The sequence below is a fragment of the Harpegnathos saltator genome, unplaced genomic scaffold (genome assembly GCF_003227715.2).
Source record: "Harpegnathos saltator strain DR-91 unplaced genomic scaffold, Hsal_v8.6 scaffold133, whole genome shotgun sequence".
Lineage (NCBI taxonomy): Eukaryota > Metazoa > Arthropoda > Insecta > Hymenoptera > Formicidae > Harpegnathos > Harpegnathos saltator.
In genome coordinates, this window is record NW_020229910.1 from 201,704 (window position 1) to 262,651 (window position 60,948).

The 60,948-nt window shown below is 37.5% G+C and overlaps 5 protein-coding genes across 6 annotated transcripts; 3 read left to right on the forward strand and 2 right to left on the reverse strand.

Moving 5' to 3' along the window:
• Positions 1 to 8,559: 8,559 nt before the first annotated feature.
• Positions 8,560 to 24,391, forward strand: LOC105186966 (nose resistant to fluoxetine protein 6-like). Of its 2 annotated transcripts, none has more exons than XM_025308015.1 (12): positions 8,560 to 8,806; positions 9,729 to 9,988; positions 12,056 to 12,276; positions 12,336 to 12,612; positions 12,739 to 12,899; positions 18,928 to 19,093; positions 19,174 to 19,370; positions 19,516 to 19,654; positions 21,303 to 21,495; positions 22,274 to 22,416; positions 23,606 to 23,739; positions 23,880 to 24,391. In XM_025308015.1, exons 1-12 carry the CDS (start codon positions 8,572 to 8,574, stop codon positions 24,013 to 24,015), a joined length of 2,262 nt encoding a protein of 753 aa, XP_025163800.1. In that variant the 5' UTR covers positions 8,560 to 8,571; the 3' UTR covers positions 24,016 to 24,391. The 2 variants fall into 2 exon arrangements, with proteins under 2 accessions (XP_025163800.1, XP_025163801.1); XM_025308016.1 differs by having other exon boundaries at positions 23,831 to 23,945.
• A 25,803-nt stretch (positions 24,392 to 50,194) lies between these two features.
• LOC105184956 (RING finger protein 212B) lies at positions 50,195 to 52,255 on the reverse strand. Its single transcript, XM_011144092.3, has 5 exons — positions 52,126 to 52,255; positions 51,828 to 51,954; positions 51,544 to 51,728; positions 50,630 to 50,871; positions 50,195 to 50,387 (listed from the first exon to the last, which is right to left on the reverse strand). The coding sequence occupies exons 2-5, from the start codon at positions 51,934 to 51,936 to the stop codon at positions 50,195 to 50,197; spliced, it is 729 nt and encodes a 242-aa protein (XP_011142394.1). The 5' UTR covers positions 51,937 to 51,954; positions 52,126 to 52,255.
• A 350-nt stretch (positions 52,256 to 52,605) lies between these two features.
• POLDIP2 (DNA polymerase delta interacting protein 2) lies at positions 52,606 to 55,081 on the forward strand. The gene is made up of 6 exons (XM_011144081.3): positions 52,606 to 52,884; positions 53,421 to 53,576; positions 53,807 to 53,906; positions 53,981 to 54,322; positions 54,485 to 54,690; positions 54,763 to 55,081. Exons 1-6 carry the CDS (start codon positions 52,790 to 52,792, stop codon positions 54,869 to 54,871), a joined length of 1,008 nt encoding a protein of 335 aa, XP_011142383.1. The 5' UTR covers positions 52,606 to 52,789; the 3' UTR covers positions 54,872 to 55,081.
• A 409-nt stretch (positions 55,082 to 55,490) lies between these two features.
• On the forward strand, positions 55,491 to 58,756 carry LOC105184936 (bleomycin hydrolase). The gene is made up of 4 exons (XM_011144073.3): positions 55,491 to 55,692; positions 56,138 to 56,448; positions 56,549 to 57,379; positions 57,485 to 58,756. The coding sequence occupies exons 1-4, from the start codon at positions 55,683 to 55,685 to the stop codon at positions 57,698 to 57,700; spliced, it is 1,368 nt and encodes a 455-aa protein (XP_011142375.1). The 5' UTR covers positions 55,491 to 55,682; the 3' UTR covers positions 57,701 to 58,756.
• Positions 58,757 to 58,868: 112 nt separating this feature from the next.
• On the reverse strand, positions 58,869 to 60,122 carry LOC105184929 (uncharacterized protein F58A4.6). Its single transcript, XM_011144064.3, has 3 exons — positions 59,524 to 60,122; positions 59,339 to 59,453; positions 58,869 to 59,243 (listed from the first exon to the last, which is right to left on the reverse strand). The coding sequence occupies exons 1-3, from the start codon at positions 59,886 to 59,888 to the stop codon at positions 58,932 to 58,934; spliced, it is 792 nt and encodes a 263-aa protein (XP_011142366.1). The 5' UTR covers positions 59,889 to 60,122; the 3' UTR covers positions 58,869 to 58,931.
• Between the last annotated feature and the right edge of the window lie 826 nt (positions 60,123 to 60,948).

Consider the following 60,948-nt stretch of genomic DNA (forward strand, 5'->3'; position numbering starts at 1 on the left):
CAAATCCGGGGTCGAAAATAGGCAATTCCATTTAAAAAATGTTATTTGACCTTCAAATAACCCCTAAGGTCAAAGTCAAGGTCAAATTCAAGGATATGGTCATACGTCCCCCTCCTTGTCCAACAACTTTTGTATGAAACTTTTTTCATTATTTCGCTCACCGGTCGAGTTATTCTCCATTAAAGGTTAAAATGGTCCACCCTGTATATTCTTTATTATTATTTTATATATATAAATACTTTATATATACCATTATAAATAAATTTATATAAAAAATCTCATATAATATTATATACCACTCTCTAACACATGTTGCGTGAATGCTTCTCATTATATACTTATCCTATTAGCCGTAAAAACGTGATTTGGATAATGCCAGACACAAGTGATTGATATTACACCATTATTGTTAAATCATCATTATAGGCAATAAAGTACATAGATCTCGATTCTTCCACTTCTCACCAGTCTTATGCAAATTCGCGCTTAGATGATTACCATTACCCTTTTCTTCTCTAAACATTAAAAAATCTCCTATTATTACTTACTTAAAGGGTTGTATTCATAGTCCGGTCTTATATTTAAGATCGTTTTAAGTTCATCTTCAGATGCTGAACGGATCATTTCACTGGCTACAGAATATTTGAACATGAACTTAAGACGGTCTTAAATATAAAATCTGACTATGAATATCGGCCAAAATCTAAGTTTCGTATAAAGTTTTCATTAAGGAAAAATCGTATTAGAATTCACTCACAAACATTTTACTTTAAAAACTCGCCGTTTCCAATTGCCTATATATACCAGGTGTTTTAGACCACACGGGTCAGCTAATTTTTTCGTAAATGCGATATTTTGAAGAAAAATGTTTCAGACTAAAGTTATAGGGCCTCAAAGAATCTATTTACTGATGCTATAAATTTGACCTTGGAATGACCTTGAAAAGCCTAGTCAAGATCAACATAAAAATCTTAAATGGAAACTCAAATTTTTTACACCATCTTTTCTACCAACTAATTTGAATAACTTTTGTCTAAAACATTTTTCTCTAAAATGTCGCGTTTATGAAAAAATCAAGTAAACCGGGTGGTCTGAAACACCTGGAATATAAACACCCACGTTCTGGAAAATTGATTCTTTTCCGAATTTTTTTGGAAAAACGGATGACGATGCGAAATCTATATTCTAGAACCATATTTCATAAACCTAGACCAGCTTAGATCAGAAAGAGCTCGATTGGAACAAGAAAGAAAGCATGTGTTTACTCTAGACGTCGGGTGCTGGAAAATCGATTTGTTTCGAATTTTGGGGGAACGGATGGTGGTACGAGATTCATACTTAAGAACTATAATTTTTAAGCCTAGAACAATTCAGAACAAAAAGGGCTCGGTTGGAACAAGGAAGAAAGCATGTATTTACTCTTGACATCGGATGCTGGAAAATCGATTTTTTTCGAATTTTGGCAGAACGGATGATGGTACGAGATTCATACTTAAGAACTATAATTTTTAAGCCTACAACAATTCAGAACAAAAAGGGCTCGGTTGGAATAAGGAAGAAAGCATATGTTTACTCTTGACGTCGGGTGCTGGAAAATCGATTTTTTCGAATTTGGCAGAACGGATGATGGTACGAGACTCATACTTAAGAACTATAATTTTTAAGCCTAGAACAATTCAGAACAAAAAGGGCTCGGTTGGAACAAGGAAGAAAGCATGTATTTACTCTTGACATCGGGTGCTGGAAAATCGATTTTTTTCGAATTTTGGCAGAACGGATGATGGTACGAGATTCATACTTAAGAACTATAATTTTTAAGCATGGAATAATTCAGAACAGAAAGGGCTCGGTTGGAACAAGAAAGATAGTATAAGTTTACTCTTGGTCCGGTAGACTGTCAAAAATTTTTTTTTCATATTTCGGACTTATAGTTCATCTTACGGATTTGTCCTTTTGGGACAATCTTTGGAACAACTAGAACAATCTATAGCGGTATCGAAATGTTCGATTTTCGAAAAAAGGGGTGCCAGCTCAAAAAATCATTTTTTTTGTTTTATTCGAAAACCGTTTGGAATGGAGCAATATCACTTTGGAACAATATAGTACAAAGTCAGAACAATCTGGAACAACTTTCAAAATTATAAATTTCGAAAAACGGGGTGCCAACTTCATACACCCACCACTGTCGCCTCCGTGACAGATTTCCTAACCTAAATTGTCCTCAACTTTAACAATTTATATCTTGCTCCACAAGGCAGAGCGACGATTTTTTCAAATAGAAAAGTTGTTTCTCTTGCAAGAACGCGTCGATTAAATATTTTTTCGTCGATATCGGAGGTGAGGAAGGTATTCTGTATAATTACCTAATTCATAATAAATTAAACAGTAACAATGTCACTACTCACTTACCATGTGGAGAATATCAATTAACGTAATTTAACCTCAATAACTTATAATAGACTATCAAATAATAATATGTTGTACAGAAAATAAATAATATATTCATACTTACTAGAGACAAGTCATACTTATTGGTCTTTTATCCATGTCGATAAATATGGTAAACTTTCGAACAAACTTTTAATAACTTATTTTTCGTATAAGCTTTTTCCCTGCACACGTATATTTACTAAGCTGTCGCGTTCAGTCGCGTTCGCATCATATTGATGCGAGCGCCGGCACATAGAGCGACAAAACAAAACAATGTCGGAGATTTCTCTTGAAATAATAAAAGAATAAGTCTCATCATTCTATAGTCATTTTGATGTCAACATGATGTGGGTTACATTTTTGTCATATAACATTATAATCATCATCTAAACAACTATTTATATTTTTTTTTGAAATGAGAAATGAAATTTAATCGCGTACAACGTTAATCAACCTGATGTCAATTTTTCAACAAATTAAATTATTTTTTTGACGCAATAACAACAAACAACGTTTTGATGTCATATTGATATCATTTTAACTAAGCTGTTTTCACTGGGTAGTTGTTATTATAATGTTGTCAACATTATATACGTATATCGCTGAACGTTTGATTTGTATATCGGATTGCTTAATATGAGTAATTATAGTGCTGCATTCAGTGATGTATTCTATTTCAATGTTATACAGCAAACATAACAACACATGCTGTGCATTAGTTTGCTTAAAATGTTTAATCACGCTTAGTTATCTAGATTATTATTCTTATATATTCTTTCTGTGTTTCTCTAGATTATTATTCCATAATTTATATTAAGCCTCTCGTCATACTTCAATCAACAATTGTTTATGATATTTTATATTTTCACATTACATGCTTACTTTTTCTTGTGGAGATAATAGAAACTGTATTTCTTTATTTCATGCATTTCATTTTATTTTTAATTCATCTTGATTCACCTTGATTTATTGATTTACATTTAAGATTGCAGTAATTATTGATCTCATACATATTGAACTCAGGAAATAGAATCTTCTATAAATAGCGGAGACACAGACACATTTATTACTGTTATTACATATGCAAATTTATTCATATTCACGTTTTTATTTCAAGTAATATCTTGTGTCATCTCATACCATATCATTAAGATTCATTTGCTTAATCTTCTTATATAAAGAAAATTGCATAAGCAGTTATAATGCATAGTACAAATAAACAGAAATAACGCAAAATCTAACGATATCTACCTACTTGTACAGCGTAATACCTATAGTACGATGTTGCCATGTCGTTTTGTAAAAATTCAATCGTGACCAATTTTTGGTATCATGGATAACCTTTAGCGATAGATAAATTTGATATTATTCAATTTTTCTTTTTACAAATATTTAAAAATTTACAAAAGCTAATAAATGGAGAGGAGGTATTTAAAAAAATAATTCTATATTTCTTTTTTAAATTTCAGCAAATCGTTTTAAAGAGTATAAATTAATTTACAACTTTTGTGTAAAACATCTTTTCATGTACACTGTAGTTTAGAGAATAATTACAAACAATGAAAAAGTCTGTTTTTTAAGGATTGTTTCTATCTTTAACCGTTGAGCTATATCATTAAAAACATAAGGGTCTGATATTTTTTAATGTTCTATGACATATCCAAATTATAAAAATCGGTAAGCGATGGTTCCGATAGTTCCCTTGTAAGCTACAAACGTGATACACGAAAGTAAGATTTTCGACAATAAATCACTCATAGATTACACGTTGTGAGTGTTTTAAATTATATTATATATAATAATTTAAAGAAATAAAATAAAATGGAAAATGAAAAAAGATTGGATATTTTTACAAATAATTTGACACATATCATGTTCGCATAGCACATAGCATTCGTAAAGGTGACTACACTTTTGAATGTGGTTAAAAATTAAAGGTGCCAAAGAGCATTTTCGTCATTTATTATTTTACTATATTGATTTGAAGAAAACAGCTGCCGGAAATCACCGAGTCATCTCAAAAACTGATTCTGAGTCTGCTTCATCAATTACTAGGTGAGCAACTAAGTTTCCGGGTTTTTTTAATCAATGAAAAATGGAAAATTTCAAGAGAAATATAAAAAATGGTTTATTCAAAGTATCGTCCCTCGCTAGCTACACATTTTTGCCATCTCTCTGGCAATACATAAATACCGTGACGATAAAACGACTCGTCTTTGGACCGAAACCATTCATCCAACCAATTTTGCACTTCTTCGAAATTGGCCAAGTATTGCTCAGCCAAGCCATGCGTCGTCGACCGGAACAAGTGATAATCGAAAGGGACCAGGTCTGGCGAATACGGCGGCGGATGCAGTAGCAGATCCCATTTCAGCGTTTTGATGGTGTCCTGGACGATGAAAGTGCGATGGCACGGAACGTTGTCGTGCTGCAATATCACTCGTTCGTATCTCGTGTCCCATTCTGGCCGTTTTTCGAGCAATGCATGGTTCAAATTGATCAGTTGTTGTCGGTAGCGATGCCCATTGACAGTTTCGCCCGGTTTCAGCAGCTCATAGTATACGATTCCTTTCTGGTCCCACCAAACGTAGAGCATTGTCTTCTTTCCGAAGCGATTTGGCCGTGCCGTCGATGTTGATGCTTCGCCAGGTGAAAGCCACGATTTTTTGCGTTTGGGATTCTCGAAATATGTCCACTTCTCATCGCCAGTAACAATTCGATGCAGGAAACTCTTTCTTTCATGCCACAAATGCAAAATTTCGGAAGTGGCTCTTCGATTTTCTATCTGTCTCTCAGTCAACTCATGCGGCATCCATTTTCCTTCTTTTTGAATTTACCCATGGCATGTAAACGTTTGGAAATACCTTGACGAGTCATATTTAATGCCTCCGCAAGTTGATCTAGTGATTGCGTATCATTTTCATCCAGTAACGCTTGCAGATCGGCGTCCTTAATTGTTTTTGGTCTTCCAGAGCGCTCCTTGTCCTCAGTATCGAAATCGCCATTTCTGAAGCGTTTAAATCAATCTTCACAGGTAGTTTCCGATGGTGCATGTTCGCCGTAGGCCTCCTCAAGCAAACGACGTGCTTCAGCTGCACTTTTTTTCAAGTTAAAGCAGAAAAGTAAAGCTTCCCGCAAATGCTATTTATTTGGCACAAAACTCGACATCTTCGTTGTTAGAAAAAATGTTTTTGCGTTGCGATATGTGTTGGTATTACGACTGGTTATTGTTAACAGATGTCCAAACTATAAAAAAAACACAACTTCAGACATGTATGTCGACTACATGTGTCGTTAGCGCCATCCATGTGTGAAACCCCGGAAACTTAGTTGAGCACCTAGTATAATAAAACATATGAGGTTTCGATGGTTCAAAAATGATGATTTTAATTTGAAAGACAAAGAACGTTCAAGTCAATCAAAAAAATTTGAAGATGTCGAATTGCATCGTTGGATGAAAACTCGGTTCAAATGTCTCAAGAGTTAACTGAAGCAATAAATATTGACAAATCAACCGATTATGATCATTTGCATTCAATGGAAAATATTCAAAAAGAAGGCAGTTGGATTCCATATGAATTGTCCGAATTGACTTCAAAATCGTTTAACCACTTGCACTGTATTATTTTCTTGTCACAAAAAGAAGAATTTGTATCAACTTGTATTATAACTGGCGATAAAAAATAAATCTACTATGATAACCTTAAGCGTAAAAAATCGTGAGTAAATCCGAGTCAATCATCAACATCGACTTCAAGATATATCATCAATGGAAATATGATAAGGTTTTATTGAGCATTTGGCGAGATATGAAAGAAGTATTGTAAATTTTGATCTGAAACTGAATCAAACAGTCATTGACTATTACCAACAATAACTAATAACAACTATTAAGCATAACCAACAAATAATTAATTTGAATCGTGTTTTGAGCCAGAAATATCCAATAATATTAGGTGCACAACTAAGTTCCCGCTGTTTTTCAAGAGATGGCTCCAGTAGTAAGTGCTGGTCGATTGTGACATAACCAAAACGTCATGAACCAAGCTTAGACATATGGTAAACAAACCGCTTTGACACATTAGTGATTTTGTTTTTGCGTCATATACTTTTGGTTGTGTGAAAATGTCTGATTTTGTGCCAAATAATCATCATTTGCGGGAAGTGTTGCTTTTCTCCTTTCATTCGAAGAAAACGGCGGCTGAAGCGCATCGAGAACTCCAAAAAGTTTACGGAGATGCTGCTCTAAGTGAAACAACGTGCCGTGATTGGTTCCGTCGCTTCAAAGACGGTGATTTCGATGTTGACGACCGTTCGCGTGAAGGAAGGCCAAAAACCTTCGAAGACGCTGAATTGGAGGCATTGCTCGATGAGGATCCATGCCAAACGCAAAAAGAGCTTGCTTCAGCATTAGGAGTTACCCGCCAAGCCATTTCCAAGCGATTGCATGCGTTGGGAATGATTCAAAAACAAGGAACTTGGGTTCCTTATGATTTGAAGCCAAGAGACGTTGAGCGTCGTTTTTTCGCCTGTGAACAACTGCTCCAGCGGCAAAAAAGGAAGGGTTTTTTCATCGCATCATTACGGGTGATGAAAAATGGATTCATTACAGCAACTCAAAGAGAACAAAATCATGGGGACTGCCCGGTCATGCTTCTACGTCGTCGGCTCGGCCGAATATTCACGCTACGAAGGTTTTGCTGTGTATTTGGTGGAACCAGGGCGGTGTTATTTATTATGAGCTGTTGAAACCGAACGAAACCATTACTGGGGAACGATATCGAACTCAATTGATGCGATTGAGCCGAGCACTGCGCGAAAAGCGGCCACAATACGAGCAGAGGCACGAAAAAGTGATTCTACAGCATGACAACGCTCGGCCTCACGTTGCCAAACCCGTTAAAACCTACTTAGAAACGCTCAAATGGGAAGTCCTACCCCATATTCCCCTACCCGCCCCTACCCTACCCGCCATATTCCCCAGATATTGCGCCGTCCGATTATTACTTGTTCCGTTCAATGGCACATGGTCTGGCTAATCAGCAGTTCCGCTCATATGAAGACATCTTAAAATGGCTTGATTCGTGGATAGCCTCAAAAGACGAACACTTCTACCATGACGGTATTCGAGCTCTGCCAGAAAGATGGGAAAAAGTCGCTAGCGATGGGCAATATTTTGAATGATTCATTTGTAACCATTTTTTCACAATAAAGTTGCATTTTCATCAAAAAAACAGCGAGAACTTAGTTGCGCACCTAATAGTTTCAAGAAAACGCAAAATCATTTTGTTCCACGATAAAGCTCGACCACATATTATGAAAACAGTTTAAGATACGTTGTCGGCATTTCAATGGGAAGTCTTAGTTACATATGCCGCGTATTCACCAGACTGTGCTTCTTCAGATTATCACTTATTTTGACCGATGTAGCATAGCCCTGCTGACTTCAAAGCACTTCAAAGCATATAAAGAAATAAAAAAAAACGAATTAATGAATGGACTACTTCAAAGGATGAATATTTTTTTATTGCGGAATTCACTTATTGTCAGAAAAGTGGAAAAAAATTATAATTAGCGATGGAAAATATTTTGAGTAAAATATAATCTAACATCGCTCTAAAATAAACGAGGTTTTTTTCAAAAGACTAACCCTCAAGACTAACTGGGACACCTAATGCATTCTTATACTTCATCTGTGTAAAAAATGTGACGAGTCATTTGTAAAACACACGGGAACTTTTCCGCCTTATATTCCAATCTTATTATTTACGTTATGCCGTCTCTGGTATGTACAGTTGGACATTTAACTTTTTAGATGTAGTAAATAGTCAATTCTTTGATTACAACATAGAAAACATCATTTCTACTTTTATATTCTACTTACGTTTCCGCTTTCTAAGGTGATCAACATCAGCGAAGTTATAATTTTTAGAAATAAATTCGTCAAATAATCTTATTTTCCGATAATGTTACCGATAAGCAACTTTTTAATAATCTTCAAGCTATTGATGATAAATGATATATTAATAGAGTCGATTGTTCTTATGTAACAGACAAGTTTTTCTTCGAAGAAACTGAATTCATTTCAGTTTTATGTCAACGAATATGTCTATTCGAGACAGTACGACTTCTACCTTCACGATGTGTACACAAAGAGTGGTTTACTATACCATAGTGGTCCTGTTATTAAAAATAACATATTCCTATGTTTTGACTGAACAAAATCACTTAATTCCAGCACAATGGGCATTAGAAGGCATGCCCTTTTTATCAATTATTTTTGCAACGTCGGAATATTTGCCGGCTGGACCATGCAAGGAAGATACACGGAGATTTTTGCATGACCTACTTAAAGGTTCTCTTTGGGCTACGCAAAGTAAGTTTATGTAAATTATAATATATTTCGCAAATTAAAACTCTATAAAAATGCAATGGTATTTGATATTAAATGTATGTATTGATATTTATATAATACGATAATGTAAGAAACAAATCTGACAAAAAAAAGATACTTCACGCGAAACAATGTTTGAAACAAAAGTTATAGGGTTCAATGTAGCCATGATCAATAGTACTATTTCTAATTTTTGGTATTATTTTTTAAACTATACGTCAATTAGCTTTGTTTGTAAAATAATGTGTGGAGAGTACCAATATCAATATTAAAACTGAATTAAAACATGAAAAGATTCAAATTTATTTAATTCATATAAGTTCTAATAAATCAATTTAATTTAGTTTCCCGAGTACTCAACTTGTGCACATTATTGACATAAGACCGTGAATATTAATGCGTAAATATTTTGTAAATACAATTTAAAAATCGTATTCCCCGATAGCCAAATCTAGCAGATATTACGCTGTGTCTGCTGAAAATTTTGTCGACAAATTAGCAACAAAATGTTTATCAGCAATGCTCATTTGCTAGTAAAGTATGATGACACATTAACGGCAGAAATTCAGTCAGGATCTGACATTCTGTAATTTAAAGTATTTAAAGTATTCCATTTAAAGTATTTAAATGGAATGTATTGCAAACATGCTCAATTTCTATCTCGCCTATCTGCTAATAAGTTATATTAGAACACACTATGTCACCACACGATTTTCATGTAGACACAGATGACTATTGATTTGCCATATTATTCTGACCGTATCTACTGCCAACCTGACGTCAAAATTTCTAACATTTTACTTATTAAATTGATATTGATATATTTTGCATTCTACATGTGTGTGTGTGTGTGTGTGTGTATGTTCACACATATCTTTCGATATTCTGTTAAATTCTATTTCAGTGTTCGATTCTTCTACAAAATATCCGGATGGTATATTCTACGGACATACAAGACATCTAGGAAATTTTGATGAGTGTTATAACATACAAGTTAATATCACAGAAGAGGGTACCGATGTTCATGAAATTAATGGAAAATATTGCTTAATCGATATTATATATAAGAAGAAGCAAACTACATCAGTCCAACAAAAATCATCAGAAACACAATATATGAACAATTCCTTAGACATAACCAATTCTTTTTGGAAAGTATTAGAGGTATGTTTGCAACGTTCAACAAATTTTATAATAAAGAAATTCAAGTTACGCGGAGATTCACCTGATGAAACAACATTATTGTAGGATACTTATATAATTACTTCAGTATACTGACATAATGTAATTATAAATTACACACTTTAAGAATAATTATTATATTCAAATTTTAATATATTTTGAAAATATTATATATATTTTAAACGATTCAGATGATGTAAGATGTGTGGATGATACAAGAATCATAAAATCAAAGATTATATTGGTAACATACATAGTGTCCTATTATGATATTCAAATTAAATATCTGAATTTAAAACGTGTGAATTAAAATACTCGCGAAACATCTAACGGAAGAGATTTAATGTAATGATATTTATATAATACGATAATGTAAGAAACAAATCTGACAAGAAAAAGATACTTCACGTGAAACAATGTTTGAAACAAAAGTTATAGGATTCAATGCAGCCATGATCAGTAATACTATTAGGTCAATCGGAAAGTTCCGTCCGTTTTCTTGCAAAACGTATGACTTTATTTAAGAAACAAAATGAAAAAGTACATCAATCAAAGTATTGTTCATCATTAGCAATGACTTTTTCCCATCTTTCGGTCAGCAAGCGAATTCCGCAGCGAAAGAATGACTCATCTTTGGAGGCTATCCAGTCAGAGACCCATTTTTCGACGTTTTCATAAGAATTGAAGCATTTCTCAGCAAGTGCGTGTGCTATCGACCGAAACAAGTGGTAGTCGGAAGGGGCACAGTCTGGTGAATAAGCCGCATGGGGTAACACTTCCTAGCGAAGTGCTTCTAACGTTTCCTTGACAGATTTTGTGACGTGAAGTCGACGTTGTCATGAAGCAAAATCACTTTATGCTGTCTCGTTTCATATTCTCGTCGTTTTCCGTGCAATGCTCGGCTCAAATGGATCATTTATTTTCTGTAGAGATCCCCTGTGACTGTTTGACCACTTTTCAACAGCTCATGGTACATAAGGGTACATAAGGGCACACCCTTCTGATCCCACCAAATACAGAGCATTGCTTTCTTTCCGTGGATATTCCGCTTTGGCTTCGATGTTGAGAGTTGGCAGAGATCGCAAGTAGTTTTTCGACGTTTGGGTTTGTCAAAATAAATCCATTTTTCATCCCCAGTGATGATACGATGTGAAAACCCCTTTCTTTGTTGCCTAGCAAGCAGAATTTCGCCATTCGCCTTGGTTTTTCGCCTTTCAACGTCTCTAGGCTTCAATTCATATGGGACCCATTTTCCTTCCTTGTAAACCTTTCCTAAGGCTTTCAAACGATCGGAAATGACAGATTGAGCACAATTTAATGCTTCTGCAAGTTGCTTTTGCGTTTGACATGGGTCTTCGTCCACCAATGCCTGCAATTCTTCGTCTTCGAATACTTTTGATCGTCCAGAACGTTCTTTGTCCTCTACATCAAAATCATGAATTTTAAAGCGTCGAAACCATTCTTTGCATGTTTTATCGGTAGGAGCATTATCACCATAAACTTCTATAAGCATTCGATGAGCTTCAGCTGCAGTTTTCCTCCAATTGAAGCAAAAAATTAATACTTCGCGCAAATGACGCTTATTTAGCTCAAATTTCGACATTTTCGAGTGGACAACAATGTTATTCATGCAAACGTATACTTTTATGTACTGAATGTTATTGTTATTTATGTACTGAATGTTATTGACAGATGTCAAAACAAACTATTAAGCTTTGTTTAAACATTACAGGTTAACGACAGTTCTAGCTATAGCTTCTTGTCGCTAAACGGACGGAACTTTCCGATTTACCTAATATTTTTAATTTTTATTTTAAATGGACAACTGGAATTCCAGATCGCAAATCAAATTTCTTAATTACAATTTAATACCTTCAGTCGCAAAATTGAATGTTTAATTTAAATTGAAAAAGAAAAAAGTTGAACATCATGTAAACATGGCTATGTCGCATAATTTTACCTTTTCTCCATTGTAATAAACGTTTTGCTTATCGGCATATCGCTCTAGGAATTAAATGATTACTTACTTATTAATACTTTTGCACTTAGCAATTGGAAGGTCACCCATATCGTATACGCAGAAATCGTTTACAATTGGCTTTGTGTGTACCGGCGACCTGCAGTGCGGAAAATATAGAAACAGCCTTGAAAATATCTTTAAAAGGACTTGGAACAAGTAAAAATATTGAATTGCAGACAAGTGTGCAACCTAATTCTTGTCATACAGTCAAAGAAGGGCCAAAGTTTACTCTTGGTGCCGGAGTTTACTGGTAAATTTTATTCGCATCACAAATGTGAAAAAAATATTGTACTTTAAATAATTTTTCAGTGTTGTACTTGTCGCTTTGCTGAGTCTGGTCATAATCAGCACTTGGTATGACCGTACGCCAAGTGGAGATGGAAATAATATGTCTGTAATACGAAATATCATGCTACACTTTTCTGCTCGGAGAAATTATGAAAAAATTTTCAACGTAAATTATACACATACAGGGCTTGACTCTATATATTTTATACGGTTTTTTATTATCAGTTTGACGGTTTATATGCATAATGTAATGCAATATATGTTTATTCCCATTATTAATGTAGTTGATATAGAAGAGGTATGTATTACTATTAAACACATGTGTATTAAAATTAACATGTGCAGTTATGTATTAATAATCTCTTTCTTGACATTTGACAATTATGTGTAACACGATATTTTTCATCTTAATGCTTGCTTTCAGATATACAAAATACCTTTGATTACATTAATAGTGAACGCTACAGTCACAATAAACATAATGTTCGCCTTGAGCGGCGTTCTACACGCATTTCAATTATTGAAAGACTTGGATCAAAATAAACAATTAAAATTTGTTAAAAATGTCGCATTGAGATACATGAGGTATGTACGTACACAAAGTATTCTATTTTAAGCTTCAGTCAAATATTTCGGAAGGTATGCAATGTTTCGAAAGCAAATGCTAGACGAAAGTAATAAAGCTTGCAAGGTGTATTTCATCCATTACGGTCGTTCAAAATTTTATTAAATTCATTATGTTTAAGTATTTTAGTGTTCTCAGCCGTTTCCAAATAGAATTCTATAATTCTTTCTCCCTCCTCTCTCTCTCTCTCTCTCTCTCTCTCTCTCTCTCTCTCCCTCTCCCTCTCCCTCTCCCTCTCCCTCTCCCTCTCCCTCTCCCTCTCCCTCTCCCTCTCCCTCTCCCTCTCCCTCTCCCTCTCCCTCTCCCTCTCTCTCTCTCTCTCTCTCTCTCTCTCTCTCTCTCTCTCGGTATATTATTATAGGTATAAAAGTTAATTTTAGTTTTAAAAATTCCGATGCAAAGCGAAGTGGATGCCATCGGTACGTGGCATGGAGCACGTAAAAGTAACTCCAAAGACGTGGGGCATAACATCACATGACGTCACGTCTGTGTCATAAAAGAGGATATCATCATAATCACGACTCAAATATTCATTAATTATACAGGGTGTTTGATAGCTGATCATGCAGACGAAAGTTGGAGATAGATTGGCTGTAGCCGAGAAGAAAAGTCATGTACCATAATGTCAAATTGGCAATAGTTACCGAGTTATTAATTAAAACATGTGAGCCAATGAGCACGTAGAGAGCGGAGGGCGGCCGTAGTAAGCACGTAGACATTTGTTACAGGCGGAGTCAGCGAGTTGTGGTGTAGCAAGCGCGCGCGGTGAGGAGCAACGTAAGCGACAAGAGGCGATCGCGCGCGACGAGGAGCGAGCGAGCTTTTTCTTTATAGCTTTTTCCTTATAGCTCGCTCACTCCTCGTCGTTCGCGCTCGCTCGCTCTTCGTCGCGCTCGCTCGCCTCTTGTCGTTCGCGCTCGCTCGCTCCTCGTCGCGCGCGTTCGCCTCTTGTTGTTGCGTTGCCTCTCGCCGCGCGCGCTTGCCTACCGTTACTCGCTGACTCCGCCTACACCAAATGTCTACATGCTTACCGCGGCCGCCCAGCGCTCTCTATGCGCTCGTTGGCTCACATGTTTTAATTAATAACTCGATAACTATTGCCAATTTGACATTATGGTACATGACTTTTCTTCTCAGCTACACCCAATCTATCTCCAACTTTCGTCTGCACGATCAGCTATCAAACACCCTGTATATTAAATTTTTATCAAATTATTCTCTCCGTTATTGAATCAATATCTGATGTTTACCAAAAGCATTATTGAGCCATTATTAACGTTGATTAAACCGCTATTGACTTAAACCACTACCAAACGTCAAAGTACATCTATCGACATCGATTACAAAGCATCACAAAGAAAAAGTAGTCGATCCCAGAGACCAAACCATCCTATTCTTATGTACCATACTTTGGTTCGCTGAACACGAATCCGAGGTCAATTTTCCCCATCACATCCTGTTTTTTTAAACCTTAAAAAATGCTAAGAAATATCCAAAATCGTCTATTTGCTGCCTAAAAGGTAGACACGGGATTGATAATGAGTGCTAAAGCTATATTCCATTCTACTGTAATGTTTTTGAGACGCTGAAAAAATATTGTAATAGATTTATAGATCTAGGATTTTTTTTAACAAAAAAAAATCGCCCAAAAGTCGTCAAAATGACATTCATTTGTTCAGATCTCATTCACAAAGTCTTTGAAAAGCAAATAAACAAACAGGTGGATCAAACTTGATCTTTTTTGTATTGTAAAATATATTTACAAAAAAAGAACATTTTTATTATTTTTTTTTATGATAACGTACTCTCTTATTTTCAAAAGATCTGTGAAGTGCGTTTCTTTTATGTTTTACTCCTTTTCGTTCATACTCTCTTTTCAACACCCAACAGAAGTCAGCCTTCATGATCACGTCCCATCGTCCTTAATATCTTCGCTCCATTTCTTTAATATCTTGGTAGAAACGTTCACCCTGCTCTTCATTGTAATGTGCTGAAATCTCTGGAAATTGATTTACGTGAGAATGCAAGAAATGCATCTTCAGGTTCATCAGGTATCCCAACTTATCGAAGTTGTCAATCACATCAGAGACTACTTGTTTATAGTTCTCGCTCTTGTGGTTACCTAAGAAGTTCTCAACAACTCCTTGAAAGCCAAGCCACGCCGACTTTTCAATGTTAGTCATCGTTGTAACAAAGATCTGGTCCCTCAACATTTTTCTATTTGCGGTCCATCAAAAATGCCTTCCTTCAATTTTGCATCGGTCATCTGTGGGAATTGTTTCCCCAAATATGCGAAGCATTTTCCATCTTTATCCAGGACATTTACAAATTGCTTCATGAGATCAAGCTTAATATGAAAAGATGGAAGCAATATTTTTTTAGAGTCAACCAGCGGTTCTGCAATGATGTTATTTTTACCTGATTCAAACGATGCCCTTTTCGGCCATTTATGACGTGTATAGTGCTTGGCACGATCTCTACTGTCCCACAAGCATAAATAGCAAGGTGTCTTTATAAAGCCTAATTGTTATCCCAATATCATCCCTAGAATTTAATATCTCCGCAAATTTGCCACTTGTGGACTGAATAATTAATTTTTTCAAGAACTAGTTTGAGATTACTGTACTTCTTTTTAACTGCGTTGAATGTGCTACAGGTATTGGTGCATATACGTTGGTGTTATGAAGAAAAATGAACTAAAGCCAGGCATATACAAAGACGAAAATTGGAGACTATTTATTGATTCATTGAAACGAAGTTTAAAAGCTGTTCTTCTTCATGACACCAACGTATTATGTGTGTGAATTAATTCGGTCCGTTTTTACTTCCAAAAAAAGATTTTAGAATGAAAAAACATGAAAAAGTACACTAATAAAATATTTCCAATCGCTTGCTATTATTTTTTCCCATCTGCCTGGCGGTTGTTGCATTCCGTGACGGAAAAACGACTCGTGCTTCAAAACGATACATTGATTGAGCCATTACCCTATTTCTTTATAATTGTTGAAGTGCTGGTCCGAAAGCCCGTGTGCCATAGATCTGAACAAGTGATAATCGGATGGAGCAATGTCTGGTGAATACGGCGGGTGAAGTAAAACGTCCCAGCCAAGTACTTCCAAGGTGGCTTTTACAATCTTTCCAACATATGGCCGAGCGTTATCGTGCTGAAAGATCACTTTGTCGTGTCTCTTTGCATATTCCGGCCGCTTATTCTTCAATACGTTGTTTAAACGGATCAATTGTTGTTGATAAAGTTCGGCAGTGCCATTATGGTTTGGCTCTGTTTTAATAGTTCATGATATACTGCACCCTTGTAGTCCCACCATATACAGAGCATTACTTTCTTGCCGTGAATATTCCGCTTTGGTATCGATGTTTTTCCTGGGTCGCTAATGGATTTCCTTCGTTTGAAATTATCGAAATATATTCACTTTTCGTCTCCAGTCACAATATGATGCAAAACATTTTTTCTTTTTTACTTGATAAGCAAGATTTCAGACATGGCTTTCGCCTCTCGATGTCTCTTTCTTTCAGTTCATATGGCACCCATCTTCCTTCTTTGTAAATCTTTCCCATGGCTGCCAAACACACAGAAATTATTGATCGATCAACACTCAACAATTGCGCCAGCTCATGTTGCGATTGACACGGATCTTCATCGATTAGCGCCTACAATTTCTCCTCCTCAATCTTCTTCGACTGACCTGGACGAGGTTTGTCATCAACACTGAAATCATCACTTTTGAAACGTCGAAACCATTCTCTTGATCTGATGATTTATCGGTGGAAGCACTTTCCCCATAAACTCCTACAAGCATTCGATGAGCTTCAGCGGCTGTTTTCTTCAAATGAAAACAGAAAATGAGAACTTCCCGGAAGTGATGCTTTTTTAGCTCGAATTTCGACATTTTCGAACCAGATAAACACGATGTTATTGTTACAAATCCAAACATTTATCAACTGAATATTATTGACAGATATCAAAACTAAAAAATAAAGCCTTTTGTAGACATTAGAGGTTAGAAAATTACAGCAATTGACCGCCAGATAAACCGAATTAATTCATACACCTAATATATGCACCAATATCTGTAGCACATTCAACGCAGTTAAAAAGAAGTACAGTAATCTCAAACTAGTTCTTGAAAAAATTAATTATTCAGTCCACAAGTGGCAAATTTGCGGAGATATTAAAATTCTAGGGATGATATTGGGATAACAATCAGGCTTTATAAAGACACCTTGCTACTTATGCTTGTGGGACAGTAGAGATCGTGCCAAGCACTATACACGTCATAAATGGCCGAAAAAGACATCGTTTGAATCAGGTAAAAATAACATCATTGTAGAACCACTGGTTGACCCTAAAAAAATATTGCTTCCATCTCTTCATATTAAGCTTGGTCTCATGAAGCAATTTGTGAATGCCCTGGATAAAGATGGGAAATGTTTCAAATATTTGGCGAAACAATTCCCACAGATGACCGATGCAAAATTGAAGGAAAGCGTTTTTGATGGACCGCAAATTAAAAAAATGTTGAGAGACCAGATCTTTGTTACAACACTGACCAACACTGAAAAGTCGGCGTGACTTGGCTTTCAAGGAGTTGTTGAGAACTTCTTAGGTAACCATAAGAGCGAAAACTACAAACAAGTAGTCTCTGATATGGTTGACAACTTCGATAAGTTGGGATACCTGATGAACCTGAAGATGCATTTCTTGCATTCTCGTATAAATCAATTTCCAGAGATTTTAGGACATTACAAGAACAGGGTGAACGTTTCCATCAAGATATTACAGAAATGGAGCGAAGATATCGAGGACGATAGGACGTGAACCTGATGGCTGACTTCTGTTGGATGTTGAAAAGAGAGTATGAACGAAAAGGAATAAAACGTAAAAGAAATCCACTTCACAGATTTTTTGAAAAATAAGAGAGTACGTTATCATAAAAAAGAATAATAAAAATGTTCTTTTTTTTAAATATACAAAAAAGATCGAGTTTGATCTACCTGTTTGTTTATTTGCTTTTCGAAGACTTTGTGAATGAGATCTAAACAAATGAATGTAATTTTGATGACTTTTGGGCGATTATTTTATGTTAAAAAAATCCTAGATCTATAAATCTATCACAATATTTTTTCAGTGTCCCAAAAAACATTACGGTAGAATGGAATATAGCTTTAGCACTCGTTACCAATCCCGTGTCTATCTTTTAGGCAGCAAATAGACCTTTTTGGATATTTTTTGGCTTTTTTCAAAGTTAAAAAAAACAGGGATGGGGAAAAACTGACCTCGGATTCGTGTTCAGCGATCCAAAATATATAAGAATAGGGTGGTATGGTCTCTAGGATCGATCACTTTTTTTTTGTGGGGCTGTCCTATAGTTTAATAGTTCAATATACGTTCAATGTTTATATTCACCACTTGCGAGCGGAACAAAACAATTGCGTTTTTTTAGTATGGTGTATTCTTTATCAATAAATGACATAGACGAATTATAGCGGAGAATACAAAATGTCTGTTAAATAGTTGGAACAAATCCGGAAAAGAGTTTGCAATTCTATGATACGAAGATATAAAGCGTGTGTAGAAATAGGCGTGTGTAGGAAATCTTTTGTAAACTTTGTAAACACCAGAAACGAGTAGATCACTTGCTTTAGTTAAATTAATACTTCTTTATAACTCCGGCAATATTAATTTTTCGACCCATATTTATTAGAATCTTTTTCTCATTTTTTGTAAATATTATTTCTCCTTAAAGTCATGAACCCTTTTTTTTAGATATCTAGTATATGAGAATAGGACTCTATATGTACATGCCCAGATAGGACAAGAAATCATGACATCAAAATGACGTCAAAATGATGAGGAAAACTCATTTTTCATTCGGTTATTCTCTCATTATTTTGATGTCATTTTGATTTCATCATGATTTTCTGTTCTTCCTGGGTGTGTGCCCACGTAACACATATGATTATTTACAGGTTAACGCCGTTATATGCTACAATAATTGGCTTCTACATTTGGATCCTCCCACTACTGGGATCCGGACCATTTTGGAATCATGTGGTCGAAGAATGCGCTCATTGTGCAAAAAATTGGTGGATAAATCTCTTGTACATTCACAATTACGTCGCAGTTTCGGAATTCGTAATGAAGTTGTGTTTATATCAATCCGAATAATCTCTCGAAGAAATATCAATTAACGTGTAATTGACATGTAATTTCAGTGTGTCACCCACGGCTGGTATTTAGCAGCAGACTTTCAACTTTTTGTTTGCAGTCAATTTGTAATATATGCATTTTGGTATATGCCGCGCAACATAGGGTATCCTTTTCTCGGGATATTAACATTAATAAGTTGCACTGTATCTTTTGTTGCCACTTACGTATATAATGCATCTTCCATCCTACGATTTACACCATAGTAAGTAATTTCTAATATTGATGCGCGTGTATAATTTTACTCCTAATTAGACCGTATTCTGAAATTATCTTATTTAATTAGATAGAGGTACAAATACAAATGAACAGTTCATCGACCTTAATAAATCACTCATTTTGTTTTATAGCGTAACAAAATTAGCAGATCTACCAGAATTCAAGGCATATTATATCAAAACACATATGTCTGCTACTGGATACCTTGTTGGTATAATAGCTGGTGCAATACTTCATGATCACAAAGGCAGTTCGTGGCGTTTGTCTAAGGTAGGTGAATATGTATTGTAATTTTAGCTGACTTTCATACCATTCTCACGAATGAGAGAAGAAAATGAGACACGAATGTAAAAATTACGCCTAAATAAAATATATCTTCATAAATAGCACTTGTTACAAACAAGTTTATTTTTTAAGTGCTTTTGTATTAGTCTTGTTTAAATATCGAGCACCCTTGCACCTTTTTTAAATGTAGATAATTCCACGTATATATTAGTTTCTGTAATGTAATGTAATGTGTCTCTTAATTGATATCCTAAATTTAAACGATACTATCATTTACATGCAAAAAGAAAAGTAAAGTTTAGGAGCCAATGTTGACTAGCTAGATTTTCATTAGTAATTATAATCTGTGAAAACACTCATACAGCACAAAAGTTGCAGCAACATTGCAATATTGTTGCAATGTTGCAGTAATGTTGCTGCAACTTTTTGTGGTGTATGGACAGCTAAACACTATTGTCAGCTTGTACCACCAGGTACAAGTAACAATGCCTCTCTCTGTAGTCGCCGTGCGCTCGGGATAGCACTAGAGATGTCGCTTCCGAACGATATCTCTCAACGTTATCTGGGGAGGGGAAAGTGTCGTGAGCGTGGAGCGTCAGATAGTTCAGTGGTCTAGAGCAGTCGCCCGGCAAGCGAAAGACCCGGGTTCGATTCCCGGTCTAGCGACTACCGCGCTCTCGATATTTTTCTCTCCTCGGAACGAAAAATGAGATGCAGGTCCCGAACGCACGGCGTCCCGTCGCCACCTAGTACGTCCTCCTTCTTTCATGGTGGATCCCCCTTCGGCGCGTTGCAAAACGTGTCCAAGCGCCCGGGGGCAGCCAAAATATGGCGTCGACCCCGGGGCTTATTTCTATTATTTGCACCGGATAAGGAGGGGCAACGGTGGAGGCCGGCATACATGGACAGCAGGTCTTAAAAGGATAGCAACCTTTGACTTTGAGAGACTGTCAGCTTGTACCACTAGGTACAAGTAACAATGCCTCTCTCTGTAGTCGCCGTGCGCTCGGGATAGCACTAGAGATGTCGCTTCCGAACGACATCTCTCAACGTTATCTGGGGAGGGGAGAGTGTCGTGAGCGTGGAGCGTCAGATAGCTCAGTGGTCTAGAGCAGTCGCCCGGCAAGCGAAAGACCCGGGTTCGATTCCCGGTCTTAGCGACTACCGCGCTCTCGATATTTTTCTCTCCTCGAACGATGGATGCAGTCCGAACGCACGGCTCCCGTCCGTCACCACCTAGTACGCTCTTCTTTCCAGAAGCGACATCTCTAGTGCTATCCCGAGCGCACGGCGACTACAGAGAGAGGCATTGTTACTTGTACCTAGTGGTACAAGCTGACAGTCTCTCAAAGTCAAAGGTTGCTATCCTTTTAAGACCTGCTGTCCATGTATGCCGGCCTCCACCGTTGCCCCTCCTTATCCGGTGCAAATAATAGAAATAAGCCCCGGGGTCGACGCCATATTTTGGCTGCCCCCGGGCGCTTGGACACGTTTTGCAACGCGCCGAAGGGGGATCCACCATGAAAGAAAGAGCTTTCCAATTTAAATTTTAACGAAAAATAACGGTACATTAGTAAGTACCAATTGGAAAACATTATGTATGTACATAATTTATATTATATTACGTTTTCAGTTCTGGTCAAACATCTTGGTTTGTCCGATGCCTGTGGTTTTATATGTCGCCATCCAATATTGGGCGCATAAATTTTTTATATTGAGCAAACCGAATCTGTTGGAAGAAGCAATTTTTGCATTTTTCCAAAGGCTTATTCCCGCCTTGTGCACATGTTCTATAATAGTTTTGTCATCCATCGGCACTCAATCAAGTATGATGTACACATTGTAAAATGTTTGATGTTTATTTTAAGTTACGATTTACACTATCGTCAAAAGATTTAAGAAACACGAGACAAATTATTGTTTCTGTATATTAGTAATGATAATACTAGCTTGTCTTACGAGTAGGATTACCGGAGGAGTTCGTCAAGAAAAAAGTAGACTGAGTATGCAAAACATATAAAAAGAAAGTCATCCAAATTTCGGGTAGCTACAAAAGTTCACAAATTTCGAGTAGCTAAAAAAGATTATAATTTTCCTTAAATATCTCAAAAAATATTAGGCAAATAAAAAAATATTTCAGACAAAAGTTATTTAAATTAATTGGTAGAAAAAGATGGTATAATAAAAAATTGGGGTTTCCATTTAAGAGAAATAATGATCAGTGAATAGTACGAAAGTAGTGCTATTTGTAAACAATATAGTATAGTTATTTTATGTCCCCCTTGAGATCATACAACTTTCGTTCGAAACATTTTTGCTGAAAATGTTTCATTGAAGAATTATCGAAGAATTATGCGTTTTTTTTAATGGGACACCCTGTATATGTTACCGGCAAGATATGGCAATTTCAGGTTTATATTATAATCAAATAGTTTGAACTTGGTCTAATTTATTTTATTTTCAAAGGAAATGTTAATTATACATCAATATTTATCTTTCCTACAGCTACTTTGGTAATTACTACCGTTATATTATTATGTCGGTTGTAAAATGTCAAAATTATTCCGGATTCCGCTATTATATCTCCTATGTTTCATCTCACAGAATTTTACCACCGTTTCTTTACATCTCGTTGGATACAGCCATTAGCAAATTTAACTTATGGAGTTTACATAGTACATTTTATATTTCTTACATCTGACATGGAACAAACAAAAACTGCAAAAACGTTTAGCGTTTTTAAATCAGTAAGTATGAAAAAATTAATATACATATACAATTCTTCTAATTACCTTTAGAAATAAAATTGAGAACATGCAGGGCGTATCACAGAACCGTAAGAGTTAATATCTATTGCACTCCAGATAGTAGAAAAAATGGTGTAAGGAAAAGTTGAATAGTTTAATAAGCACTATTTTCTTATTTGTGCAATAATAAATCAGAAAGATGTAATTCTATTTTTATTTTAAATAGAACTTCTCAAATTTTTTGTACAAGTTGATTCCTTAAAATATCTTGCACAAAAAAATAGTAGAGTAAGATGACTAGAAAATGAGTAGTTAATGATATATTTCAGATTTATTAAAGTAAATGTTCGAACGTTCCATTATCATACAACAAACATTTGGCATCAAAGGTCTGTAGGGATATTACGGACATTGTTTGTAAATACGTATTTATAAACAATGTCTGTAATATCCCTCTAGACCTTTGATGTCAAATGTTTATACTTTAATAAATTTCAAATATCTCATTAACTATATACTTACTTTTTGGCCATCTGTTGGTCCAACGTCCCTATGTTTTTACGCAGAATATTTTAAGGAATCAATTTATATAAAAAAATTAAGAAAGCTGTATTTAAAACAAAAATTTTTCTGGTGCATTATTGTGTCAACAAAAAAAATTGATTTCATTAGAAAATAAATGCTCATTAAGCCTCTCATTCAACTTTCCTTTGCACCATTTTTTCTACTGCCCAAAGTGTAATAGATATTAACTGTTACATATCGTCGTACATCAATACTGACAAATGTTTGTTGTGTAATGGTAGAATGTTCGAATATTTATTTTAATAAATCTGAAATATCTGAAATCTGGAATATCTCATTAATTACCCATTTTACGGTTGTCTTACCCTATTATAACATTTTTATGCAGAATATTTTAAAGAATCGACTTACAACAAAAAAATCGCAATGGTTCTGTTTGAAATAAAAATGCAGTTGTATTTTTCTAATACATTATTGCATCAACAACAAAATTGACTTCATAAGAAAATAGTATTCAATTAAGCCATTCAACTTTCCTTTATATCATTTTCTCTACTATCTAAAGTGCATTAGATGTTAACTGTTACAGTTCTATGAAATACTCTATATATCATGCATTATTAATAGTTTGTCTATTTATTATATGTAATAATTTTTTATCTAGATATTGGAAACCATTCCGGTGCTGCTACTTTCTTACATAATTTCTTTACTTCTTGCAATATGCATCGAGATGCCATTCAGAAGTTTAACAAAATGGTTATTCCTTAAAAACAACACACCTAACATAAATGGAAGGTACTTTAATAATAAATTTCTTTTGTACGTATGAAACTAATAAGAGTAAGTACGTATAAAAGTATATATAAACTAATAAGTTTTTTTCTAGGATACTCGGGAACAAAGTAATAAAAATGGAATAATTATGTTATGTCTAGATTTTGCCAAGTACGAAAAATTGGGGGAAGCACGATTATCTTTCATGATCCAAGTTTTCTTGTAAATGCGAGTCGATCAAGCGCCGCGGTCGCGACACGACGCCGAGTACATATGAAACAAAAGCGACCGTGGTAGCTTTTCCGGAATTTCGGAGGATCGATTGGTCTTCCGAGTTAAATATTTCAAGCATGGAAATTATAATCAACAATCCGATGACATTTTTCTTATATAATGTCTATCTTACGCATAATTTGCAACAAGCCCGATCAAGATTGGTGCAGGAAATAAAGAGATCTCGAAATTTCGTCAACAAAAAGATCCTTTTCTTTCGCTAAGAATTTTAAGATATCAGATCTCACATATACGCACACAAGCAAAGCGAGTTTCTCCATCGAGCTGCGTTTGCATTGCCACGTGATGTCAGCTTCAGATTACACGTATATAAGTAATGCGAGTTTATTATCAAATGTGTTTGCAACATACAGGTTGAAATAAAATAAGCATTTCATTATCTCTGCGTTCGCTTTAGACGCTTACGTATTACTTATGTAAGCATTACTTATGTAAGCGTCATTCTATTCTTTATTGCTCATTATACAGGATGGAAGGTTATAAGTTTACAACCCGAAGTGTGGAGGTAGATTAGGTTAAGACAAACATAAAAGTCCCATATCGTTTTGCGAGATTCGCAATAATTATCGAGTTATTAATGACAGAAATCTGAGGAATGGGAGCGCGTAGACATAGATGATTGGAGAAGCGTTGCAGCTACTCAGGCCACAACGCGGCCTACTCGACCCAGCAACTATTGGCGGCGTGCGGCGAGACGTAGGTCCGGTGAGATAAAACAACGAATAACGGCGCATTGTCTTTCCCCTCCGCGCACCGGCAACAGTTGCTGGATCGTCTGGGCCGTGCTGCAGCTTAAGCAGCTGCAACGCTTCTCCAATCATCTATGCCGGCGCGCTCCTACTCCTAAGATTTCTGTCATTAATAACTCGATAATTATTGCGAATCTCGCAAAACGGTATGGAACTTTTATGTTTGTCTTAACCCAATCTACCTTCATATTTCGGGTTGTAAACTTACAACCCCCCACCCTGTATACGGAATAAAGTTTCTTAAAGGACCGATTGTTTTAGCATCAAATCGCGCTCCTTTCAGTCAAATTTTCTCTCGCGGAACCGATTATTTTCAGCTTAGATAATAGTTAAATAATTAAATAGTTAAAAATATTTTAGGCACGGATATATATAAAATCATTAGTGCAATTTTCCACAATGGTGAAAATATAATTGATGGACATTATACAAACGTTGTGCGTGTTAAGTGCACAGAATGGATTTTAATTAATAATTCTAAAATAAAAAAATGTAGTTGGCCTCGAAATTCCAAAAATGCATACATTTTCTTTGCTGAAAAAAAGTAATATAATAAAATCTTATTACAAATCTGTACATAAATAATTTACACAAAAAGCAATGAAATCATAACAAAAGTCTTTACAAAAGAAAAAAAACGCCAAGTACATATGAAAAGAAGTACCAAACCAAAAAAATAATAAAAAAACATCAAAACTAAACGTACCAAAACAAAACGTACTATAACAAAAATATAGCTAAAATATCACAACATAAAAAGTACAAAACGAACATTTAAAAAAATGCAAATGTTTCATTAATTTTGTTAAAAAAAGTGCGATCAATATAATTAACCACGTACATAATAAACCACGTTCATAATTAACAAGTACATAAATTTGTTTATTACCAAAGTCTCGTAAACGTTTCTGAACGATATGTGCTACATATTATGTTTTTACGAAGTGTACCGTAATTTATTATTTAAGAAAAAAAGTAAAAAAGGGGGCCAAGTACACGCGTCCCAGCGTTTGTTCCGCAAAAAAAATCCGTATAAAAAGATTGACTTTATAAAAATTGTTTTTAATATTACAAAGGAATAAAGACGAAGATAATAGTTTTCGGATATATAATTAACCGTTCCATATAGAAAATCCCGTAAAGGACTAATTTCTAAAAACAAATCCCAAAAAAACGTTACAAAAAATAAAGACAAAGATAATTATATTTTAAAATATTATGGAATGTTATATTTTAACCTGCCAAAAACTGTATCCTTGCATAAAAAGAATGTTCAAGGAAAATTATTAATACGTTTGTACAAAAGTTGTTACTTTTTAATACCTTAAAACAAAAATAATGAAATCAAGAAATTGCGCCAATAGGTAATGCAAAAGTATGTTATATAAAACATAAGAAACGATGAAGCAAAAAAACTAATAGAGTAAAAAGTTTTTAGAATTAAAACATATGCGTTTTATAATCAAGAATAAAGAAATTATTATATTATACAAAGAATTTGATCTTAAGAAAGTCATATTTATTGACATTACAGAAAGTATCTATTGACTAAAACTTAAAAAATGTAAAAAGTAAAATTAAAAATATAAAATATTTAAAAAAATTGATAAATAATCAAATAATAAATAACAAAAATAAAATAAACAGAGTAATAAACATAATAAACATATTAAAAAATGAAAATTAAAATTAAGATTTAGACAAAAACACTTGGCGTGCCCTTGTATACGTACTCAGGATGCATCAAAATAAAAGTCGTAATAAATTGTACATTTCAATCTTCCAGTAATATAATATTAACGTTATTTTTACATACACAAGGGCACGCCAAATGTTTTTGTCTAAATCTTAATTTTACTTTCCATTTTTTATTATGTTTATTATGTTTATTATTCTGTTTATTTTATTTTTGTTATTTATTATTTGATTATTTATCAATTTTTTATAATATTTTATATTTTTAATTTTATTTTTTACATTTTTTAAGTTTTAGATACTTTCTGTAATGTCAATAAATATGACTTTCTTAAGATTAAATTATTTGTATAATATAATAATTTGTTTATTCTTGATTATAAAACGCATATGTTTCAATTCTAGAAACTTTTCACTCTATTAGTTTTTTTTGCTTCATTGTTTGTTATGTTTTATATAACATACTTTTGCATTACCAATTGGCGCAATTTTTTTATTTCATTATTTTTGTTATAAGGTATTAAAAAGTAACAACTTTTGCACAAACGTATTAATAATTTAATTTTCCTTGAACATTCTTCTTATGCAAGGATACAGTTTTTGATAGGTTAAAGTATAACATTCCATAATATTTTATAATATAATTTTCTTTGTCTTTATTTTTTTGTAACGTTCTTTTGGAATTTGTTTTTAGAAATGAGTCCTTTACGGGATTTTCTATATGGAACGGTTAATTATACAGGGTGATTCAAAACAACCTTCCATTATTAAAAGTATAAAATCCTGATAAAATTCTAAAACAACTTTTCCTCTTGCAAAATTTTGGCAAAAGCTTAGATTTTAAATTATTAACAAAAATAGTAGACCTATTGCGGGTCGGGTACGGGAGGTAGACAGGTGCGGCGCAACTCACCGTCAGACGTGGGCGCTAACGCGGAGTACCCGCAGCAATCAGCTGATCACACTACATATGTTATACACTAGCTACGTTCCAATATTCATTGCCAGCATAAAAATCTGTATTTTCTGTGACGTTAGGTGATTGTTATAACTGGCAAAAATTTTGGAAAACAGCCAGGATTGTACGCGCACACACATGCAAACATGTCTCGGTTTCTCCGAGTCTTTCTGTCTCTTTCTCACTCATTCACTCGTATTCATTGCACGACCAATGCGAAGCGGCGGTCGTGCGTAATGGGGGATAGACTAATGGACATCCCGCGACGATCGTATAAATGCGTTGAAACAATCGATGCGTTAATCAATAATCCTGCGGTTATTGGAAGCGTTAACGTCAAGACGATATGACAGCATACACGAACGAAGAATATTATGACATGCTATTGACACTCGGAGCCTGTCACGGCCAGGTCGCCGCTGCTGCTCGAAGATACGCCGAGCTGTACCTCAACCGAGCAAGACATCCGTCGCACCACGTTACAGATACAAAATACAGAGTTTTATGCTGGCAATGAATATTGGAACGCGGCTAGTGTATAACATGTGTAGTGTGATCAGCTGATTGCTGCGGGTACTCCGCGTTAGCGCCCACGTCTGACGGTGAGTTGCGCCGCACCTGTCTACCTCCCGTACCCGACCCGCAATAAGTCTACTATTTTTGTTAATAATTTAAAATCTAAGCTTTTGCCAAAATTTTGCAAGAAGAAAAGTTGTTTTAGAATTTTATCAGGATTTTATATTTTTAATAATGGAAGGTTGTTTTGAATCACCCTGTATATCCGAGAACTAGGGTCCGTTTCCGGCGACGAAGGATTGTGTGCTGGGTGTGACAGGGCAGAGAGTGAGTGAGGATTTCGAAGGGAAACAGTGAGGGTGGAGGAGTGGAGAGGGGCGAGGGGTGTGGTGGAGGAGTAGCAGGGACAGGGGAGAATAAGGGTAGGGGAGGGTAAGGCGGAGGAAAAGTGATAGAGGGCTAAGGAAATGAGTGAGTAGATAAGGTTAGGAAACAGAGAGAGTGTGGAAGACAGAAAGAGGTAAGCGAGTGAAGGAGGTGGCGTGGACTAGTGGCGGAAAGGGGAATTAAGAGAAGGAAGTGGAGAACTTGAAGAAAAGGAAGGTAGAGGCTGAAGAGGAGAGGAAGGGGGAGAGGATGATGGAGGAAAGAAGAGGGAGGGGGGAGAAAGGGGAGGAACAGAGGGGAGAGGGTAGGATGGAAAAAAGGAGGGGAAGACCGACAAATGCGGAAAGGTTGAGAAGCGACAGAGTAAGTGGCATGGGAAGTATAGGAAGTAGTATAGAGTTGATGTGGGAGGGGAAAAGGAAGACAAGAGAGGGAGAGGAAGAGAGGAGGAAAGAATAGTGAAAAAGAATACAAAGGATACAGGAAGTTGGCAGGAGGAGGAGGCAAAGGGGGAGAGGGGGAGAGGGATAGAGAAAGAGGAAAGGGAAGAAAAGAGGGAAGGATGGATAAAAGAAGAGGAGGTGAAAGTAATAGTGTGGAAGTTAATGGAAGAAGTAAGAGGTTTCAAGGAGGAAGTGAAGAAGGAGGGAGAGAGGAGAGAAAGAGAGATTAGAGAATTAAGAGAGGAACTGAGAAAAGAGAGAGAAGATAGGAGGAAAGAGTGGGAAAAATGGAGGAGGGGGAGGGTTGGGGAGGGGGAGGAAAAGATAAGGAAAATAGAGGAAAAGGTGAGGAGATTGGAGGAACGAAAGGGAGAAAAGGAAAAGGCAAGAGGAATAGGGGAGAAGGAGAGAAAAGATAAGGGAGTTGGAGATAAGGATAGATAAAAAAGAAAGGGAAGAGAGGAGAAGGAATGTAGTGGTAAGGGGAGTGGAGATAGGGGAGAAAGGAGTGGAGGAGGGAGTAAAGGAGGTATGGCGGAAGTTGGATCTAGAGGTGGAAATGAGAGAAGTGAAGAGGATAGGGAAGGAGGAGAAAAAAGGGGAAGGGATGGTACTAATAAAATTAGGAAGTGTAGAAGAGAAGAGGAAAGTGATAGAGGCAAAGAAGAAACTGAAAGGAAGAAGGTAAAGGATAGAAAATGATTTAACAGCAGAAGAGAGGAAGACAAAATGGAGGATAGAAAGAGAGACAGAAGTAGAGAGAAGGAAGGGCAAGAAGGTACAGGTAGGGTATATGAGGATGTGGGTGAATGGGAGAATGCAGAGATGGGATGAAGTACGGGAAAAATAGTGGGAAACTAGGAGGGGGTGAGACGAAGGGCGAGGAAGAACGGAGGGGGAAAGGAGAGGGGGAGAGGGGGGAAGAGCGGGAAAAGTATATAATGCTTTCTGGAACGTGGCGGGGTTGGGAAATAAGGATGGGAATTTTTGGGAGGAATTAGGAGAATGGGATGTGATGATACTGTGTGAGACATGGATAGATAGGACGGGATGGGAAAGGATGAAAGGAGGTTGCCGAAAGGGTACAGATGGTAATGCCAGGAAGCGAGGAGAAGAAACAGGAAGGGAAGAGCGATGGGGGGAATGATGGTAGGAGTGAGGGAGGAGATAGAGATGAGGAGAGAGGAAGAGGAGGAGGTGGAAAGAATAATATAGTTAGAAAGGTGAGGCTAGGGAGGGAATGGTGGAGAGTAGTGGGGGTATATATAAATGGAGATATAGAAGAAAAGATGGAGAGGATGAAGAGATGGATGGAGGAGGGAGAGGGGGAAGGAAAGATGGTAATAGGGGGAGATTGGAACGTGAGAATAGAGAGGGAGGGAGGGAAAGTAATGGAAGGAGACGAAGAGAAGGGAGGAGTGGAAGGGAGTAGGAACTCAAAGGATAGAAAATATGTAAGAAGGGGAGAAGGTTATGCGAATTTTTAGGAGAGAGAGGATGGTGGATTCTAAATGGAAATGTAAGGGGGGATGAGGAAGGGAAATGGACATATGTAGGAGGAAGGGGGATGTCAGTGATAGATTATGTGATTGGGAACATAGAGACGGTGGAAGGGGTAGAAAGGATGGAAGTGGGAGAGAGAGTGGAATCGGACCATCAGCCGGTAGTGGTATGGATAAGGGGGGAAAAAGGGGGTGGAAAAGGGAAGAGGAGGAGAAAGGGGGAGGAGAGGAAGAAAAAGTAGATGGACGAGGGAGGAGGTAGAAGGGTTTGGAGAAAATTCAGGAGAATAAGGGGAAGGGAAGAGAGAGTGCAGGAGGAATGGAGGAATTTAGAGGGAGAGATAAAGGAGACGATGAGAGGACTGGGTAGAGGGAAAAAGAAGAAGAAAGAGGGGGGATGGTGGGATGAAGAATGTAGGGGGGCGAAAAGGAGAGTGAGGGAGGAGTTAAGGGAATGGGGACGAGAGGGGGGGAGGAAGAGAGATATAAGGAAGAGAGACTAAGGTACAAGAGGATATGTGAGGAGAAGAAGAGGGAACAAAGAGAGAAATGGGAGAAGGAGGTAGAGGAGATTAGGACAGAACAGCAGGTATGGAAGGTGATAAATAGGGAAAGAAAGAGGAAGAGGGGAGTGAATGAGGAGATAAAAATGGAAGAATGGGAGGAATATTTCAGGAGAATAATGGGAGGAGCGGAGGGAAGGATAAGGAGGGAAATAAATAGAGTAGGGAAGGAGGATAGGGAAGAAAGACTGGAGCAAGAGGAGATAGGGAGGGTGATAAAGAGATTAAAAGATGGGAAAGCGGTAGGAAGAGACGGAATTCCAAGTGAGGTGTGGAAGTACGGGGGGCAGGAGGTACAAAGATGGTTGGGGGAGATGTGAAAGGGTGTGGAGAGGGGAGGGATAGCCGGAGGAATGGAGTGAGGGAATGGTAGTGCCGATAGTGAAGAAAGAGGAGGGAAAAAGCGTGGAGGAATACAGAGGGGTGACGCTGACGCAAACAACGTACAAAGTGTACACGGCGGTGCTAGCGGAGAAAATGAGAGAGGAGGTGGAAAGGAAAAGGATTTTGCCAGAGAGTCAGGCGGGATTCAGAAAGGGAAGGGGGACGATAGATAATGTGTATGCATTAAACTATCTAATAAACAGGCAGGTGGAAAGGAGAGAGAAAAGAATGACAATACTGTTTGTGGATCTTAGGGCGGCATTTGATGCAGTGGATAGGGGGATATTAGGAAGAGCAATGAGGGAAAGGGGAGTGAGAGAAGGGCTGATAAGGAGATGTGAGAAGGTGTTAGGAGAGACAAGGAATAGAGTGAGAGTAGGGGGGAGAGAGGGAGAGAGATTTTTGACAGGGAGAAGGGTGAGGCAAGGATGCCCGTTAAGTCCGATATTGTTTACATTATTAATTGCGGATATAGATGAGGAACTGAGGAAGGGAGGCTGGGGAGGGGTAAGGCTGGGGGAAGAGAGGGTATACACATTGGCATATGCGGATGATCTGGCGCTATTGGCAGAGGATGAGGAGGGGATGAAGGGAATGATGGGGAAACTGGAGGGATACTTAGAAAAGAAGGGACTGGAAATAAATATAGAGAAAACGAAAATAATGAGGTGCAGGAAAAGTGGTAGAAAATGGAAGAAAGTGGATTGGAGATGGAAGGGGAAGAGGATAGAGGAAGTAAAGGAATATAAATATTTAGGATACATAATGAGAAGGAACGGATGGCAAGAGGAGCAGATCAAGGATAGGGTAAAAAAAGGAGCGAAGGTGAGACAAGTATGGGGGATAGAAAAGAGGAGGTTTGGAAAGGACTGGGGTAGGAGGGTATGGCTGTTCGACAAATTGGTGTGGTCGGTGATAAGCTACGGGGTAGAGATATGGGAATGGAAAGAGAGGAGAGGGATAGAGGAGCTACAGGAAAGATATTTAAGATGGATATTGGGGGAGAGAGGTGGGCCCCAGGGTATATAATAAGAGAGGAGATGCAGAGGAAATTAATGAGAAGTAGAGCAGGAATGAGAGCATGGGGATATGAGAAGAGACTGGAGGAAGGGAGAGGAGGAGAGATAGCAAGAAGGTGCTGGATGGAGATGAGGAATAGGGCAAGAAGAGGAAAAGAAGTGGGGAAATGGAGAAGTGGGGAAGAGGAGAGAAGAAGGTTCTTTGAGGATAGGGGGTGGAAAATAGATGAAATAGAGGAAAGGAGGGAAAAGGGAGAGGAGATAAGGGGAGAGGAAATAAAGAGTAGAGAAAGGAGAAAGCAGGAGGAGGAGAGATGGAAAAGGATAAGAGAATCAAGACACAATGAGGGATACAGAAGAGTGAAAGAGAGGGGAGTACCAGGATATCTGAAAATGGGGTGGGGAGAGAAAAGATGGAGGAGGATAGCGAGATTTAGGCTAGGATGTGAGCTAAGAGGAGGAAGATATTGGGAGGAGGAGGAAAAGAGGAGATGCAGGATGTGTGGGAGAAGGGAAGAAACATGGAAGCATATATGGGAGGAGTGCGCAGGATGGGAGTAGAAAAGGGATGGCAGGAGATGGAGAGGAAGGTACTGGGAGAGGAGGGAGAAGGGGAGAGGTGGATGAAGGAAGTGAAAAAATGGTGGGAAGGAGAGAAGGAGGAGGAAGGGGGAAGGAAGGGGGAGAGAGGCGGAGAGGGAGGGAGATAGAAGGAGCATCGGAAACGGAGGTCATGGAATGAGAGGAAAAGAGTGGAGAGTGAGAGAGGGGGAGAGAATGGAGAAGAGTGATGCGTGCATGTGAAGCGAGCTCTCTCTCTCTCTCTCGAGCGCTTAGAATATAAGAGAAAAGAAAGATAGAGGAAATGTAAAGGTTAGGTTAAGAATTGTAACCTCAAGGGGAGGCAATAAAAAACATACATACATATCCGAGAACTATTATCTTCGTCTTTATTTCTTTGTAATATTAAAAACAATTTTTAAAAAATTAATGTTTTTTATACGGATTTTTTTGCGGAACGAACGTTGGGACGCGTGTACTTGGCGCCTTTTTTTACTTTTTTTTTGAAAAAAGTAATTTTGTTTGGATTTCACATCTTTTTTATACATTTTTACATTTTATACTTTTTTATACAAATATGTGTGTATGTGTGTGTATATATTTACGTTTATATGTAGATATATTTATTATTATAATTATTATTATTAAAGAGAAGAGGTCCCACCACTACCCCCGTCGTATTTTTTGGCGTATATTATCTGACGGTCCTCTTTACTGATGTTGTTACAAAACATATTATTATCTATATATTTTATTATTTGCCTATATTACTTATTATTTATCAATTTTCCTTAAAAAAATATATAAATGTTTCTAGCACCTCTTGGCCATTGTCTTTTATTAATTTGCATACCATCAGCTTCGATACATTAGAAGTTCCTTCTCTACAAATATCCAATACTTATATAATCCAATACTTATATAAATATAATGACCATTACCAATACTTGGTCCATGGCGAAATATGGCATTCATAACTTTATAAAATTAGCCAGCTATTAATACTTTAGTTGTTGGGACAGCGCATATATTAATTGTAGGTATTTTCATCAATTTATCATCCTGTAATGAAAATAATATTATACGTATAGCAATTATTTTTTGTGCTAATATTAATTCATTTTCAAACAACATTTCTTGCACATTGTTCACATGATCCCATTGATTGATACCAATGTGAGAACGTAACATTAATCAAATCTTGAAGCTTATAACTTTTCTTTTTCAAATCATTAATAGGAATTGAAATAATTGTGTTATTATTTGTAATACATTTTGTATTATTACAAGATTTACATCGACTTATAGTTTTTACTTTATACTCCAATAAATTTCTTATATAATCATATTTTGCGCAAAGAACTTCAAAATATTCATATGCATCTCGTTTTTCATAAATATAATAAAATAATCTCCTAAATATTGCCGTATTCCGTATATACTCAGTTTAGCAAACCCATTTTCATATCGATGCGCTAATTTACCTAAGACATTTAGCTTATCAGAAATGAACAATTGTTTTCTAATATCATCTAAATGTAACAAACATTGCAGTACTGCATTTGCATAACACGAAACTTTATTTGTATTTTGAAAACCATTTATGACCCATGCTGTGAGTGAAGTTTCTTTATGTGTTTCTTGAACAGAGAAAATATGTTTGGCAATGTAGTGTGTTACGTCCTGCGGACTCCGCGTACTTTGAATTTGTTGTCAAATAGGACGGATTGCATTTTATATTATACGACCAAATAAGTTCATGTTCCGCAACCCTCCGAGAACAGTGACGTCACACACACAGATTTCTTTTTCTTTTTACTCTCTGCTTTAATCACCGGAGTTTCCTCTATTTCCGTCGGAAAAGATCCGCTGAGTTATTTTGGCCATATATCTCCTTTCCAAATAACCTTAAATAACTTTTTGTTCGAAGCAACAATTTTCTTTGAAAACGGACCGACCAGACTATCTTTCATGCTGTTATATGATATTACTAACCTTTGATCTTCGGAAACTCATGCGTTTCCCACGTTATTCATAAATTTTTATCGCACACAATCTCTGACTAACCCTAGCGGAACCTTGAAGTCTTTTACTGTCATAAATACCCGATCCTATATCATATTTATCTAAGAACCCCACTAAAACCCCATCTCTGAAAAGTTTGCAACAAAATCCTATACCCATATTTGGACATAAACTTTGGAGCCTGACGCAACTTCCAAAACCCCACCCTCTCGAGGTGACGTTTTTGGTAAAATGAAAAGGCTATGACACTTCTATTTCTCCTCTCGACCGATCCGCAGCCAGGATAGAGTCTTCTCGCCAACACCCCTTCAGGGTCTCTTAATAACCAAGCCACTAGTGAGGCAGATCAGAGTTCTTCAGTTGTTGATCCTTCCATGCAACGATTTCGTGCGTCCTTGAGACATTGCGAGAGATCCTGCTGAGACTAGTTTCCTGTTTTTGGCGCAAACTTGGGTCCATCCTCACAGACACCCAGCAATTACACTTTTCATTGTCGACTCGCATCATAGAACCAGCAGTAAGTTATTTATATTTTCTTTTGCCAGATTGACCCCTGTCTTTTCATTTTCTTCTTTTCTTCTCTCTCTTTTCTTTTTCTTTCCTTTGCTTCCCTTTTTCTAGTCCCTTGGCATTCCGCCTTAATTGTTAAATCAGGTGCCAGTGGCCAATCTTTTCGATCACAATCGGACATAACGAACACGGAATTTTGCTCAGACCGCGATTATTTATACATATATGTATACGTACACATTATAAAAGCTTATAAATTTTATTTCATTGTGAACATCCGTCTAATTACTAATAAAACAAGTTGTTTGTAATTGTAAGCCAATCACGTTTTCCAAATAATTATTCTCGACCAAAAAATTCTCCCTTCCCTCAACCGTCGCTCACGGTCTTATCCCAGATAAAAGGATTCAGTTCCTTGACACAAATAAAGGACCACCAACGTACGTCCGCGCCAGATAAAGGGGTCATTCCGATCCTTGATCTGCACCGCAGACTTGCGAGTACGTCGGAGCTTGCGAAAGCAAGCGTCAAGTTGCGTTCCTCCTCCAGGACGTAACAAGTGCATAAGACATCTTTTATTTTACGATGACGCTTTTTTGAAATAGTAATCATTGCTGCCTCTGCTTTATATGTCTTTCTTAATCGATTATATTCAATAATAGCTTCTTTACTAGTGTTACGTCCTGCGGACTCCGCGTATTCTAGATTCTTTTATAAATAGAGTGAATTGATTTTATGTTGTTCGCTATAGTTCAAATGTTATATTCAACGAACATGTTCCTCGACCCTTCGAGCACGATGACGTCACATACCGATTTCTCTTTATTTTATCTCCCCCTAGACCAAAGTCCTCTAGTTGTTTGTCAGGAATATCCGCTGAGTCACTTTCCGGACTGATCAGTTGATATCTGATTTTGTTAATCCTCAAGAACTTACAGCTTTTCCACGTCCCGTCATAAAATATATTACCCAACAACTCTCACTAAATCTAACGAGATGATGAAATCTCTTATCGCCATGGATACGCCATCCTTTACAATAATTATCTTAGAGATACTGTAACGCAACTCTAAAACCCCACCTCCGAAAATGTTATCAACAAAGTTCTATGCCCATATTTGGACATAAACCTTAGAACCCTGACGCAACCTCCAAAACCCTACCCTTTCAACCGAGGTGACGTTTTTAATTAAACGAAAAGTGAACTTATTCTTTGCCTGACCAGCACCCAAATCAGAGCTGTAAGTTCAGTATTCAGTGCGCACACTTTGCATTTTCGCTCGGCTCGCTTGATCGCGCTTGCAACCACTCGTCACACCAACTCTGCAAGTCCAGACGCCATCCTGAAGCAAAGATTGTTATCCTCCGGGATCTGAATCAGAAATCAAGGTCGACTCCAATTAACTCTTCTTCCAATTCAAGAGTAAATTGCAACAGTAAGTCCCTTTTTGGTTTTCTCGTCTATTGCTTCTTTTCCACTACACCGCGATCTTCCGCTTCCCTTCGCGCTTCCCCGTCAAAGGATCTTCCAGTCTCCGAATATCCTCCGGGATAACCGAGAACCTTCGTCCAGATCGCTATCGATATATATATCGATAATATATAAATATACATATTACTATGACTCACGAATTTCAACGGACACTCTTTTGTGAACTTTGGCTTAGATACCAATAAATGACCAATTTGTAGTTTTAACGAAATCACGCGTCCAAATAATTATTTAAAATAAAAAATCCTCCCTTTCCTCAACTGTTGCTCACGGTCCTATCCCAGGTAAAGGGATTCAGTTCCTCGACCTTAATAAAGGACCACCGACGTACGTCCGCGGCAGATAAAGGGGTCATTCCGATCCTTGATCTGGACCGTAGACTCGCCAATACGTCAGAGCTTGTGAAAGCAAACGTCAAGTTACGTAACACTAGCTTTTATTGATGAAGGGTCATAGTTAATCAAATACAATCCCTCTATAGATGTTACTCGTGATAATGCTATATAAACTTGGCCACAACTAAATACAAAGTTACCTATATCCATGATAGCATTTTGTAGACTCAGTCCTTGACTTTTATGAATAGTAATTCCATAACTTAAAGACAATGGAAATTGCTTTCTAATGACATATGCTCTATCCATTACCTCAAACTTAACGCTTATTCTTTCAAATATTTCATTCCTGACGGTAAGAGAATACTTTTTCTATATAGTTGGTTGACGTATCCTCTACAATTGAAATAACAGTAGCAATTGTACCATTTACGAAACTCAAACTAGCATCAATATTACGCCGTAACTTTTGCTCCGACCTTAATAATAATTTGTTTCGAAAGGCCAGCTGTTTTAGAATTATTATCATCATTATCTGACAATAACTTTAATACTTTCTTTTTTACATATAGGATACATTCAATAATATCTTCAGCAATCAATAATATTTCTTTTGAAGATATACGATTTAACATTGCAAGATTTAAAACATTGCACATATGACAAGTAGGTAATAAACACACAGTGTCCGGTGGCAAATCATTGATAAAGTTACATAATTCATTTAATCTAGACTCAAATGAAATGTATTTAAAAGATATTTTTCTATTTTCTAGAATTTCTGAATCAGATTAGTCAGGAAACTAATTCGAATTCTGAATAATAAATCGCGATAAAATGTATCTCCTTGTTAACGCATATTGATTGTTAATTCGTCATAGTCAAATAAGTTAGCCCACAAATTAACAGTACCTTAATTAAAGAACCAAGACATTTATTAATATTTGCATCAGATAATTGTACAAAAATATGATCTTCATGTACAGGTGGTAATTGAAGTAGATGAAAAACGAAGCAACAGAAGCAAATAAAATTAAAAATAATAAAACAATGAAAAATAAAATTAAGATTTAAACAAAAACCCTTGGCGTACCCAGATACTATAAACTGTCAAATATATAAATAGTGTTAACATATTCAATATTAATATTTTCTTGGTCCTTATTTTTTTATAACATTTTTTAAAATCTATATTTGCGGAACAAACGCTGGAACACGTGTACTTAGCGCTTTTTTTTCTTTTTTCTTAAAGTAATTTTGTTTGGATTTCACATCCTTTTTTACACACATTTGAATTATTATAAATAGTACTGAGTTGGTAACATTTTCATCAAATATTGAAGATCCTTTTCTTGACAGTTCGATGTCGCTTATCTCATGCACATGTATTCTATATGTTGGAGTATATTCTCAAGTTCAACACAAAAGATTCAGTTATATTTATTACTTTTAATCAAGAAATATAACTCTGTTATTGTTATCGTTGCATTTAAAGTGATTAACATACTAAAAAATTGCAGACAAAAAATTACTTATCTTCTAACATAAGCAATACTAACTACGAAGTGGTCACTCATTGTTTATTAAAAATTTGCTATCACCATTACTATTTTGACAAAAACTACTCGTTATGACTTTGATAATGCAAAGAGTAATGAATAAAGAGAATAACAATTCATTAATTGTTATAGAAAGCATTGAGTTGACATGGATCTGTCAAGATAATGATCTTCAAAATTTGATAAAAACAATATCAACTTACTACTTTCTATAATAATTCATTTAAATTATCTCTTTAAATTATCTCTTTAAATTATCTCTTTAAATTATCAGAGTGATAACAAGTATTTTTTATAGAATTAGTAATGGCGATAGTAAGTTTTTCAATAAACAATGAGTGACCACTTTGTAGCGCTGTTACGTTAGAAGGTTAAAAGTAATTTTTTGTCTGTAATTTTTTAATACAGATATTAATCACTTTAAATGTAACGGTAACAGTAACAGAGTTATATTTCTTGGATAATAATAATAAATATAACTGAACCTTTTGTGTTGAACTTAAGAATACATATGCATGAGATACGCATCATCGAACTGTTAAGAAAAGGATCTTCAAAACTTGATGAAAACGTTACTCAGTACTTTTATAATAATTCATTATTACTAGGTACGCAACTAAGTTTCCGGGTTTTTTTTGATCAATGAAAAATGGAAAATTTCAAGAGAAATACAAAAGAAAGTTTATTCAAAGTATCGTCCCTCGCTAGCTACACATTTTTGCCATCTCTCTGGCAATACATGAATACCGCGACGATAAAACGACGCGTCTTTGGACCGAAATCATTCATCCAACCTATTTTACACTTCTTCGAAATTGGCCAAGTGTTGCTCAGCCAAGCCATGCGCCATCGACCGGAACAAGTGATAATCGGAAGGGACCAGATCTGGCGAATACGGCGGGTGCGGTAGCAGATCCCATTTCAATGTTTTGATGGTGTCCTGGACGATGGAAATGCGACGGCACGGAGCGTTGTCGTGCTGCAATATCACTCGTTCGTGTCTCATTTCCCATTCTGGCCGTTTTTCGAGCAATACATGGTTCAAATTGATCAGTTGTTGTCGGTAGCCCATTGACAATTTCGCCCGGTTTCAGCAGCTCATAGTACACGATTCCTTTCTGGTCCCACCAAACGCAGAGCAATGTCTTCTTTCCGTAGCGATTTGATCGTGCCGTCGATGTTGATGCTTCGCCAGGTGAAAGCCACGATTTTTTGCGTTTGGGATTCTCGAAATATATCCACTTCTCATTGCCAGTAACAATTCGATGCAGGAAATTTTCTTTCTTTCTTTCATGCTGCAAAAGCAACATTTCGGAAGTGGCTCTTCGATTTTCCATCTGTCTCTCAGTCAACTCATGCAGCACCCATTTTCTTTCCTTTTGAATTTTTCCCGTGGCATGTAAACGTTTGGAAATGCTTTGGCGAGTCAGGTTTAATGCCGCTGCAAGTTGATCTTGTGTTTGCGTATCATCTTCATCCAATAACGCTTTCAAATCGATGTCCTCAATTGTTTTTGGTCTTTCGGAGCGCTCCTTATCCTCAGTGTCGAAATCGCCATTTCTGAAGCGTTTAAACTAATCTTCACAGGTAGTTTTCGGTGGTGCATGTTCGCCGTAGGCCTCCTCAAGCAAACCACGTGCTTGAGCTGCACTTTTTTTCAAGTTAAAGCAGAAAAGCAAAGCTTCCCGCAAAAGCTGTTTATTTGGCACAAAACTCGGCATCTTCGTTGTTAGAAAAAATATTTTTGCGTTGCGATATGTGTTAGTATTACAACTGGTTATTGTTAATAGATGTCCAAGCTATAAAAAAATACAATTTCAGACATATATGTCGACTACATTAAAGTCCCTAGATTTATAAAGTACCGCAATCCTCCGCCATTTTGGCTCCAATAACGCGGTATATTCAAAACGCACAGATATGGTATTTTGTAAATAAAATAGGAAAATTGTTCGTGATATTAAATAATGTTTTTATTGATATTTTTTGGTCTTGTTAATATAAGATTTCTTCGCAACGCTTCTACTATTATATACAGTTTGGTGCTGAACGGTCAAATTGTCCTTTTTGAGCGAGAAATAGATACGTGCTATTACAAATGTTTTTAATAGTTTAAAAACAATTATTATTATTATTATTATTAATTATTATTATTATTATTCTAATATATGATGTGTTACACACGATTATAACTCATTAACTATACCTCACAAATTATAGCTCTTGCCGGCAATGTGTCTTTGCCAATTAATCGCAACCATTCGTTGTGTCTACCGTTATTCCTAGTACCTGTCGGTAAACGAAATAAGCTAAAACCTTTTTCGCTACAATTTGTACATCCATCCACGCAACACCCTGGCATGTTTTTCAATGTTCCTCTTCAACAAGCATTCCTTATGTCAACACAACTCACTTTAGATAAATTGCACTTAATGTGTAGATACGTTATGAAAGTTGCACTATGTACACTTTTTAACGCCATTTTGGCTCCAAATTCTTATACATTGAGTCTTATGAATTGCGGTACTTTATAAATCTAGGGACTTTAGACTACATGTGTCGTTAGCGCCATCCATGTGTGAAACCCGGAAACTTAGTTGCGCACCTACACAAGCTTTCTGTTCCCTTCGGGGTGTTCATCATTTCAATTTTCTTGCACAGTTACATAATCCATGATGCAAAGTCAGAAGAGAATGATAGTGGCATGGAACACTTTTCAAAAATTGATTAAGCACCTATCCTGATTAGAAAGGTAAGTGTCTAATAATGATCGTCTCTTAAGTTCTATGGGCGCGGACGATGGAGAGATGCCACTAACAAATTAATTATGCAAAATCACCCCGATGCATAATGGGCCAGAAGTCTACTGTGGTTGGCCAAAATGCAATTTTTTGAACTTACATGAAATCAAACATTTGTGATATTATTTATTTATATACACTTTCCTATAGTAAATGTTGAAATATTGTTGCTTTATGTTAATTGGTATTGCTTGTAGAAAGATTTGAATATAAAAAACTGTGTTTGCAAATCTAAACGTTCTATGACTTTCGTATACCTTTTGCTATGAATCTTTTCTTATCAGATATTATATCAGTACATTCCTATTATTAAACTGAACAAATAAAGTTATTTTTATCAATATATGAAGTTTTTCATGGTACATTGACTTTGTTTCGTCTGATAAAACTAATAATTTCAAATCTTATAGTACACTTGTTCAATTTCAAATGAAACTTTCCCTGTGCTTCCACTCTAAAATCAATCATATGATACGTCAAATTGCTCGTAAGGATATGCACTATAACTTGAATAGGCGCCTTTTTATTGATTTTTGATTGCAACGCCAGAGAAAAATCATATTTGATACCGTAAGTCGCACTTACTTGAATACATGGTAAGCTAGAAGATCCTAAGAACTATCGAGAATTCGAGATTTTGTCAAATTTGTTTCCAAACTGATAAGAATAGTGTTTCAAAGTTGCCGATTTTGAATTCATTCATCGCGATGCGATGTCACGTCTCCAGATATCTTAACCCCTTCGCTGTGGACACCTAAATTGCACAAGTGGGCCCAAACTGCGCAGCATTAAGTAATAAGTCAAATGTGACAAATAAATATGTACAAACGGTTTTCGAAGTCGCTGAATAAGAATCTGTTGTCAAAATTTCAAAATCCAAAATGGCTGATCCAATATGGCGACCAAAACAATTAAAATCTATCTGATTGCTATGAAACTCGGTATCTAGGCATTTTTCGGATCGCTGAATACGAATCTGTGGTCAAAATTTCAAAATTCAAAATGGCAGTTCCAATATGGCAGCCAAAATTGAAGATCTATGTGTTGTTATGAAACTCGGTATTTAGGGGTTTTTCGTGTCGATGAGTATGAATTCAGTGTCAAACTTTCAAAATACAAAGTAACGGATCCAATATGGCGGCCTAAAAAATTAAATCTATCTGATTGTTATGAAACTCAGTATCTAGACATTTTTCGGATCGCTGAATACAAATCTGTGGTCAAAATTTCAAAATTCAAAATGACGGTTCCAATATGGCGGCCAAAATAATAATAATAATAATAATGAATCTTCAATGTTGAATTAAAAATTTTTTACTTCAGCAAAGTCGAAATAATCGTCCGCCATATGTGAAATAATAATCCACCATTTTGAATTTATGATTTTTTAATACGGATTTGAAATCAGCGACCCCGAAAACCTACTAATACCAAATTTCAGCACATTTGGACCATTTTTAGTATTTTCATCCGCCATATTGGATCCGCCATTTTGAATTTCGAAATTTGGACATCAGAAATGGAATCAGCGATGCCGAAAACCTTATATAATCATGTAATTGCTAGATATTTACATATGTTTAACAAGATATGAATTTTGGCCAGTGTCACCGGTCTCCTGGCCCACTGTGCGATGGTGAGAGGCGAGGGGACTCACCTAAAACGAGCATCCCGAAGGGAACAGAAAGCTACTACGTCCTCGTCCTTGTTCCTGGGTAACGCTAAAAGTATTAGGTTGTTCGGAAAGTTCGTTTCAAATTTTTGAAATAAATTTAGAGCGCAATATTTTACATAAAGAGGAACTTTATTGAAGCAAATATGTACCGTTTTGTTCAACGACCTTGGCCCATCTTTCAGGAAGCTGCATGATGCCTTTGCTCCAAAATAAAGGTTTCTTATTGGCGAAGAATTTATCAAGATGACTTTTGAGGACTTTCAAAAACTCGAATTTCTTGTCCCGAAGAAAAGTTTTTAAAGAAAGAAATAGATAGTAGTCAGATGGGGCAAGGTCGGGAGAATATTGAGGATGAGGAAGAACGTCCTATTCGAAATCTAACAACTTCCTACGCATAGACATTACGACGTGAGGTCTGGCGTTATCATGATGGAAAACAATTCCACGCCTGTTAGCCAATTCAGGGCGCTTTCGTGCGATGGCAGTCTTCAGTTCGTCCAGTTGAAGACTGTACTTCGCCGCATTGATGGTTTCGTTTGGTTGAAGAAGCTCATAATATACCACGCCCTTAAAATCCCACCAGATACTCAGAAGAACCTTTTTCGCATGAAGCCCCGGCTTGGCCACTGTTTACGTAGACGCGTCGCTGGTTCCTCACGACCTCTTGCGGCTAACATAATTGTATAGGATCCAACTTTCATCGCCTGTTATGATCCTCTTCAAGAACGGTTCTTTTTGGTGCCGTTGAAGCAGCATATCGCAGACGTTCACACGTTCCAGCAACTGCCATTCATTCATTTCGTGTGGCACCCACACATCCAGTCGACTTGAGAATCCTAGCTTCTTCAGATGGTCATGCACGGTGGAAACAGACTTGTGCAGAGTGTCGGCGAGTTCTCTAACTATCACTCGAGGATTTTCGTGCACGAGATCCATAAGAAGCATTTCATCAACCTCCTGAGGCCGGCCTGAGCGAACTTGATCTTCCATGTTGAAATCGCCAGCTTCGAATCTTCGATACCATTTTCGAACTGTCTGGTGAGTGACGCAGGCATCTCCATATACTGAGAACATCTCATTCAGGGTCTGCGAAGCCGTGACGTTTAAAGCAATATAGCATCACATGACGAAAATGGACTTTTTGGTTCTCCATTTTTCAAACTAATTTCTAACGAAATAGTTGCACTTAGGAAGATCTGCGAAGTTTCCTTAGCGGGCTCATAGATCCGGGAATGTTTGTTGACAAACATAAAATCGTTTAGAGCGCCCTCGTTCTTACTGATTACATAGAAATGTGGAGCGCGCGAAATTTGAAACGAACTTTCCGAACAACCTAATAGTTTCTCGGAAAAATTCAATGCTATCTATCACGAATGAAAAAAATTGTTTCCATAAAAACTTCACATAAAATCTAATTCTGCAATGAAAAATGTGGGTTCTCATTTGAGATTTAAACGTTACCACCCACCTTACCCCGAGGGATTGGGGGGGAATAACTGTTATTATGTTTTTTAAAAATATTTTTAAAAATATTGAACAGGTATTTTTTTATTTTTCAATCCAATGATCATTTCTGGAGAATTGTAGAAAATCTAATTTTTTGCGATTACAGCGCTATCTATCACGAATCAAAAAAAAGTTTCGGACGTATTTTGTAGAGTAGAATCGGAATCTGCAATAAAAAATGGGGGTTCCCATTTAAGATTTCAAAGTTGCCCTCCACCCCCACTCCCCGGGAGTGGGGTGGGAGTTCGAGTTTGATATCATTGGATACCTCCCCTCGAGACGAACAAGTTTCATTACCCACTTTTTTGATCCGACATGTAGTTTTCCAGATATTACGATTTGTCAGATTAAATGGGACACCCTGTATAATAGTTATATTGTTGAATGGGAAATTACAATGAACAATTATATAACTGTTACTTGGTGTTTGCTGGGAAGTTATTTTACCAATGAATCAATAGTATCTGTAACAAACTACTTCATTAATATATATTCAACAAACAGCGATATAAAAAAAACAAGAACATAAGAAATACATAACAAATAAGAAATGTAATAACATAATACTAGTTTGTTGTCATTTTCATTGTCATTTTCATGCGCAAATCTCCTAATATCACTATTTTTGTAGTAAAAAATATCAAATGTTACAAATTACTGTTTTTTATAGAACAAAATTTCTAAAAAAGTTTTATTTTCATCATTTTTATTGAAAATGAAATTATAAAATCAAATTACATATCAAAACTATTTCAATTTTAATAAGATTTTTTCTACGGAACGTTTTTATTACAAATTGATATACGTTTTCAAGTACAGTTTTTGTAAGGATGTTTTTATTACAGTTATTAATACGGTTTTTTCTACAACAGGTTTTGTATAAAGTTTTTTTTTACAAAAGTCATTTCTTTATTATAATTATTAATACGTTTTTGTTTACAATAGATTTTTGTACAAAGTGTTTTTATAAGTTTTTTGCACAGACACAAACACGCGCGTACCTTGGCGCTTTTTTTTACCTTTTTTAAGGTAAGTTTTTGCGGATATCACTGATTTTGTTACAAGAGTTACAATGGACATCATAAGTGTAACTACAGTTTTCTGAACAGTATTTAGTTATTATAAAAAATATAGAAGAGGCTCCACCTCTCCCCCGTCATATATTTTATTAATGACATATGACGGTCTTCTTTACTAATTTTATCGCGCAACAATGCATAACTTAATATATCCCGGTTATACATGTAATTTTATTTGTAAATCTTATGAAAGAATTATGCATTATCGCATATGCATTATTTATTATCAATTTTAATTATCCTTACCTACAATCCTAGATAACATACAATAAATATTCTACGCAACAACTAATTTACTTTTGTAAGAAATTTTCTGCAACTTGATACTCTTGAGGCTTCTACGATGTGAAAAATTGCTATTGCAACACGATGTCGAGTAGCACGCGAGCTTCACGTCGATGATCTCAACTCATCTGTCCGCACTTCGTAAAGTTCTGCAGAGTGGATTTCAAACGTCGATGTGTCATTTCGTCTACATTTGTCCTCACAGCAGCAACCTGAACATATAAAATATGCAATATGAAATAACATATTCTTGTTTTAAGCAAGAATATATATAAATGATATCTTTTAAACGGTACTTTACCTGGATGTGGCCTGTCGATTCTTGTTCGGGGTTCATAGCGTATACGATAGTTTTCTGGAAGAATCCAAAGATTCTTCTAGCTTCGATATCACGAAGCTCACGCGTGATCGATGCGTGCTCAGCGCTAGCGGAGATCTCGTCGCCGAACGTTGGACCACGAGATCCCCGGCTAGGAACGCTCCTCAAAACAATGTTTATTCCCGCGTTAGCCGTGTATGTCGGGCAGACCCCAAACATGCGATCACGGCGTGAACGAGTTACAGCCAATCATTATCTGCCAGCTAGAGCTGCAAAAAGCTATAAGTGAAACCGAAGATTCTCTTCGCTCTCTGCTTATTTGTCTTTTCTTCCGAGCGGTCTTTTCTTCCGATCTCAACGGGCGGGCGAAAGCTTCACTCGTTTTCTGTTCGCGCGATCAGTGCTTTATTTCATCGTGGCTACATCGTTGCACTCGGTTACGATTTCGTGAAGTTGCTCTCTGTTCTACGCGCCTGGTTCGCGCGTCACTCTCCGACGCTCAATCGCGTACCCAACGATACATCGAGCACTCAACGCGTTTAACTTGTATTACTTTGTGTCTGTATTATATCAGGTGAAATTATATCCATTTTCCGTGCACCATCGGCGAACGTTGCGTCCGCGAGCACCGCTTGTCGCATAACACCTTACGTCCGCCGGTCTACAGCGAAGATTTCCGTCGATCGGGCGTCCAGTCAGACACTTCCCAAGATCTTCGTCCGCTTGTAAGACCGCGTCTTACAAGCTGAAAAAGGTGCCGCAAGATTTCCGCTCGATCGCAAAATTATTTGCCGCCGGGTACGGCTGTTTGTTGTAAATAAGAATAAACTCAGTTTAAGCGTAATCTTGCGCGATCGACTTCTCTGTTCTCCTGCACTTATAGCGATTAAAGATCGCGTACTTGCGCCCTCCGCGCATAGCGCTGTGCGATACCGCGCGATCGCTGTCGGCGGAAACCGACGGGAACAATTCTGTTTCTGCTTAATAACAAATATGTTCCAACGCTGCAATCTGGAAATGTGAAATATACAGTGTGAAATAATGTATTTTCGTTGTGGACAAATAAATATATATAAATATATATAATAATAAAAGATATTTTTTATGTATAAATACATGTAATAATAAAAGTTATTTTTTATAGAATATTGTGTGTTGCGTGATAGTGAATCTATTGTACTTCTGTTCAATAGTAATGTCTCAACGCAGCTATCTTAAATGTCAAATCAAATACAGCTATACCTGTAAATGTCAAATATGCAATATGAAGTAATGTATTGGGGACTTGAATAAGTTCTCGCTGTTTTTTCGTGAAAATGAATACTTTATTTAAAAAAATTAATAAAGAACATGTCATTGAAAATATTGTCCATCGCTAATCACTACTTTCTCCCATCTTTCTGGCAGCATACGAATACCATGTCGAAAGAATGACTCATCTTTTGAGGTTATTCACGAATCGACCCATTTTTTGGCATTTTCATAAGAATGGAAGTGCTGCTCAGCCAGGCCATGAGTCATCGATCGGAACAAGTGGTAATCGGAAGGAGCAATGTCCGGTGAATACGGCGGGTGGGGGGTAGGACTTTCCATTTGAGCGTTTCCGAGTAGATTTTGATGGGTTTTGCAACATGTGGCCGAGCATTGTCATGCTGCAAAATTATTTTGTCGTGTCTCTCCTCGTATTGCGGCCGTTTTTCCTTCAATGCTTGACTCAAACGCATCAATTGTAATCGATAGCGATCTCCCGTGATGGTTTCGCTTCCGATAGAGATGTCGCTTCCGAACGACATCTCTTAACGTTATTTAGGGAGAGGAGAATATCGTAAGCGTGGAGCGTCAGGTAGCTCAGTTTAGAGCAGTCGCCCGGCAAGCGAAAGACCCGGGTTCGACTCCCCGTCTAGCGACTACCGCACTCTCGATATTTTTCTCTCCTCGGAACGAAAAATGAGATGCAGGTTCCGAACGCACGGCGTCCCGTCGCCACCTAGTACTCCCTCCTTCTTTCATGGTATACTACACCCAGCTGATCCCTCCAAATACAGAGCATGAGCTTGGAACCACCCTAATAGCCAAATCTGTCCGAAACAGATTTTGCCAGACGCCTGCTGCAAGAGTTGATGACAAACTGATGTCAAAATTAATACAGATTCTGCAATATCAGATGATGTCGGCAGATGCCAGTAGCATTGAAACAGAATATGTTACAGAGGTTTGATATCAGATTGATGTCAACATTTGAACAGGTTCTGTTAAGCAGCCTGACGGCAGATTGACGATAGAAAGGAAACAAATCCTGCTGTCCGTAATCTGACGACAGATTGCTTAACAGAGACGAAACAGATCCTGCCGTGCGCAGTCTGACGGCAGATTGGCGGCAGAATTCAAACAAATGCGGTTTAATACTATGACGGCAGATTGGCGGCAGAAACGTAACAGATCCTGACGGACGCAGTCTGGCGGCAGAAATACAACAGAATCTGCTGTGCGCAGTCTGGCACTAGAATGACGGTAGAAACGTAACAGATCCTCTGCCGCCCACAGTCTGACAACAGACTGGTGACAGAAATACAGCAGATTCTGCAGTGCGCAGTCTGGCACCAGAATGACGGCAGAAACGTAACAAATCCTGCCGTTCGCAGCCTGACAGCAGATTGGTGACAGAAATACAACAGATTCTGCCATATTCATTTTTACCTTCCCCCTTCCCATTCAGTCATATATATTACGTGAAGGTAATTATTAAAAAACAACACAATATACGAACTAATAAGTAATTGATTTTATTTATCACACAAGACAAAACGAGACAGCTAGTCAGATTCATAACGATATTCAAATCACTGCCGTGATTTTTGATGAGCAAGAAGTATGGCTCGAATATTGGCGAAATATACTTGAGTCTTGAATATGTAATATCGCGTTTAGTTAGGAAATCTTCGCTAGTGTGCTTATCGAAGAATTGACATTGTAATACAACTTGACACAACTTAGACGCCTGTTTTAATTATCTATTGTCTATTATCTATTAAATCAATATATTATTAATATAATGAATAATTAATTATTTCAACTCAGTATATTATCGCCGTACTTTCTATCATATGAAACATATGTAAAGATTAAGCAAGCTTCGGCAAAAATGACAATAATGAAAAGATTTAAAATTAAACGTCGACGATGCACTAAAAGTTTTTATATGTTTGCTTCAATTTTGCACTTTATTAAAAGATAATACAAAAGTTTTCGATATGAAATAAACAACTTATAATTTTTAGAAAATAACACAATTGATACAATAACATAATTGACACATTTTGAGAAAATAACACGATTGACAATATCATTTCATGTAAAAACTAAATGTTTCTAGTAACAGAAAATTAATGCATCTTTTGTTTGTTTTTATTATCGCACTTGTAACGAGAAGCATTTAAAATTAATCTTCGACGATGATTAAAAGCTTTTATACGTTTGCCTCAATTGCATATTTTGTTAAGAGATAACAAAAGAGGTTTCGATATGAAATAAACAACTTACAGCGTATTTTGAGAAAAAACCATAATTTACATCATGTCATGTAAAAACTAAATGTTCCCAGTAACAGAAAATTAATGCATCTTTTGTTTGTTGCTATTATCGCATTTTTAACGAGAATCGCCAATGTTTAAATCTTTAATTATAGAAAAAAGTAAAATAAACTTATATGTAGATATAATTCTTCATATATAATTTTTAAATCACGCGAGATAATGAAGAAATCTAGCGTTATATGGATATATAAATGTTAAAAAGTAAGAAACAAAAGAAAAAACATTTTTATCTCATAAAACAGCTATTTGAGCTCGTGTTCATATCGCGGGAATTCACGGACGTCATATTTTTGCGCGTATTCGTAGGTAGATAGGTAGATATTCGAAAACCGTCAGCAGTTTTATACTGTCTCTTGGCGTCCGTTGAATGTTCAGGCGTTGGTTGGACGGATCGCAGTTCCATCGATCCTGAGGAATATCTGCGAACAATGAGGAACATAAGAGAACGTTCAGAGAAATTATCCCTTTACCTATAAAATAATGTAAAAAAATAATGTAAAAAGAAATGTTACGTAAGAAAAAGAAATAATCTATTACTATAGTTATACTATAGTTAATACTATGGTTATTAAAGACTTCCATTTTTATTATAATCATTTTCAACTCGAACGCGCACGACGAATGGTGTTTGCCGATTGTTCTTCAGGTATTCGTGTCTTACCCTGAGCTTGTCGAATGGATAAAAATATTAGATTTTTTTGGTGTTTTTATTGTTGTAACATCGTTGCTCGGCGATGAAGTCGCAACGCGTCGCGGAATCTCCCGTTGTACGTCAGAGAACAGTAGTTTCTTATTGTCGAATTTACCCCTCTCGTGTTTTAAGCTCACGTACTTGTCGTTGAGTATTTTCATGTTACGTCGCGCGATCCAATATTGGTTTTTCAGCATGTCGTACTTTTTGTCCTTAAAAAATAATCGTAGTGACATGAAAATGTGACACGAAGATCATAAAAACAAAATAAGGTACACTCTAAATTTTAAAGTGGAAAAGAAGGGAAAGAAAGATATAGCCTGCAAACTGTAAATTTTAAATTCTAAAGAAACGATAAAAGAAATGACCCGCGAAAAACAGTTAAATATGTTTTAAATATAGCATTATATTTATCCTTCATATGGACTAAGTTAAACTCAAACAAAAACCAACTTAAATGTTAATCAACATCTTATTTGTTCTAAATATAGAATTGAATTTAGACTCAGTTTTGATTAGGTGCATATTAAATATTAATATAATAATATAATAATATAATATAATATAATAATATAATAATATATTAATATAGTCTAGTCGCAGGATCATATATTTGAATTAAGTTAATTTTTAATTTAATATTTGGTTCTTATTTGAATCTGACTTGATCTATGTAAAAAACAAATATGAACTATATTTAAAACATATTCAACTATTTTTCGCGAGGAGAGATATGTGATTGTGTGCGTGTGGTGTGCGTGTGCGTGTGCGTGTGCGTGTGCGTGTGCGTGTGCGTGTGCGTGTGCGTGTGCGTGCGTGTGCGTGCGTGTGCGTGCGTGTGCGTGCGTGTGTATGTGTGTGTGTGTGTGTGTGCATGTTCGTACAAGTTCGAGAAACCGTTGCATGATTATTTTCATTTGGTTGCTTCGAAACTCGTCGACTTTAAACAGCATCTCGAGAGTTTCAACGAGCGGCATGAATAATTGGCGCACGTTGGGATCTTTCAACGGCTCTTTCAGCACCATAGATAGGGCGCCGTTGTACCCGCATTGCGTGCACTGCTTCTCGGCTGCAAAAGCACGACAAGAATGAAATGATTTTGCGGAGAGTTACGGACGATAAACAATGGCGACATCGTTTTCACGAGACTCGCTCTCAGTACGCATACCTTGTTGCAAGCAGTCTTCACAGTAAATATGTCCGCATTGCGTTATGTTATATGGCTGTTTTCCTCGGTACATCGGGGCGAAACATTTATTGCATATTAACGTATCCATGTTTGAAAAAGTACACAACTAAAAAAGGACGAGACGCATGACTCGAGAGATTCAACATTTTTCCTCGTGCCTTACAAGCGCTACTTTGAACTGGAAGTGATACTCTTACTCGCATCGCGATGTATTCTCTCTCGTTTCGTTGAAATTATACATTACATGCTGAGAGTGGAATAATTAAAATTTACTTACGTCGCAAATGTATCAATTGGACGTCAATCAAGTTCTATTTCTTTCGATATCACGGGATAGACGATAATGGTGGGCGATGTCGTTCCGTACAAATCGCAAAATGGCGCCAAACATGACGGCACGGAACAGGCTGGCTATTCGTCAATGGTCGCGTTCAGCAGACTCAACAGTTGGACAACATTACTAGATTTTCCACTGAATCTCACTCCTGATTGGTAAATATTTCTGGGTCTATGAAGAATCTAAAAGAATGCTCCAATCACAGACAATAATCACTAAGCGCTTACTGATCACTTTGTTCTGCTGAACGCAGCCATTGGCCGCGTTCAGTATTCTTGCGTTCAGCATTCTTTTAGATTCTTCATAGACCTAGAAGTATTTGCCAATCAGGAGCGATAATCACTAAGCGCTCACTGATCATTATGTTCTGCTGAACGCAGCCAGTGGTACAACTCAACGTTGCGCCAACCGGTTTTTTTTGCACCTATTGCCCCCACTTCTGTCATATCAGCAATATAAACAGTATAACCTCCGATATTCTGAGATGATGGGAAAATATCAGTAGAAATGTCGTCACAACAGCGACGACCACTCATTATTTTTCATCTCGCAACGTAAATCTCTTCGACACGTGCCGAATATCTGCAATATTTTCCCCGTAATCATGGAACTTGTGCGTATTCTCGTCAGCCGCAACCTCAAACGATCCTTCCTGAAGGCGCCTGAAAGGTTTTGTGTACAACACGCGCGATACATCAGGTACCGAACGCGATAGACGAAGTAGATGATCGAATATACCGAATAATATTGTCTTATAGATAGTCGCAAGTGGAGAAAAAAGCTATTTTCACACACGCTCTCATACGTCCAGATATGTTGATTGTCATTAATTACTTTTTCTTTGATTGCCGTGATTAATAGACGTGTCGCAAAACTGAACTAAAAAAGATAGGAAATATCGCCGTTCTACAATGTTAATTTAAGTAACTCTTGCGACGCAATATATTTGTATTATATGTTATGACATACACCTTTATATTGTATATATTGTTCTCTCTTTTTGTATAACATATGTAACAACTAGATTTTTTTTTTGACTCTCACTAGTATTATAATCTGACCTCCAGGGACACTTAGTAATAAGTTTGTTAGTTAGAGTCTAGCGCGAAGAGTATCCTGTGACACACTCGCATAAATTCTTAAATCTTAGATGTTAAGATCAGCAGGTAGTTTCTAAGTAGAAGATGGTGAAAAATATTTAAATATTTTATAATATGCACGTGATATCATTTCAGATTAGCAGAGGTTGGTAAATTGGAAACACCAAAACTACAAGGAAAGTATGAGACGGGTCAGTTGATTTTGCACAGAGTCTTTGGTTATCGTGGCGTAATTCTCTTTCCATGGTTAGCCAGAGTATATGACAGAGATATATCCAACAAGAAGGATGAGTATGTATAGTTACCCATAGTCATATAGTTTTTTCTGTTTTTGCTTAAGTAACTTATGATCACTTGCATGCTTCAATTTTTATTACGAATCAGTCTAGAATTAATTGATTCTACTCGGCTACATGCACAGTAATAATAACTCCTACTAATATTTATAAGTATTGTATATTTTGTATAAACACTTGTGACGTTAGTTAAAATCTCTGACAAAAACCCATTTATTTATGCAGTAAGGATGACAACAATTTCAACAATGTCGGTAAAGAAGTAAAGGGTAGAACGCATACATTCTACCAAGTTCTGATCGATCAGCGAGATTGCCCTTACATAGTAAGTAATACACGAGAAGACTAATTGGCACGTAGATTTGTACAAGCTGTACAACTTCTCTGTGTACCGCTTAGCGTGCTCAAACGGAAGCGGTGACCTTCCTGGGCAATCACGAAAGCAGTCGCAGCTTGTATGCTATCCCAGGCTTGGATTATGTCGCACACGAGGACGTGTTACCGTACAGCACGAACGAGAAAGCAGCGTTGCAACATGAATTGTTCGACAAGTTCCTGACTTACGACCCGGACAAAGAACCGTGCTTCGTAGCGCAAGAGACCCTTCGAGCATGGCAGAAGAAAAACCATCCGTGGCTCGAGCTGTCCGATGTACATAAGGAAACAACCGAGAATGTTCGCATTACCGTCATACCGTTCTACATGGGTTGTAGAGAAAGCCAGACGACTTCTGTTTACTGGGTGAGTCGACTCATCCTTTATTTTCTATGCGATATTTGCTGAGAATTACTAAAATGCCCTCATTCTATCGACAAAGTAGAACAAAGCTGGCTGAAGATGCGCGTCCATTCAAGTACCTAAGCAATGATTTGATCTCATCTCATCTCTTCATCTTTCTTCCAGTGGCGTTACTGTATTCGACTGGAGAATTTAGGTGAATTGAGCGTGCAGCTGCGCGAGAGACACTGGAGAATATTTAGCCTGTCAGGCACTCTAGAAACTGTTAGAGGCAGAGGCGTGGTCGGCCAAGAACCAGTGTTGTCGAAAGCTCTACCCGCTTTTCAGTACAGCAGTCACGTGAGCTTACAAGCTCCTAGCGGTCACATGTGGTAAGCGTCGTCGTTTGTTCTTCACCAGCATGAGGACGCCACGATCGTTTGCTTAATTGTATTTGTTCCCAGGGGTACGTTTAGGATGGAGAGAGAGGATGGGTATGCGTTTGATTGTAGAATACCACCGTTCTCTCTGGAATCAAAAGCGGAAGAGTCCTCGCCCAACGTTGAGGTCTAACTGTTCGGAGACGAACGGGATAACAATTAAATTACGACAGTTAATTAAGGCTAGTTAACTATATAACTTTACTAGATGAGTATATGATTGTTTACTAGCGTAGACAAGACGAAGTTTGAATAAGCTTGATACTTGAATATTGAAGACGAAGACTTGTGATAACTTGTGACCAACTGGTTTTCCAATCTCAATAAAAGTATAATGTACATATTTTCTCCCCCAAAGGTCATTGCTTGTGCTCTGTCACGAGGGATATAGATCTATATTTTGCTTTCTTTTTTCCTCTTCAGTGATCTGATTATATTTCGAATTTACTAAAACGATATACAGAGTGATTTGCGCAAGAGGATATTCAAAACCTGTTTATATTTTAAACGAGGAAATAACGCAGATATCTGTACTTGCAATGCTTTTTGATTGTGCGAGGTACTGGGTGACTGAAAAACAATGCAAAGTCACAAAGGAAAGCGAGAGGGATCACGTCAACATCGACGATATAACGATCACATCGCACGGGATTATTATTTTCAAACGATTATCAAACATTCGACAGTTTGTCGCTGCGAAATGTTCGTCCTATCGGATGTATCGGGCCACTTCGAAAAATCCATACGAATTGCGCTTGGCGGGCGGAAATCTGGAACGCGCTAGAGGGGGTAAAGGCGAAAATACGCGCTGGCGTGCAAGCGAGACAGGGCGACGTGCATCTTTCCTTCTCTATCGATCACAGGATAAAAGCGTGTGCACTTCGTCCGTGTCAGCACAGCGTGATACATAGGGACGTCGCTGGAATTGGTTACGTGCCGTCACAATGGTTGTTTGTAAGTTTACCTAGATCACACGGCGAGCCCATTGTCCTTTCCGGGAAGGATGTTTTGTGTGAGAAGGCTATTCGCACGGGTGCTAATGGTCTTTTCGACCGTAAAATATGCGGGAAGCCGTGTAACTGACCAACCTTAACCTTTCGAGCGTGGCCGATTTTTTGCCCTGAGCTGACACAAGCCACACCCTGGCTGGCTATTAATAATTTTTTTAATTGTCCGGCGCGGCTTCGCGTTGAATCGCATTGAGCATCCTTCCGTTCGCGTGACAAGAGAGATAAGATGACGAGTCCGAAATTCCCCGAGACAAAGAAGCATTCCTCGCCCATTGTGACGCCTGTGGATGACGATGCGATTCGTTCGGACGCGCGATCGCGAGCGTCGTCGCTTGCTTTTTCGTGCTGAATTCTCACTAAATGTTCGCTCCGTCTTTCCCACCGTGCAGATAGCCTGTCGCAGGATGTGCTCGAAGATTTTCGCATTAAATTCTACGAGGACAGTCGCAACGTGCTGGCGCAGAATGTCTGCACGAAAACAAATCCCATCGAGGCCTGCGCCTCGAGGAAGATCGTGGAGGAGACGCAGCACGTCTTCACTCATAAGATCGAGGCTGAGGGCAAGCCCATCACCAACCAGAAGAACTCTGGCAGGTGCTGGTTGTTTGCTATCTTGAACGTCATGAGGACCAGCTTTATGAAGCAACATAATCTGGATGAGTTTGAGTTTAGCCAGGCTTACTTGTTTTTCTGGGATAAGGTATACACTTGTATATTTAAGAAACAATGCAGCGTATCTTGTTTCTGCTACAATATATATCTCAATTTATTGCATCTTGATGTTTTCTTTTTTTCCACAGGTAGAACGTTGTAATTACTTTTTACATAACATCATAGATACCGCGAAACGCGGCGAGACAGTGGAGGGCCGGCTAGTCTCTTTTCTGTTGTCTGATCCCACCTGCGACGGTGGTCAATGGGACATGATCGTCAATCTCATAACCAGGCACGGTGTCATGCCAAAGACCTGTTTCCCAGAGTCTTACAGCTGTGAGTCCAGCGTGCGCATGAACAGTCTGCTGAAGAGCAAGTTACGTGAGTACGCCAAAGTTCTGAGGGATTTGATCGGGAATGGCGCTACTGACGAAGAACTGGAGGCGCAGTTGAAGAAGCAAATGACGGTCATCTATCGGATAATCGGCATCTGTCTGGGCATACCTTCCAAGGTGTTTACATGGGAGTACTACGACAAAACGAAGAATTACAACTGCGTGGGACCCATCACGCCGTTGAGTTTCTACGAGACCTACGTGAAGCCATATTTCGACGTGAACGACAAAGTGTGTCTGGTGACAGATCCGCGTCCAAGCAACCCTTACGGGAAGCTGTACACCGTCGACTGCCTGGGGAATGTCGTTAGCGGGCGAACCACTCGCTACAACAACCAGCCAGTGGAACTGCTGATGAAACTTTGCGCCGAGAGCATCAAAGATAACGAGCCGGTCTGGTTCGGTTGCGATGTCAACAAGAGACTAATAGATAAGCACGGCATCCACGACCTGAGCGCGTACAATTTCAATCTGATGTTTGGCACGGATGTGCACATGGGACTCTCCAAGGCCGACAGGCTGCTCTTCGGGGATTCCATGATGGTGCACGCGATGGTGCTTACCGCCGTCTCCATAGACCCTGTGAGTATCTCCTCCTGTGTGACGGACGTCACACAGGCAGCTGTGTCTCTCGTCTCGATCCCGATCTCGTGCCCGACTAATTCTTTCCTTTGGTCTTCGTTTCAGAGAGACGGTAAGATCAAGAAATTCCGGATAGAGAACTCGTGGGGCGAGGATCACGGGCAAAAAGGCTATCACGTCGTGAGCTACGACTGGTTCGCCAACTTCGTCTTCGAGGCGGTGGTGGACAAGAAATATGTACCTCAGGACGTGATGGCGGTGTTCGACCAGGAGCCCATCACCCTGCCCGCATGGGACCCCATGGGCACGCTCGCTTATTGATGATAAAGTAGAACTAATTACGGCATTATGGCAAAACTTTCTACGCATTACGGAAGAGCAGACACACACGAGACATACATAAAACATATAAATATAATATTTAATGGAAAAAAAGAAACGAGAGAAGGAAAAACAGGATCCGAGAACAGCGCGATTGTACAAAATACCGAATATTTTATACCATGCGAGGGAATGTGCAAAACAGTATTGAAAAGGAAGCAAACGAAACAATGGCTGCTTTGTCGTTCGTACGAATCGCAAGCGCATTTTGTTCACCGCAGTATACTACAGAGAATGACGTTTAAGCTAGACCGTCAAGACTGAGTGTATGAGTTACCATATAATTGAAATCACGAGGTAATTAATCGAAACGATTCACGCGTGCCTGCTGCAGTTTCCGGAGGGTTTGCGCGTCATGTACGCGTTACGTATTCGCAAAGGGTGTTGGCGAAGAGCGCGCGCGCGCGCGTTGAGTCGCATACTTGACCTTGTAGTAGGCAATAATGTACCCGACGATCCTTGCATCCCAGTAACCCAGTAACGGTTACGGTGGTTTAACGCGTCGTCGTTTAATAACGCGATACGAACACAGCAACTTCCCGTAAAAAAAAACCAAAAATAAATATAGACTGCAGACCATCTCCCGGCGTATTGTGTATCCACGACTTAAATTCCCGCGATTTAGCCTTGGTCTACAATACGTGTCGTAAGTTGTAAGCCGTAAGAATTGGCGAATCACAGTCGATTATCACAAAAATAATCTGCTATAATTGATCAGTTCTTACGGCTTACAGCTTACAATACATATTGTAGACTAGGCCTTAATCGCATTAATACACGACATGTAGAGAGAGAGAGAGAGAGAGAGAGAGAGAGAGAGAGAGAAAGAGGAAGAGGCACTGGTACTCGCGTGTTAATCTCCGCGCATGTTAATCTTAAGGATCGCACGTGCACACGCTAAACAGTAAAAGGCAAAAGCAATAGAACAGTACGGAGAGGTTTGTAAAATTTAATAAAATGATTTGCCAGAGGATGATTAAAGGAATTCTTGCTCAAGCTGTCTGGAATTCGTTACTGTCCATCGTACCAAGGCTGTCGCTTGACTCGCTAGGATCGCTACGTCGGTCGGTGAGCGGAGTGGACGTTCAGTAGACACCGGGAGAGCGTGTGATTTTGAAAACAATTCCTATATTATCAACGTACTCTTACAAAAGCGAATCTCGTACAAATGTTAAATGCTCCAAACGTTCGACGATGTGTGTGAGACTTTGGACGATGCGAGTTGTTTCCTCTGTTGCTTGTATTGCTTGTGACAGTATTGCAACTTAGCCCATATGCCGTGGCACATGTTCTGCAGATGCTCGTCCTTCTCCTTGAGCGCGAACTTGTAGATCTTTTTGATCATTTGCTGCGGACCCCTCAAGTGGCCACGCTGTATCAAACTCAGAGCAGAATACAATCTGCAACGAGCGACAAGGAGAGGATTATCAAGACGCAATGCCAGTTCGAACTGCCTCACTGAAATTTTACCCGCCATTTCAGCCTAGAGAAAGGAAAGAGAAGGCAACGGGTGAATTGAAATGTATCACATTATTGTATGACATGCATGTATGTGTAAAAGAGACAGTTGTGACTTACACAGTGTTCAAATTCTTCACCTAATGCAGAGAACGCTCCTCCTAAAGTGGATAACCAGGACATTGCGTGATCAGCTTCTTGCCTCTCCAGGATCATTTGCATTAATTTCTCATTCCTGGGGAAAAATGTGAATGTCAAACAAACGCAGCATGCAATTTCAATTCTGCCTAGTGAGATGATCTTACCATTTGTAATCCAAGAACTGTCTCCTCGGTGTCCTCAATCTTATTAATATTATCTGTATACATTTTCTACCGTGCAATCCAACGTACAACCATCTGAGCAGCGCTCTCAGAGCAGCATTGCGATAAACGTAGGAATTTGACAAGGTAACGATGTAAGTCGAGACGAGGTAGGAGACTAATCCCCTCGTACATAGACGAATTGCTTTAGCTGTATGCTCATCCAAAGGGTCCTGTGCGGATATGTCAACCCTCCGTTGAGCACTGCCGTTGACCTGCTCATGTTTAAGCACACACTGCGGCCTGACAATGACATTGTCGAAAATCGCGTTGCTCCTGTAGACGACCAATCGTAGACAATGATCCATATTTCGTTTTAACTCAAGACTGACGTCGACGTTACATTTTGCCGTATCATCATCGCACGTCGTTGTAGCGCACGTTGTGTGCAATCTTCATGGCATCGAGGTTTACCGAGGGACATGCGTGCGTCGGCGGGCTTTCCTAACCTGATTCACCTGTCATAACCTCTCGGCTCGCCGGGCTTCGCGAAAATTATGGCGCCCATGATGGCTCCGTTCGGAGAGCGATCAGCACTAAAGTACAGAGCAGTTGGGTAGTAAATAGTTAATCGGTTAAAAGTTAAGTTAAAATGTCAATAACTTTTAACTTAATTAATTTTAACTTTTAATTTAAACTAATTATTGTTAAACGCGCTAACGTTAACTTATTAACTTTTTTTCAAGGCACAATTAAAGTAACTTGTCAATATTAAAGTTGTGCGAAGTTGGTCCACAATAGTTATTAAGGAATTAATTAAACAATGTTAGTGAACGTGAGCGCGTGATGCGGCAGGATGCGTAATGTCTGCAAAGTCTCATTCAAAACAACTCGAATTTGTTGATGATTTCCTAGTAAATGTTTATTATGATAGACGTTGGAGTTACACAATTAATATGACACATCGCTTGCTGGCATATTGCCAGTAAATCGTCAATAAATTCGAGCCATTTTCTATAAGATTTTTTTTGCAGAGTTCTCCCGTTTGTCGCGTACTCATTCACTATAATATTGTTTAATTAATTCCTTGATAATTATTCTATAATTCGTAAAATGGCCCAATCAGTAGACTATATTTTTAACGTTTTTCAAATATTTATCTTACATTTTTTCAAATTTTTTCCATTCATTGTATAAAAAATATTTATTTAACATTTATTTAATGTATATTTTACATCTTTACTTAAAATGTTAAAAAAAAATATTTATTTGACATTAATTCTTTATTTAAAATAATGATTAAGAAGAAATATTTATTTAACGTTTATTTAATGTTTATTTAATACCTAATGTATATTAACAACTGGTTAAAAATTATTTTTAACATTTTAAAAATGTTTTTTAAACGTTTTGTTAATATTTTTAAAA

What these genes read in the sequence shown, in the direction of transcription:
- LOC105186966 (XM_025308015.1), top strand. Translation starts at nt 8,572, where the DNA reads ATGTGTACACAAAGAGTGGTTTACTATACCATAGTGGTCCTGTTATTA. An exon ending in ATGTAGTTGATATAGAAGAG is followed by an intron (nt 12,613 to 12,738) that starts GTATGTATTACT and finishes GCTTGCTTTCAG; the next exon opens with ATATACAAAATACCTTTGAT. An exon ending in CGTTTAGCGTTTTTAAATCA is followed by an intron (nt 22,417 to 23,605) that starts GTAAGTATGAAA and finishes TTTTTTATCTAG; the next exon opens with ATATTGGAAACCATTCCGGT.
- LOC105184956 (XM_011144092.3), bottom strand. Translation starts at nt 51,936, where the DNA reads ATGGATACGTTAATATGCAATAAATGTTTCGCCCCGATGTACCGAGGA. An exon ending in TGAAGACTGCTTGCAACAAG is followed by an intron (nt 51,729 to 51,827) that starts GTATGCGTACTG and finishes GTGCTTTTGCAG; the next exon opens with CCGAGAAGCAGTGCACGCAA. An exon ending in ATCCATTCGACAAGCTCAGG is followed by an intron (nt 50,388 to 50,629) that starts GTAAGACACGAA and finishes CATTGTTCGCAG; the next exon opens with ATATTCCTCAGGATCGATGG.
- POLDIP2 (XM_011144081.3), top strand. Translation starts at nt 52,790, where the DNA reads ATGGAACTTGTGCGTATTCTCGTCAGCCGCAACCTCAAACGATCCTTC. An exon ending in AGCGAGATTGCCCTTACATA is followed by an intron (nt 53,907 to 53,980) that starts GTAAGTAATACA and finishes TGTACCGCTTAG; the next exon opens with CGTGCTCAAACGGAAGCGGT. An exon ending in GCTCCTAGCGGTCACATGTG is followed by an intron (nt 54,691 to 54,762) that starts GTAAGCGTCGTC and finishes ATTTGTTCCCAG; the next exon opens with GGGTACGTTTAGGATGGAGA.
- LOC105184936 (XM_011144073.3), top strand. An exon ending in ACTTGTTTTTCTGGGATAAG is followed by an intron (nt 56,449 to 56,548) that starts GTATACACTTGT and finishes TTTTTTCCACAG; the next exon opens with GTAGAACGTTGTAATTACTT. An exon ending in CCGCCGTCTCCATAGACCCT is followed by an intron (nt 57,380 to 57,484) that starts GTGAGTATCTCC and finishes TCTTCGTTTCAG; the next exon opens with AGAGACGGTAAGATCAAGAA.
- LOC105184929 (XM_011144064.3), bottom strand. Translation starts at nt 59,888, where the DNA reads ATGGATCATTGTCTACGATTGGTCGTCTACAGGAGCAACGCGATTTTC. An exon ending in CAGTTCTTGGATTACAAATG is followed by an intron (nt 59,454 to 59,523) that starts GTAAGATCATCT and finishes ATTTTTCCCCAG; the next exon opens with GAATGAGAAATTAATGCAAA. An exon ending in GTGAAGAATTTGAACACTGT is followed by an intron (nt 59,244 to 59,338) that starts GTAAGTCACAAC and finishes TCCTTTCTCTAG; the next exon opens with GCTGAAATGGCGGGTAAAAT.